This window comes from Oncorhynchus mykiss, chromosome 10, assembly GCF_057628025.1.
Source record: "Oncorhynchus mykiss isolate SJ-2025 chromosome 10, ASM5762802v1, whole genome shotgun sequence".
Taxonomy (NCBI): domain Eukaryota; kingdom Metazoa; phylum Chordata; class Actinopteri; order Salmoniformes; family Salmonidae; genus Oncorhynchus; species Oncorhynchus mykiss.
This window is the reverse complement of record NC_143031.1, coordinates 72,848,799-72,907,087: the sequence shown is the minus strand read 5'-3', so window position 1 is coordinate 72,907,087 and position 58,289 is coordinate 72,848,799. Positions and strand designations below refer to the sequence as shown.

Genomic DNA, 58,289 nt, shown 5'->3' with positions numbered 1-58,289 from the left:
ATCCCAGCCAGTAGGATAACACACAGCAGCCCCAGACACACTGCAGCAACTCCAGAGGGTCTCTTCCACCACTGAACATGTACTGAATCACAAATGATTAAAGATCTTTGGTAATGTGTTTTACTGTATCATCCAGGATTGAGACAAATAAAGCTAGAGTTCTACAGGGTTATCACACCTGTATTTGTTTGTGTGCTTATGTGTGTGTGTGTGTGTGTGTGTTCGTGCAATCTTACCAGATTCAACAACTCCATCTCTTGTACTGGACTTGAAGGCTTTTACGTTGGCATATAATTGGTCATCAATGTCTGTGTTCTTCATTGCATCAGGCTCATCGTCTTCAAATCCATCTGAGATTTCATAAACTTCCTCTGACATCTTAACACACTGGTGGTGAAATACAGTAACTTCTACTTATCTCAACTCTAATATACGTCTGTATCTATGTGTTCTCTCTGGACTGTCCAGCATCTGTGTGACTTATTATAGTGATACATGTTTTAAACAGTTAACCACAGTGAAGAGGAAACTGTCAAATCAACACCACACTGGTCATCACATGACTTGCACCAGCCAATCTAAACATGTATGTTTCCCACAGTGCTCATCAGTATTAAACATGTGTTTCAACTGAAGTGATAATATAATACATGATATGACTCCCACCAGCCTTAGTTTGATAATATAATACATTATACGACTCCCACCAGCCTTAGTGTGATAATATAATACATGACATGACTCCCACCAGCCTTAGTTTGATAATATAATACATGATATGACTCCCACCAGCCTTAGTGTGATAATATAATACATGATATGACTCCCACCAGCCTTAGTTTGATAATATAATACATGATATGACTCCCACCAGCCTTAGTTTGATAATATAATACATGACATGACTCTAGATCATGCTATATGATGTATGTATGAATTCACAGGGTCCCGATTTTGGATCTGCTAAAATAAATTGTGATCCTGTTAATTGACAAATACACTACATATATCCTGACTGAGTTTACAGCCTTCAAATGGAGAGCACATTATGGATCTCACTCTGTGACTGGTGGTGTAGGGGGAAGTTGTCCCTAGACGCTGATCTTAGGTCGGTTTTGCATTTCTACCACAAATGGTTAAGGTTAGGATTGGGGGAGAGAAACCTGATCCTAGATCTGAACCTAGGGGAATCTTCCTTCCGTGGCCATCTACAGTAGGGGTCTTTTTTTATCTATACTGACTGTGAAGAGTTTCTCAGAATGAAAAAGCAGAAGTTCTAACAATATCTCCATTGTTCCAGTTTGACAGATTTAAGAGAAAGAAGAATATAAACTCTCCACATGTTTTATGATAAAACGTTCCTATTTCCACCCTGTCTTTCAGTACAACATCAAATCAAATCAAATTTTGTTTGTCACATACACATGGTTAGCAGATGTTAATGCGAGTGTAGCGAAATGCTTGTGCTTCTAGTTCCGACAATGCAGTAATAACCAACAAGTAATCTAACTAACAATTCCAAAACTACTCTTATACACACAAGTGTAAGGGGATAAAGAATATGTACATAAAGATATATGAATGAGTGATGGTACAGAGCGGCATAGGCAAGATACAGTAGATGGTATTGAGTACAGAATATACATATGAGATGAGTATGTAAACAAAGTGGCATAGTTAAAGTGGCTAGTGATACATGTGTTACATAAAGATGCAGTAGATGATATAGAGTACAGTATATACGTATACATATGAGATGAATAATGTAGGGTATGTAAACATTATATTAGGTAGCATTGTTTAAAGTGGCTAGTGATATATTTTACATCATTTCCAATCAATTCCCATTATTAAAGTGGCTGGAGTTGAGTCAGTGTGTTGGCAGCAGCCACTCAATGTTAGTGGCCTTGAGATAGAAGCTGTTTTTCAGTCTCTCGGTCCCAGCTTTGATGCACCTGTACTGACCTCGCCTTCTGGATGATAGCGGGGTGAACAGGCAGTGGCTCAGGTGGTTGTTGTCCTTGATGATCTATATGGCCTTCCTGTAACATCGGGTGGTGTAGGTGTCCTGGAGGGCAGGTAGTTTGCCCCCGGTGATGCGTTGTGCAGACCTCACTACCCTCTGGAGAGCCTTACGGTTGTGGGCGGAGCAGTTGCCGTACCAGGCGGTGATACAGCCCGCCAGGATGCTCTCGATTGTGCATCTGTAGAAGTTTGTGAGTGCTTTTGGTGACAAGCCGAATTTCTTCAGCCTCCTGAGGTTGAAGAGGCGCTGCTGCGCCTTCTTCACGATGCTGTCTGTGTGGGTGGACCAATTCAGTTTGTCTGTGATGTGTATGCCGAGGAACTTAAAACTTGCTACCCTCTCCACTACTGTTCCATCGATGTGGATAGGGGGGTGCTCCCTCTGCTGTTTCCTGAAGTCCACAATCATCTCCTTAGTTTTGTTGACGTTGAGTGTGAGGTTATTTTCCTGACACCACACTCCGAGGGCCCTCACTTCCTCCCTGTAGGCCGTCTCGTCGTTGTTGGTAATCAAGCCTACCACTGTAGTGTCGTCTGCAAACTTGATGATTGAGTTGGAGGCGTGCGTGGCCACGCAGTCGTGGGTGAACAGGGAGTACAGGAGAGGGCTCAGAACGCACCCTTGTGGGGCCCCAGTGTTGAGGATCAGCGGGGTGGAGATGTTGTTGCCTACCCTCACCACCTGGGGGCGGCCCGTCAGGAAGTCCAGTACCTAGTTGCACAGGGCGGGGTCGAGACCCAGGGTCTCGAGCTTGATGACGAGCTTGGAGGGTACTATGGTGTTAAATGCCGAGCTGTAGTCGATGAACAGCATTCTCACATAGGTATTCCTCTTGTCCAGATGGGTTAGGGCAGTGTGCAGTGTGGTTGAGATTGCATCGTCTGTGGACCTATTTGGGCGGTAAGCAAATTGGAGTGGGTCTAGGGTGTCAGGTAGGGTGGAGGTGATATGGTCCTTGACTAGTCTCTCAAAGCACTTCATGATGACGGAAGTTACCTTAGCTTTCTTGGGAACAGGAACAATGGTGGCCCTCTTGGCCCACATATACATACTGGTTGCATCTAATGACACAACTCTCTCTGCACTGATTCCACTGTTCCACTTGACATCTACCTACATGAACTATTATACAACTCTACAGCTCTACTCTATTCCACAGGAGGAGAGAAAGCATCACACAGATCCTTAGATACAGGGACAGAGTCAAAGGTGGCCCTCTGGTGGACGTAGTACTAACTACAGGTACAACTGTAGTGTTGGTGACAGAGACCTGGGTGGATGTAGTACTAACTACAGGTACAGCTGTAGTGTTGGTGACAGAGACCTGGGTGGATGTAGTACTAACTACAGGTACAGCTGTAGTGTTGGTGACAGAGACCTGGGTGGATGTAGTACTAACTACAGGTACAGCTGTAGTGTTGGTGACAGAGACCTGGGTGGATGTAGTACTAACTGCAAGCCCAGACACACACCCACGTTGCCTGACCTGTCCACTACCAACAGCTCTACCTTCTTTGAACAGCAGGTGAAGCTGTAGTCCAACTTGGTCACATTCTTGGACCTGTGGCCCACTGCCCTAGAAGTGTTGAGGGTCCTATTGCCCTGGTATAGGCTGATGCAGATGATTCCTGTCCCACTGACACAGTCGGTGAGGTTGGCAAAGAGCTGCCAGTTTGAGGAGCTGCGTGCTAACAGACAGTCAGAGGAGACCACTGAGGTACAATAACAAAAGTTTGAGGAGCTGCATGCTAACAGACAGTCAGAGGAGACCACTGAGGCACAATAACAACAGTTTGAGGAGCTGCATGCTAACAGACAGTCAGAGGAGACCACTGAGGTATAATAACAACAGTTTGAGGAGCTGCATGCTAACAGACAGTCAGAGGAGACCACTGAGGTACAATAACAACAGTTTGAGGAGCTGCATGCTAACAGACAGTCAGGGGAGACCACTGAGGTATAATAACAACAGTTTGAGGAGCTGCATGCTAACAGACAGTCAGAGGAGACCACTGAGGTATAATAACAACTGGAGACTGTGTCCAAGATGTTGTTGTTTCCAAGGTATTCACGTTCACATACGCAGATTCATGGACATCTGTATCCGGGTTGCATCCGGTTTACTCAGCCCAACATCACATGCTCACTAGCACTCAGTGGGTACAGGGAGCAGAGCGAGGCTCTCCAGAGGGTGGTACGGTCTGCCCAACATCACATGCTCACTAGCACTCAGTGGGTACAGGGAGCAGAGCGAGGCTCTCCAGAGGGTGGTACGGTCTGCCCAACATCACATGCTCACTAGCACTCAGTGGGTACAGGGAGCAGCACGAGGCTCTCCAGAGGGTGGCACGGTCTGCCCAACATCACATGCTCACTAGCACTCAGTGGGTACAGGGAGCAGCACGAGGCTCTCCAGAGGGTGGTACGGTCTGCCCAACGCATTTATCGGGGGAGCACTGCACAGCATTTGACATCTGGTAAATATGTGTATGTGACCAATACAATTTGATTTGATTTGAGCAGCAACGAGATCATTACGTCATCCAAAAACATGGCAGTCATTGAGTGACTATAAAAAGTTAAAAAAACGGCCTCAGCGACAACTATTTGAGATTACAATATTGTTTTGTGCACAAAGGTTCTGACTAAAGTGTCTTATTAGGAATTTTCTAATCTGACTTCCCTATGTGGCTGTGTACGGAAAATCTATTTCTGGGTCGAGTATCTGATAAACTGCAGTACCGAAACCAAACTGTTGGAGCATTCAAAACCGTGCTTCTAGACCAGAACCCTGGCCCTTTGGAGGAGACTCCTGGTAGCCCGCACTGGAGAGTGGTAAAATCTGTCACCTGGAGGGAGGAAGGAAGTTAAGAAGGGGAGGAAGAGGGACAGGGTATAGATAGTGCGAGAGAGCAAAAGAGCTTAGTCAGATAACTGATGCAGCTGATAACAATTGGTAGCTAACAGCAACCAATTCCTTTTCAAATCAGTGGCTGTGAGGGAGAGAGGATATGAAAAAAGGAGGGCATTTTAGTGTTTTGAAACAAGACCCTTACTTTGCTGACAACGGACAGGGTTACAGTACATCCGTTCCTGACGGGGTGCTGGCGGGCGCCGTGAGGCTCACCGTACTGTTGGCTGCACCGCCCTCAGTCACCATGGAGATGTTGGCAGGGAAGGAAGAAGTGAATCTGGAATTGTTGGTGGCTCGGGCGGTAAAGGTTCCTCCGGTTCTGTTGGCCGTTTCTGCAGTGAAGCGTACTGAAATGGTGGAAAACTATGGACAAAACAGGGTGTACACAAATGAGGGGTTAGGTAATAGTAGTATTGATAAATGAGGCCTCAAAGCTCTGTTGGTACAGTCCGATCTGCTGTCTCTCCAGTTTTTAGTCTTGGTCGAGATGTAGAACCAACCTTCAAAATCATCTCTCTTCCTCTGTAGCTGGTCTCTCTCTTTAGTTAAGTTGTTGTAACTTGTCTGTAGCTGGTCTCTCTCTTTAGTCAGGGTGTTGTAACTGATCTGTAGCTGGTCTTTATCATTAGTCCGGGTGTTGTAAAGGGTCTGTAGCTTGTCTCTCTTCTCAGTTAGGTTGTTGTAACTGGTCTGTAGCCGGTCTCTCTCTTCAGTCAGGTTGTCTTAGATTGTCTGTAGTTGGTCTCGTTCCTCAGTAAGGGTGTCGTAACTGTCACATAGCTGACAGATGTGTCATAGTGCTGATCTCACCGTTCCCCCCAGGGCCTCTGCACTGATGTAGATGTCCACAATCCTTTTCTCCATATCACCTCTGTCAAACCACATTGGTCAAAATCTGGCTTGGTATAGATGGCCTCAGAAATGTTCAACAATGTTGCCTTAACTATAAGGAAGTATCAAAATGATGAAATGGTAGTTGTGGCTATGCTAATACATAAAATAGAACAAGTTTACTTACTTGTTTGCATGTGTGAGTGTAAGAGATCGTTACAGTGGTATAATTGTTGTTATAATCTCCACCCGGCACAGCCAGAAGAGGACTGGCCACCCCACATAGCCTGGTTCCTCTCTAGGTTTCTTCCTAGGTTTTGGCCTTTCTAGGGAGTTTTTCCTAGCCACCGTGCTTCTTCACCTGCATTGCTTGCTGTTTGGGGTTTTAGGCTGGGTTTCTGTACAGCACTTTGAGATATCAGCTGATGTACGAAGGGCTATATAAAATAAATTTGATTGATTGATATTTGTTAAACCATTTTCTGCAGAACAATATAAATCATTCCATGTCTCATGGTCATGTCACATGGTCATCTTGTCCAGAGTATATCTCAACACAGTCCTCCTGCCCAGGCAATGGGACTTGCTATTTGTGATGATGGCCAGGACACTATCATACCAGGAAGATATAGATCATAGAGGGGAAGTGGAGAACAAAGACTAGCTGGTAACATATATTAAATATCATATGTAACAGCCCCAAGATAATTCAGGGAGTTTCCAGAACTCCTCCTTCCTTTCACCTTTCTGCTGATTTGGACCCTCTGTTTACTCCCAAATATACATCAACATGTTCAGGAGGTCCAGAACTACAAACATGGGTCATTATAATGTCCAGACAATAGATTTTACACCACAAGATTACACCAAGTGGTTATTGAGGGTGGGTATGCTTAACCAGTGAGGATCAACCTGATTGGTTGAGGAGTTTTTTAGTGACAGCTGGTTGAACCACTGAAAATATTCACTTCCCTTCCCTCTTTTGGGACCCATATAAGGTAACAACAGTCAAATATGAGCATTTGATATTGTGCTTATTTGTAACTTGACAACAAAGACTGACTGTCAAATATTATTAGGTAACATCCTTTGATATCTCTATTACACTCATTGGTTGGTGATACAGTCACCTCCTTCCTATACAGTGTATGTAATGGTGGTTTGGTACTGTTGAGAATGTCATCACCAGGCCTAAAGTGGAGCATGTAAATATCTGCAGAATATATTTTAATGGGAAGTTATGTGAATGCACAAAGTCAAATGTACTGAATTCATGTTGAACTACAAACACATACAACAATATGTGTATGCATGTGTGTATGTGCATGTGTGAGTGTGTGTGAGAGAAAGACAGAGAGAGAGAATGAAGGAGGAAGTTGTGTACATTGAAGGCTGCTGTATGTGTTTGCCATCACCATTATCAGGCTGATGTGAAGACCAGTACCTACAGGGTTAAAAACAGTCAGATATCATGGTTAATACCAGTACCTACAGAGTTAAAAACAGTCAGATATCATGGTTAATACCAGTACCTACAGGGTTAAAAACAGTCAGATATCATGGTTAATACCAGTACCTACAGGGTTAAAAACAGTCAGATATCATGGTTAATACCAGTACCTACAGGGTTAAAAACAGTCAGATATCATGGTTAATACCAGTACCTACAGGGTTAAAAACAGTCAGATATCATGGTAATGGTGAGAGAAAGACAGACAATGGTGAGAGAAAGACAGAGAGAGAGAATGAACCAGTACCAGTACCTACAGAGTTAAAACAGTCAGATATCATGGTTAATATCAGCACCTACAGGGTTAAAAACTATAAGACATCACAGTTACAACATCACAATCCTAAATAATATACAGACATGTTTCATCTTACAGTAACTTTGTTGATTGCCAGACCAATCCAGACCCTCTTCTTGAGGTTGAAGAGAAATGTCTGTTGTTGAGAAAGATAAATATATACAGTAAATATATTTATCCACAGTATATGCATGATCATATCTCTCTCTCTCTCTCTCTCTCTCTCTCTATCTATCTAATCACCAGGTCTGCTCTCCTTCCAGGTTTTATTCTCAGTAGATAGGAAGTACCAACTGGATTTTAATTTCTGCCAGCCTTCAGGACAGGTTTGTTCTTCAAGATGAAAACATGAATTTCCTTCAACTTATCACGCTGGATACTTACTTAGTTAAAAATACAGACACACGATAAAGTGTGTGGGATTTATGAAAATGTATGACTGTAGGTTTACTCACTGAGATTGGTAAGCCTCCCACTAAGAAAATCTCTCTGTCTGTAGCTGGTCTCTAACTTTAATCAGGTTGTTGTAACTGGTCTGTAGCTGGTCTCTCTCTTTAGTCAGAAGGCTGTTGCTGTCCTGTAGCTGGTCTCTCTCTTCAGTCAGGGTGTTGTAACTGGTCTGTAGCTGGTCTATCTGTGTTGACTTGTGATGATCAATGGCTCCATCTGTAAAAGGGAAAAGTTCATCAAACATGTAACTAAAACACCATTAATGAGTAAGTATGATTAAGTAGGCTACTTAAGTCTCAGTGACAACATACTAAACTTACAGTAGACAGACAGGACTATGATCCCAGCCAATAAGAGAACACACAGCAGCCCCAGACACACTGCAGCAACTCCAGAGGGTCTCTTCCACCACATGTACTGAATCACAAATGATTAAAGATCTTTGGTAATGTGTTTTACTGTATCATCCAGGATTGGGACAAATAAAGGTATGATACTACAGGTTACTCTCACCTATTTAATGTGTGTGTGCGTGTGCGTATGTGAGTGTGGTCAAATACAGTAACTTATTCTTCTAACCTCAACTCTAATATACATCTTGTAGCTGTGTCTTCTGGACTGTCCTGCGTCTGTGTGACTTACAGTGGTTCCTCAATTAAACGTTTTGAGATTATGCCGCAGGATTTAGAGGTCATTTGTGGTTTAGTATGTTACCTTGAGTCACTGCTTCATTGCTCCAGACCACCACAAGGGGGAGTCAGAGGACTGATTATGCTTTTGGGTCCCAATGCTTAATGTGTCTCTACCTGAATTAATGCTGTCAATGAATGAGCAGTATAAACCAAATATGAACTGATAATTGTGCATTCAAAATTGGATTTCAATGAACTGAATGATGAGGATGAAGAAGGTGATTGAATGTAAAACAATAGTGTCGGAATTGCTATTTCTCTGTCCTGCACAAACTTCCGAAAAAGACCCCTATTTTTTTGTTTCCACTTGGTCAGACGAAGCTGTAACTGGACAGTAGCAGTAACTGAAACTGTAGTTAGATTAGGTTTTTATTCTAAGACAAATGAAAATGTTAAATTATATTCTTAACATATATATGTGTAGGCATACCGTGGAATACAATCGATACTTTACTAAAAACATGAATGTGTTTTTGCAGAGCATACGACCATGCAGACAACCATCCGTGGAGATCGGTGGACAACGGTACACACCGATAAAACACATGGTTCCCATGAAAGACGTTGGTTTTGCTACATTCTTAAAATGTGTTTCTGTTCGCAGCATTTGTGTGTTGGAGTCACTTTTCATTCTTAATTGATCTACCATTTCTATCATAGGACACCACAATCGATGGGGACGCAGAGCAGTACCATATTTCTCATCTGATGAAGGTGCACGTGAATCAGTATCACCCATTATTTGCAGAGACAGATACTTGTATATTTTATTTAACTCGGCAAGTCATTTAAGAACAAATTCTTATTTACAATGATGTCCTAGGAACAGTGGGTTAACTGCCTTATTCAGGGGCACAACAACAGATTTTTACCTTGTCAGCTCAGGGATTTCATTCAACAACCTTCCGGTTACTGGCCCAACGCTCTAACCACTAGACTACATGCCACCCCAACTGGGATGGATCCCGAGGCAAATGTGGCTGACCAGTGAACCTCCAGGTGTTCATCCTTAATACTGTGACCAAGACTGATGCATCCCGAAAAAACATTAAAGACAGAGTTAATGAGTACTTGAGATCACTGAGAAAGTCTTGACATGGCCTGCTCTCCCTTATGTAAGGAATGAAGCATCTTTGCCATGTTTACTATGTACTGTGGGCTATGTTTACTTTGTACTGTGGGCTATGTTTACTATGTACTGTGGGCTATGTTTACTATGTACTGTGGGCTATGTTTACTATGTACTGTGGGCTATGTTTACTATGTACTGTGGGCTATGTTTACTATGTACTGTGGGCTATGTTTACTATGAACTGTGGGCTATGTTTACTATGTACTGTGGGCTATGTTTACTATGTACTGTGGGCTATGTTTACTATGTACTGTGGGCTATGTTTACTATGTACTGTGGGCTATGTTTACTATGTACTGTGGGCTATGTTTACTATGAACTGTGGGCTATGTTTACTATGTACTGTGGGCTATGTTTACTATGTACTGTGGGCTATGTTTACTATGTACTGTGGGCTATGTTTACTATGTACTGTGGGCTATGTTTACTATGTACTGTGGGCTATGTTTACTATGTACTGTTGGCTATGTTTACTATGTACTGTGGGCTATGTTTACTATGTACTGTGGGCTATGTTTACTATGTACTGTGGGCTATGTTTACTATGTACTGTGGGCTATGTTTACTATGTACTGTGGGCTATGTTTACTATGTACTGTGGGCTATGTTTACTATGTACTGTGGGCTATGTTTACTATGTACTGTGGGCTATGTTTACTTGTCAGACTGCACAGTAGCTTATTAAACGTGTGCATTTTGAAATAGTAAAAAATAAAATAATAATCAATAACATGTTTCTATCATGGTGTGTTTCTGGTTGATGGCCAATATTAAGTACAGTCAAATGCATTTGTGAATTAAATCACTTTATTGTTTAATTAATTAAGGCTCCTTTCTCTTTTATGTGCTGGAGTTATTTTAAGAATAAAGTAGGCTAATGAAGGCAACAAATTGTTGCTTACTGAAACTCCCAATGTCATGCAATTGTTACAATAGGATTTGAAGCAAAAGCCTACCTGCGTATGGTCAACTATTTCAGCACCGTTTTGTGCTGCTCTGAGAAAAGCAAGACAACTTAATAAACATATACATTTTTAAAAAGTCATTCAAAAATATATTTATATTGTACCACTGTAGATGTTGCAGGCAGTCAGAGATGAGTCCTATTGTAAAGTGTAGCCTAAAGGCCAAAATGGGCAAACTTCAATGTATTCAATGTTTAAGTACTCTAAAACCAGATTTGCCCAACCCCTACAAATATATGAATGTATTATTATCCCTGCATTATCATTGTATAAAAGCCCATTAGATATGAATTTAGAATCCTCTAAATGTAATTAGATCTACTATTGTAATTTGTTGATCTGAATTGATCTGCAAGTATTTTCATTTTGAGTTTCCGGTAAACTCTTTGTTTCCTTTCATGTGTCCAACCAATTATTATTGGTATTATTCACCATGGCAACCAGTGAAATGTATTTCTGAGTTAGGTTGGCTTGTTTTCAGAATTCACAACGAAATGCCTCCAGCTGTCCATCACCACTGTAAATATAAAGAGTGGTTATAGAGGGTGAGCGTGTATGTGTGTGTTTGTGTTACGGTGCGTGAATGAGGACCCAAAAGCGAATTAACGTAAACAGAGCTTCTTTAATAAGAAAACAAACGTAGGCTCAGATGGACCGGCAGGTTCCGACAGGACAGGACAAGGTTGCAGCAAACATGACGATAGTCTGGTTCAGGCATGAACAACACAAACAAGAATCCGACAAGGTCAGGAACAAAAACAGAGAGAGATATAGAGGACTAATCAGAGGGAAAAAGGGAACAGGTGGGAAAAGGGGTGACGAGGTAGTTAGGAGGAGACAAGGAACAGCTGGGGGAAAGAGGGGGAGAAAAGGTAACCTAAAACGACCAGCAGGGGGAGACAGGGTGAAGAGAAAGGACAGAAACAAGACACAACATGACAATACATGACAGTACCCCCCCACTCACCGAGCGCCTCCTGGCGCACTCGAGGAGGAAACCTGGCGGCAACGGAGGAAATCCTCGATCAGCGCACGGTCCAGCACGTCCCGAGAGGGAACCCAACTCCTCTCCTCAGGACCGTACCCCTCCCAATCTACTAGGTACTGATGACCACGGCCCAGAGGACGCATGTCCAAAATCCTACGGACCCTGTAGATGGGTGCGCCCTCGACAAGGATGGGGGGGGGGGGGGGAAGACGAGCGGGGGCGCGAAGAACGGGCTTGATACAGGAGACATGGAAGACCGGGTGGACGCGACGAAGGTATCGCGGAAGAAGAAGTCGAACTGCGACAGGATTAATGACCTGAGAAATACGGAACGGACCAATGAACCGCGGGGTCAACTTGCGAGAAGCCGTCTTAAGGGGAAGGTTCTGAGTGGAGAGCCAAACTCTCTGACCGCGACAATATCTAGGACTCTTAGTTCTACGCTTATTAGCAGCCCTCACAGTCTGCGCCCTATAACGGCAAAGTGCAGACCTGACCCTCTTCCAGGTGCGCTCGCAACGTTGGACAAAAGCCTGAGCGGAGGGGACGCTGGACTCGGCGAACTGAGATGAGAACAGCGGAGGCTGGTACCCGAGGCTACTCTGAAAAGGAGATAGCCCGGTCGCAGACGAAGGAAGCGAGTTGTGGGCGTATTCTGCCCAGGGGAGCTGTTCTGACCAAGACGCAGGGTTGCGAAAAGAAAGACTGCGTAAGATGCGACCAATAGTCTGATTGGCCCGTTCTGCTTGACCGTTAGACTGGGGGTGAAAGCCGGAAGAGAGACTGACGGAAGCCCCAATCAAACGGCAAAACTCCCTCCAAAATTGAGACGTGAATTGCGGACCTCTGTCCGAAACGACGTCTGATGGAAGGCCATGAATTCTGAAAACATTCTCGATGATGATTTGTGCCGTCTCTTTAGCAGAAGGAAGCTTAGCAAGGGGAATAAAATGAGCCGCCTTAGAGAACCTGTCGACAACCGTAAGAATAACAGTCTTCCCCGCTGACGAAGGCAGTCCGGTGACAAAATCTAAGGCGATGTGAGACCACGGTCGAGAGGGAATGGGAAGCGGCCTGAGACGGCCGGCAGGAGGGGAGTTACCGGACTTAGTCTGCGCGCAGACCGAACAAGCAGCCACGAAGCGACGCGTGTCATGCTCCCGGGTGGGCCACCAAAAACGCTGGCGAATGGAAGCAAGCGTACCCCGAACGCCAGGGTGGCCGGCTAACTTGGCAGAGTGAGCCCACTGAAGAACGGCCAGACGAGTAGGAACGGGAACGAAAAGAAGGTTCCTAGGACAAGCGCGCGGCGACGGAGTTTGAGTGAGTGCTTGCTTTACCTGCCTCTCAATTCCCCAGACAGTCAACCCGACAACACGCCCCTCAGGGAGAATCCCCTCGGGGTCAGTGGAGGCTACTGAAGAACTGAAGAGACGAGATAAAGCATCAGGCTTGGTGTTCTTAGAGCCCGGACGATAAGAAATCACGAACTCGAAACGAGCGAAAAACAGCGCCCAGCGCGCCTGACGCGCATTAAGTCGTTTGGCAGAACGGATGTACTCAAGGTTCCTATGGTCAGTCCAAACGACAAAAGGAACGGTCGCCCCCTCCAACCACTGTCGCCATTCGCCTAGGGCTAAGCGGATGGCGAGCAGTTCGCGGTTTCCCACATCATAGTTACGTTCCGACGGCGACAGGCGATGAGAAAAATACGCGCAAGGGTGGACCTTGTCGTCAGAGAGGGAGCGCTGAGAAAGAATGGCTCCCACGCCCACCTCTGACGCGTCAACCTCGACAACGAACTGTCTAGTGACGTCAGGTGTAACAAGGATAGGTGCGGATGTAAAACGATTCTTGAGGAGATCAAAAGCTCCCTGGGCGGAAACGGACCACTTAAAGCACGTCTTGACAGAAGTAAGGGCTGTGAGAGGGGCTGCCACCTGACCGAAATTACGGATGAAACGACGATAGAAGTTCGCGAAGCCGAGAAAGCGCTGCAGCTCGACGCGTGACCTAGGGACGGGCCAATCAATGACAGCTTGGACCTTAGCGGGATCCATCTTAATGCCTTCAGCGGAAATAACAGAACCGAGAAATGTGACGGAGGAGGCATGAAAAGAGCACTTCTCAGCCTTCACAAAAAGACAATTCTCTAAAAGGCGCTGGAGGACACGTCGAACGTGCTGAACATGAATCTGGAGTGACGGTGAAAAAATCAGGATATCGTCAAGGTAAACGAAAACAAAGATGTTCAGCATGTCTCTCAGGACATCATTGACTAATGCCTGAAAGACAGCTGGAGCGTTAGCGAGGCCGAAAGGAAGAACCCGGTATTCAAAGTGCCCTAACGGAGTGTTAAACGCCGTCTTCCACTCGTCCCCCTCCCTGATGCGCACGAGATGGTAAGCGTTACGAAGGTCCAACTTAGTGAAAAACCTGGCTCCCTGCAGGATCTCGAAGGCTGAAGACATAAGAGGAAGCGGATAACGATTCTTCACTGTTATGTCATTCAGCCCTCGATAATCTATGCAGGGGCGCAGGGACCCGTCCTTCTTCTTAACAAAAAAAAACCCCGCTCCGGCGGGAGAGGAGGAGGGGACTATGGTACCGGCGGCAAGAGCTACAGACAAATAATCTTCGAGAGCCTTACGTTCGGGAGCCGACAGAGAGTATAGTCTACCCCGGGGGGGAGTGGTTCCCGGAAGGAGATCAATACTACAATCATACGACCGGTGTGGAGGAAGAGAGGTGGCCCTGGACCGACTGAACACCGTGCGCAGATCGTGATATTCCTCCGGCACCCCTGTCAAATCACCAGGCTCCTCCTGTGAAGAAGAGACAGAGGAAACAGGAGGGATAGCAGACATTAAACATTTCACATGACAAGAGACGTTCCAGGAGAGGATAGAATTACTAGACCAATTAATGGAAGGATTATGACAAACTAGCCAGGGATGGCCCAAAACAACAGGTGTAAAAGGTGAACGAAAAATTTAAAAAGAAATGGTTTCGCTATGATTACCAGAAACAGTGAGGGTTAAAGGTAGCGTCTCACGCTGAATCCTGGGGAGAGGGCTACCATCCAGGGCGAACAAGGCCGTGGACTCCCTTAACTGTCTGAGAGGAATGTCATGTTCCCGAGCCCAGGTCTCGTCCATAAAACAGCCCTCCGCCCCAGAGTCTATTAAGGCACTGCAGGAAGCTGACGAACCGGTCCAGCGTAGATGGACCGACAAGGTAGTGCAGGATCTTGAAGGAGAGACAGGAGTAGTAGCGCTCACCAGTAGCCCTCCGCTTACTGATGAGCTCTGGCTTTTACTGGACATGAAGTGACAAAATGACCAGCAGAACCGCAATAGAGACAGAGGCGGTTGGTGATTCTCCGTTCCCTCTCCTTAGTCGAGATGCGGATACCTCCCAGCTGCATAGGCTCAGCACCCGAGCCGGCAGAGGAAGATGGTAGTGATGCGGAGAGGGGGGCAACGGAGAACGCGAGCTCCTTTCCACGAGCTCGGTGACGAAGATCAACCCGTCGCTCAATGCGAATAGCGAGTTCAATCAAGGAATCCACGCTGGAAGGAACCTCCCGGGAGAGAATCTTATCCTTTACCTCTGCGCGGAGACCCTCCAGAAAACGAGCGAGCAAAGCCGGCTCGTTCCAGCCACTGGAGGCAGCAAGAGTGCGAAACTCAATAGAGTAGTCTGTTATGGATCGATTACCTTGACATAGGGAAGACAGGACCCTGGAAGCCTCCTCCCCAAAAACAGATCGATCAAAAACCCGTATCATCTCCTCCTTAAAGTCCTGATACTGGTTAGTACACTCAGACCTTGCCTCCCAGATTGCCGTGCCCCACTCACGAGCCCGTCCAATAAGGAGAGATATGACGTAGGCGACACGAGCAGTGCTCCTGGAGTAAGTGTTGGGCTGGAGAGAAAACACAATATCACACTGGGTGAGGAACGAGCGGCATTCAGTGGGCTCCCCAGAGTAACACGGCGGGTTATTGATTCTGGGCTCCGGAGATTCGAAAGCCCTGGAAGTGGCCGGTGGATCGAGGCGGAGATGGTGAACCTGTTCTGTGAGGTTGGAGACTTGGGTGGCCAGGGTCTCAACGGCATGTCGAGCAGCAGACAATTCCTGCTCGTGTCTGCCTAGCATCGCTCCCTGGATCTCGACGGCTGAGTGGAGAGGATCCGAAGTCGCTGGGTCCATTCTTGGTCGGATTCTTCTGTTACGGTGCGTGAATGAGGACCCAAAAACGAATTAACGTAAACAGAGCTTCTTTAATAAGAAAACAAACGTAGGCTCAGATGGACCGGCAGGTTCCGACAGGACAGGACAAGGTTGCAGCAAACATGACGATAGTCTGGTTCAGGCATGAACAACACAAACAAGAATCCGACAAGGACAGGAACAAAAACAGAGAGAGATATAGAGGACTAATCAGAGGGAAAAAGGGAACAGGTGGGAAAAGGGGTGACGAGGTAGTTAGGAGGAGACAAGGAACAGCTGGGGGAAAGAGGGGGAGAAAAGGTAACCTAAAACGACCAGCAGGGGGAGACAGGGTGAAGAGAAAGGACAGAAACAAGACACAACATGACAATACATGACAGTTTGTGCGAGAGAGAGTCGAAACACACACAGTAACGTGTGTAAATGAGTTCCGAGAGCAGATCTGTTATCCAACGATTAGTTTCATATTAAAAACGGTTAAATGTTTCTCAAAGATGCTCTCTGGTGGTCAAACTAGCTCTAACGAGCGTTAATGGCAACAATGTCTGACACTTAAATAATAAATAATGTGCCATAGAATTCTGCGGCAGCCCGCAAGTTTTTAAGAAAGAACCACTGGAGGAGTTGGCAAGACAGCACTAAACAGACCTGGGACTCTAGCTAGTAGGAGTTGGCAAGACAGCACTAAACATACCTGGGACTCTAGCTAGTAGGAGTTGACAAGACAGCACTAAACAGACCTGGGACTCTAGCTAGTAGGAGTTGGCAAGACAGCACTAAACAGACCTGGGACTCTAGCTAGTAGGAGTTGACAAGACAGCACTAAACAGACCTGGGACTCTAGCTAGTAGGAGTTGGCAAGACAGCACTAAACAGACCTGGGACTCTAGCTAGTAGGACTTGACAAGACAGCACTAAACAGACCTGGGACTCTAGCTAGTAGGAGTTGACAAGACAGCACTAAACAGACCTGGGACTCTAGCTAGTAGGAGTTGATAAGACAGCACTAAACAGACCTGGGACTCTAGCTAGTAGGAGTTGACAAGACAGCACTAAACAGACCTGGGACTCTAGCTAGTAGGACTTGACAAGACAGCACTAAACAGACCTGGGACTCTAGCTAGTAGGAGTTGACAAGACAGCACTAAACAGACCTGGGACTCTAGCTAGTAGGAGTTGGCAAGACAGCTCTAAACAGACCTGGGACTCTAGCTAGTAGGACTTGACAAGACAGTACTAAACAGACCTGGGACTCTAGCTAGTAGGAGTTGGCAAGACAGCACTAAACAGACCTGGGACTCTAGCTAGTAGGAGTTGACAAGACAGCACTAAACAGACCTGGGACTCCAGCTAGTAGGATTTGGCAAGACAGCACTAAACAGACCTGGGACTCTAGCTAGTAGGACTTGACAAGACAGCACTAAACAGACCTGGGACTCTAGCTAGTAGGAGTTGACAAGACAGCACTAAACAGACCTGGGACTCTAGCTAGAAGGAGTTGACAAGACAGCACTAAACAGACCTGGGACTCTAGCTAGTAGGAGTTGACAAGACAGCACTAAACAGACCTGGGACTCTAGCTAGTAGGAGTTGACAAGACAGCACTAAACAGACCTGGGACTCTAGCTAGTAGGAGTTGATAAGACAGCACTAAACAGACCTGGGACTCTAGCTAGTAGGAGTTGACAAGACAGCACTAAACAGACCTGGGACTCTAGCTAGGGTTGGGTTAAGTTTAGGTAAGAAGAATTGTTTAGGGGTTGGAGTGAGGTTAGAAAACAAAATTCATGCCAGTAACCTTGTGTTACGCCTTCCATTCAACACCAACTTATCACCTAGCAAGTGTATTTAACACACACTGGGCACTGTAAGCTCTGCCCACTGACCATTGAGCTATAATTGAACCAATCACATTCTTTATGTCCTTGAGACAGAGCTGCCCTCAGGGCAAGATTGAATACGGAAAACTGTCCCTAACCAATCTGGATTGTTGTTTGAGGTTTAGGCTAAATCTCTACCACCTGTTCACATTCTTTTAAACCAACCCTTTGTCCATCTGCTGGTGAATAAGAGAAAAAGCATTTAGCATTTAAATAAACCGATAACCAAACCAAAAACAACATGGAAGCTATCAAAAAACTATGAAGATGAAGGCACTTAAAATGCCTTTATTGTGGTCGTACGTTTAATGAAACAACATACAAAAAATGAATGTAAAAAGAAACAAGAATACAATGGAGCATATTATCTACAATATTGTATGTATACTGCATAACTTTGCTCTTCAATAAAACATATTTGTTCATTGAACAATAATTTTAAAATTTTAAAATGTATTTTTCTCTTAAACCTAGTGGGAAGAATAAAAGTAAAATTACATTCTGATTGACGAATAAGTAAAAAGTGTACATGAAATGTACATGAAGTTCTGCTATTGCAAATGTCACTCAATGTAACCTGTCTATACTGTGTTATTTGAGGTTTAGGATAGATCCCTATGATTCTCCATTTAGGCCAACCTCTTCCTACTCTTATGACCCCCCTCTTCCATTGGCTGGGGATCTGGGGGGAAAGTATTTAGCACTATCACATTTTCTTGTCAACAGAAAAAACGTCAGAAAGCAAATTCAGTTGATGTGGAGCAGAAGACAAGAAAGAAGAAGGAGAGGGGCACTTCATCCCCCTCTCCAATTCCATCTGACCGTTCTGAACGGAATGGCTCCGCTACCTCTGACCCCTCACCCTCTGACCAACTCTCCTCCCTCCATCCACCTCCCTCTCCTGTTAAATGTTCCTCTCAGCCTTGCTCTCCTGCTGAACAACCCTCTGTACCCCGGTCACCTGCCAAAAACCCTTCCCCAGTGAAATCCTCTCCAGTGGTGTCCCAGCCTAGTTCTCCCTCTCCTACCAACCCTCTGGACCGTCATGGAGACACCAGTCAGGAGGGCACAACAGTCAGGTAATCCAAACATAAAGTACAGTGCCATCCTAGAGTCTCTTTGGAGAGTTGGGTTTAGTGCTACCAGACCAGGGCCAGTGTTAATCAACAGTATGAGTGCTAATCTAGGATCAGGTCCTCTCTGTCCATAATAATCTGATTCATTGATCTATGATCTAAAATGCAAAACTGGTCCTGGATCAGACTCCTACTCTGAGACACTTGATAAACACAGTCCCAGAAAGTTATTTTCCTGAAACTGTAGTTTTAGCCTCTTCTGTCTTCATCTAGTGGATAAAGAGAGTACTAACCTATTGGCCTGGTCTACTTGGTACACTGCATTTATATGGACAGCAGTACTCAGCTGTGTTTATAGTACAGTACAGTATTTAATAGAGAGACTGTGTAGAGTGATAATATCTCTGTGTTGGAGGCGTTAGACCTGTTTCTCTCCTTCCTCCAGATCTCTGTCTCTTCAGGAACACTCTAGTCCAACGCCCCAGAGACCAGTCTCAGCCACCAGAAGCATGACTCTTCCCAGGGCCAGCTCAGCCACCAGAAGCATGACTCTTCCCAGGGCCAGCTCAGCCACCAGAGGGTCAGAAGAGACCCAGGGGGCCAGAGGAGAACGGGGGGAACTGGTCAACATGGAACTTCTTGGGTAAACCACAACACACTGCAAATGCATTGAATATACGTTCTTTATTGTTTAGAGATCAGTGTCTGATATACTATGGGGATAAGGCTTACTATCTAGCATGTCCGTTTTATTAGATATTTATAAACCCATGAATTATGTCAATCTTGGTCTAAAGGACATCCACTTCTTTGTGTTAAATATTATGTATCCCTTATCCCCTGCCATTATCATCACTTTATAGAGATGTGAAGGTTATGATTAATCTCTATGTGTGTGCTGATGACTGCTTCTTCTTCACAGGTTGCCTAACATTGGCAACACTTGCTTCCTTAACGCCACCCTGCAGTGCCTCCTGGTCCTGCCTTCCTTCTCAAAGGAAATCCTGCACCAGGAACAACTCTGGAGCTCCTCCCCCTTCTCCAACCTGCTCAGGTAAGGGAAGGCTCAAAAGCAGACACTCACCCCACACACCCATTTATTGTGGTCATAAATTAAAGAAGGGACAATCTTTTCACGCCACTTCTACAGAAAGGGATTGTCGTAGCAGGTTAAGATAGCACTTTCACTAATCCTAACCCTTTTCCTAACCTTAACCACTTCATATTTTGCTGTGTATTGTATTTATGATTTATTTTCCAGTTTCTTTTTGTTTTTGGAATCTTCATAACCAAGAGGAACAACAATGACACACTGATTATGATGTAGGCATTTTGTAGGCCAATTTGGAAAGTGTAGAATGACTACATTACCCATAATGCTCATTGACTGAACATTCCACCTTACCGTGGGAAATGTGGTTGTTTTTTAAAATACTCTTGAATTGAGAGCAGTATCCAAACCAAATATCTTAGGAGAATAAACAACACATTTTTGTTGTTTGGCTTCATTGTCCGTCCTCAAAGGTGAAATTGCATCAAATCGAATGAAACATTTCTAATGATGGGGTGCCACTAGATAAAACATATTTGTATATACTCATCTGCCTCTTCAGGCGTAAGCCAGTAGGTTGACAACATCCAGTCGGCTGCTAACTTACTCTCTGTCTCCCCTACAGGTGTCTGTCTGATGTGCACCGTTCGGGTCTACCTGACAGTGTGGCAAACCAGGCCTCAAAAGCAGACCTCATGTGGAAGGTCAAGTACTCCTTGTCGGGATACGATTTGAAGTACCTGGGGGACACGCAACAGGTAACTGAAGCACTACTCTCTTGTGTACGAGTGCTCTTCTTGCAAGGGTTAATTTTCTCTTTTTAATTTGCTTTTATCTTGATGTGTTTCTTTCTCTTCCTCATCATAGGACGCACACGAGTTACTCGTCAATATGCTGTGCCAGCTGAAGGAGGAGGGCATGATTCTGAAGACACTCGGGATGAACTATACCTGCCCTGTTTCCCAGCTGGAGTTCCAGCTTGTGTCGGTGCGCACATGTACCAGGTAAGAGATCCCATTGGTTGTAGTGTATGTAGTGAGAACATGATCTTTCTATATATATATATATATATACAGTATATATTAATATTACAAAACACATGGCATAACAGAAACATTGTAGAGACCTGAAACAGAAACAGACTTGATGCATTTTTCTTCTCTTTGTCCTGCTTCTGAAGCTGTGGGCGCGAGTCGTCCACCAGAGAGGACTACAACCACCTCTCATTGGACATCAGCCCTGAGCGCACCTTGCTGAACAGCCTAGCACTCACTTTCAAAGTCAGCACTTAGGGCTCAGCCCTGCATGTAGAGACTAACACCCAGGGCAAGCTGCCCACTGCCTCAGAATACGCTATCTTATTATTGTAGTGGTATCATTCATTATGTAATGCTTTTGTTTCTAACCAGAGTGAACAGGTTGAATTCACATGTGAGGGCTGTAAAGGCCTCCACGCCTCAAAGGTGGAGCAGTTCCACACACTGCCTCTGTGAGTTGTCCCTTTATAACCTCTCATAGTACTAGCAGTGTTTAATGTCCTGAGCATTTAGGAGTAGTTACCTTCCTGAGCAGGTTGTAGGACTTAGAGGTGAGCACCGCCAAACAAATTTCTCTCATCTGTTATTTTGTTGACTGGTTTCATTGTCTGTCTGTTCATCTCTCTTCCTCTCTGTTTCTGGGCAGTGTGCTGGTTCTGCATCTGAAGAGGTTTGGAGGACCTGGGGGGTTGGAGAAGCTGGAGGCTCCTCTTTTGTTTCCTTCGGAGCTGAGGCTCTCCACCCTCTGTGGGGACATGGTGCCACACCTGCACAGTGCCAGCCCACAGGCCCTCACCAACCAGGCCCCCAGCATCCAGGGGTCCATCCCCCAGACCCTCGCCAGCCAAGTCTCCAGCCCACCTGGAGAGGCCAAAGACAGCGCCCTCTGCTGTTCAGGTAGGTCATGGCACCATAACACTATTCTTGCTCCAACACCACACAAACCACCCACTCCCAAAACGGTCCTGCTGACAGAGAATCTGGAAGCTGCAATTTAAAATGCTTCTCAGACATCTTTAGTGATGTATGGGAGCTGTTTTAGTCCAGAACAATTCAGACAAGTGACCACGTTTTCACAGCTCCTTATATGTATATTTGATCCCTCAGATTCAAATGAGCAGGAACCAGGGAAAGTGTTGCTGACAGCCTCAGTGGTGAGAAGAGAGAGAGAGATAGAGAGAGTGAAACCAGTGAAAAATAAGTTATGACAGGACACTGAGATAGTTATGAAGAGTACACGATGTAGTAGACCTGTAGTAGACTAGTACTGTAGTAGACTGTAGACAGTGTGGTGGACTGTAGAGGAAATGAGAATCCTATGATCACATGTGTTTTCTTACAGAAGCAGAAGCCAGTACAGTCAGTGAATGGTTACTACCAGCTGACTGGCGTAGTCTCTCATTTGAGAGGCTCCGCAAACTCCGGTAAGTAAATACCATCAAACACACACATGCAGATGCACAATACATATGACATCAGCTGAATTCCAAATCACTCCCTTCTCCTTGGATCTCAATTTGCATAATAATTTGTAGACTGCAAATATACCGTAGGAACGCCAAACAGATATGATATTTGACTAATTTCAAACCTTGCTTACATTTGTGTACAACCACATGTATCTCTTTATTGTGCGTGGGAATACTTTGAAACAGATTTCCAAAATGAAAATCACTTGGAGCTGATTTGCTGGTGTTTTTACAGTCTTTTAACAATTACGTTTTATTTGGACTGAAAACATAGGGGGCCAAATAAAATCACCCTTGGGCCAAATTTGTCCCGCAGGCCGCCATTTGTGGAACCCTGTTTTAGGGGATAATTAGACCCTCCAACAGCCACTTCGGCCAAGCAAGCAAGGCTGCAGGCTTCAGAGTGAAGTGTCATCCCAACAAGCACTGCAATATGTTTAGAGTTTGCTCAATTTAATTCAAAAGAATGGCGAGGCATGCCTAATTTAATGCCATGTGTATTTGTTTATCTCTGATTTCAAAACATGACCAAAATGAACTGTTTAACTGTTACAACACACTCTATTACCCACAATAGCCTGACCCTTGACCTCTAGTCTCTCTTCCTTGTTCCACAGGGCACTACATTAGTGACATATTGCATGCCAGTGGAAACTGGTTCTGCTGTAACGACAGCCAGGTGTCAGTGTCCAATGAAGCCACTGTGCTGAGGACCAGAGCCCGGAGTGCCTACATGCTCTTCTATATGTTCAGGTACTGTTTACTCTCGCCATCTATATTCTTGTGTTGCTATTTATGTGTACGGTTCCTTTCACCCTACAGGGCAATAGAGCGGGAGGCCCCAGCACACAGGGCCTAACAGGGCCACCAGCATCAGCCCCAGCCTAAACAGGGGCAGCACCTGGACCAGCCTCCAAACACTCAGACCTGTCTCAACAGGGGTAGTACCAGGCCCACTCTCAAAACCCCCAGCCCAGCCTCAACCCTCACACACCTGCCTCAAAATGGGTAGCACTTGGCCCAACATCAACAACCCCGAGCCCAGCAACATCAGGGGCAGCACGGGGCCCAACATCAACACACCCAGCCCAGCCTCAACATGGGAAGAACCAGGCCCAGTCTCAACATGGGCAGAACAAGACCCAGCCCCAACACCCTCAGACCTGTCTCAACAGGTGCAGCATTCGGCCCAACTTCAATCATGCTGCTCTTCAACACTAGCATGAACATTCTTTCAGTAGCTTATGTCATAAATACCTGCCCTTGATTTGACTACTTCACCTAATGTATAAACGTATAAAGTATACACAGTAAATGTAGTACACATGTAGATGTGGTGGATAGAGAGTGTGATTATTTAGAGGATATAACATCCCTTCTATTTGGTTTGGTTTGAAATCCTCCTGTTGTGAAATACACTGTGGTGTCTAACCTCTTATTCAGCATGGTCACACCGGAAGACCTGCAGTATTAATAAAGACAAGCAAATGTAAGAAAATCCCATTTAAGATGATTCTGTTGACCGTTGTAACTCTTTAACTCAGGAAGATTTATGGTCTGGGATTCAGGCCGGTCCTAACAGGAAACGTGACAAAGGGAAGCAGCTGTAATGGAGCCTTCTAACACCCAATCAGGTCTGGAGGAGGAATGTCACATAAAGATTCAGAGATGCTATGAGTATCTTTTGAAGTTACTCTCCAGTTGAATTTGAATAAATACAGACATGAAAATGCTGGGCTACGGATGTGACCTTGGTTCTGTGAGTAGAGTAACAGGTCACCAAACAACCTATGGGAACTCCTTCCCTTTATCGTGATGTGATTGAGATGCTTAATATCAACGATGTTTACAATGACGCCACACCCTTACTGTACCATTGTGACCTGTCACTATTAAAGGCTGTGTGACGTGACATACTGTCTTTTCTTATCTCACGTACACTCCCTTACGTATTTATTTGGACAGTGAAGCTACAACTTTTCATTTGGCTCTATACGCCAGCGTTTTGGATTGGAGATCAAATGTTTCATATGTGGTGACTGTACAGAATGTCATCTTTAATTTAATGAATGGTAAATAATGTTGAGTGAGAAAGTTAGAGGATCATACCCCCAAGTCTGTAATACCATTATTTCACCTGAAGCTGGTCTCTCTATTCAGTCAGGTTGTTGTAACTGGTCTGAAGCTTGTCTCTCTCTTTAGTCAGGTTGTTGTAACTGGTCTGTAGCTGGTCTCTCTATTCAGTCAGGTTGTTGTAACTGGTCTGAAGCTTGTCTCTCTCTTTAGTCAGGTTGTTGTAACTGGTCTGTAGCTGGTCTGTCTATTCGGTCAGGTTGTTGTAACTGGTCTGAAGCTGGTCTCTCTATTCAGTTAGGTTGTTGTATCTGGTCTGTAGCTGGTCTCTCTCTTTAGTCAGGTTGTTGTATCTGGTCTGTAACTGGTCTCTCTCTTTAGTCAGGTTGTTGTATCTGGTCTGTAACTGGTCTCTCTCTTTAGTCAGGTTGTTGTATCTGGTCTGTAACTGCTCTCTTTCTTTATTCAGGTTGTTGTATCTGGTCTGTAACTGGTCTCTCTTATTATTCAGGTTGTTGTATCTGGTCTGTAACTGGTCTCTCTCTTTAGTCAGGTTGTTGTATCTGGTCTGTAACTGCTCTCTTTCTTTATTCAGGTTGTTGTATCTGGTCTGTAGCTGGTCTCTCTCTTTAGTCGGGTTGTTGTAACTGGTCTGTAGCTGGTTTCTCTCTTTAGTCAGGATGTTGTAACTGGACTGTAGCTGGCCTCTCTCTTTAGTCAGGTTGTTATAATTGGTCTGTAGCTAGTCTCTCTCTGTTGAGTCATGATCAACAGTGACTCCATCTGTATAAAGGAAAAGTTAATCAAACATGTAACTAAAACACCATTAATGAGTAATTATAATTAAGTAGGCAACTGAAGTCTCAGTGACAACATACTAAACTCACAGTAGACAGACAGGCCTATGATCCCAGCCAGTAGGAGAACACACAGCAGTGCAGCAACTCCAGAGGGTCTCTCCCACCACTGAACATGTACTGAATCACAAATGATTAAAGATCTTTGGTAATGTGTTTTACTGTATCATCCAGGATTGGGACAAATAAAGATATAGTACTACAGGGTAATCTCACCTGTTGTGTGTGTGTGTGTGTGTGTGTGTGTGTGTGTGTGTGTGTGTGTGTGTGTGTGTGTGTGTGTGTGTGTGTGTGTGTGTGTGTGTGGTGTGCGTGTGCGAGTGCGAGGGTGCTCAAATACAGTAACTTCTACTTCTAACCTCAACTCTTATATACGAGTCTCAAGTAAGCATGGTGTGTGAAGAGCGTTTAAATAAAATAAGCATTGTTTGTGAAAAAAACCCACCAGGAATATATAGACCGAGACCTATGAACACTTAAAAAACGAGAGTCAGGGTTAGTACTTTGTATATACAGTGCCTTGCGAAAGTATTCGGCCCCCTTGAACTTTGCGACCTTTTGCCACATTTCAGGCTTCAAACATAAAGATATAAAACTGTATTTTTTTGTGAAGAATCAACAACAAGTGGGACACAATCATGAAGTGGAACGACATTTATTGGATATTTCAAACTTTTTTAACAAATCAAAAACTGAAAAATTGGGCGTGCAAAATTATTCAGCCCCCTTAAGTTAATACTTTGTAGCGCCACCTTTTGCTGCGATTACAGCTGTAAGTCGCTTGGGGTATGTCTCTATCAGCTTTGCACATCGAGAGACTGACATTTTTTCCCATTCCTCCTTGCAAAACAGCTCGAGCTCAGTGAGGTTGGATGGAGAGCATTTGTGAACAGCAGTTTTCAGTTCTTTCCACAGATTCTCGATTGGATTCAGGTCTGGACTTTGACTTGGCCATTCTAACACCTGGATATGTTTATTTTTGAACCATTCCATTGTAGATTTTGCTTTATGTTTTGGATCATTGTCTTGTTGGAAGACAAATCTCCGTCCCAGTCTCAGGTCTTTTGCAGACTCCATCAGGTTTTCTTCCAGAATGGTCCTGTATTTGGCTCCATCCATCTTCCCATCAATTTTAACCATCTTCCCTGTCCCTACTGAAGAAAAGCAGGCCCAAACCATGATGCTGCCACCACCATGTTTGACAGTGAGGATGGTGTGTTCAGCTGTGTTGCTTTTACGCCAAACATAACATTTTGCATTGTTGCCAAAAAGTTCAATTTTGGTTTCATCTGTCCAGAGCACCTTCTTCCACATGTTTGGTGTGTCTCCCAGGTGGCTTGTGGCAAACGTTAAACGACACTTTTTATGGATATCTTTAAGAAATGGCTTTCTTCTTGCCACTCTTCCATAAAGGCCAGATTTGTGCAATATACGACTGATTGTTGTCCTATGGACAGAGTCTCCCACCTCAGCTGTAGATCTCTGCTGTTCATCCAGAGTGATCATGGGCCTCTTGGCTGCATCTCTGATCAGTCTTCTCCTTGTATGAGCTGAAAGTTTAGAGGGACGGCCAGGTCTTGGTAGATTTGCAGTGGTCTGATACTCCTTCCATTTCAATAGTATCGCTTGCACAGTGCTCCTTGGGATGTTTAAAGCTTGGGAAATATTTTTGTATCCAAATCCGGCTTTAAACTTCTTCACAACAGTATCTCGGACCTGCCTGGTGTGTTCCTTGTTCTTCATGATGCTCTCTGCGCTTTTAACGGACCTCTGAGACTATCACAGTGCAGGTGCATTTATACGGAGACTTGATTACACACAGGTGGATTGTATTTATCATCATTAGTCATTTAGGTCAACATTGGATCATTCAGAGATCCTCACTGAACTTCTGGAGAGAGTTTGCTGCACTGAAAGTAAAGGGGCTGAATAATTTTGCACGCCCAATTTTTCAGTTTTTATTTGTTAAAAAAGTTTGAAATATCCAATAAATGTTGTTCCACTTCATGATTGTGTCCCACTTGTTGTTGATTCTTCACAAACAAATACAGTTTTATATCTTTATGTTTGAAGCCTGAAATGTGTCAAAAGGTCGCAAAGTTCAAGGGGGCCGAATACTTTCGCAAGGCACTGTATAATTGGTTATCCTGACCTGGATGACATGACAAAAATCCTAAAGTCTACCAGTATTTTTTAAATGTCTCCAGTAGATTGTCTGTTCCCCCTGAAAGCCCCAATCTGCTCACTTAAATGAATAGAGATCCTGGTCATGGTGTTACAGTATGTTTTTACAGCATAATCAAAGTGAGGACCTTCGGCGATCTGCTGTATACTTGTGGCCAATAGTAACCTGAAAGTCACACCTTTCCAGTACTCTTCTACCTGCCCCAAACTCCACCCATTCTATGGTGCTATATGTTCCAGGGTTAGGACTGTACCCACCAGAGGACTTGAGAAAATGAGCCAGAGCTGGGAGGATCACCAAAACTAAAAAGAAATTGGTTTCAATGCATTTACTTATTTTATTTTTTTATATAGTCTGTCCATGTGTAGGCATACTGTGTAATACAATCGATACTTGTATACTAAAAACATGAATGTGTTTTTGCAGAGCAAACAACCATGCAGACAACCATCCATGGAGATCGGTGGACAAAGGGCTGGACAACGGTACACACCGATAAAACACATGGTTCCCATGAAAGCGGTTGGTTTTGCTACATTCTTAAAACACGTTTCATTATGCAGAATGTGTGTGTTGGAGTCACTTTTCATTCTTAATTGATCTACCATTTCTATCATAGGACACCACAATCAATGGGGGTGCAGAGCAGTATCATTCTGCTCATCTGATAAAGGTGCAGGTGAATCAGTATCACCCATTATTTGTAGAGACAGATACTTGTATTTTTTATTTAACTAGGCAAGTCATTTAAGTACAAATTCTTATTTACAATGATGTCCTAGGAACAGTGGGTTAACTGCCTTGTTCAGGGGCAGAACAACAGATTTTTACCCTGTCAGCTCAAGGATTTGATTCAACAACCTTCCGGTTACTGGCCCAATGCTCTAACCACTAGACTACATGCCGCCCCAACTGGGATGGATCCCGAGGCAAATGTGGCTGACCAGTGAACCTCCAGGTGTTCATCATTAATACTGTGACCAAGACTGATGCAACCCGAAAAAACATTCAAGACAGAGTTATTGAGTACTTGAGGTCACTGAGAAAGTCTTGACATGGCCGGCTCTCCCTTATGTAAGGAATGAAGCATCTTTGCCATGTTTACTATGTACTGTGGGCTATGTTTACTATGTACTGTGGGCTATGTTTACTATGTACTGTGGGCTATGTTTACTATGTACTGTGGGCCATGTTTACTATGTACTGTGTGCTATGTTTACTATGTACTGTGGACTATGTACCGTGGGCTATGTTTACTATGTACTGTGGGCTATGTTTACTATGTACTGTGGGCTATGTTTACTATGTACTGTGGGCTATGTTTACTATGTACTGTGGGCTATGTTTACTATGTACTGTGGGCTATGTTTACTTGTCAGACTGCACAGTAGCTTATTAAACGTGTGCATTTTGAAATAGTAAAAAATAAAATAATAATCAATAACATGTTTCTATCATGGTGTGTTTCTGGTTGATGGCCAATATTAAGTACAGTCAAATGCATTTGTGAATTAAATCACTTTATTGTTTAATTAATTAAGACTCCTTTCTCTTTTATGTGCTGGAGTTATTTTAAGAATAAAGTAGGCTAATGAAGGCAACAAATTGTTGCTTACTGAAACTCCCAATGTCATCCAATTGTTACAATAGGATTTCAAGCAAAAGCCTACCTGCGTATGGTCAACTATTTCAGCACCGTTTTGTCCTGCTCTGAGAAAAGCAAGACAACTTAATAAACATGTACATTTTAAAAAAGTAATTCAAAATTATATTTATATTGTACCACTGTAGATGTTGCAGGCAGTCAGAGATGTCCTTGGACACTGTGCTATGTAACCTCCAAACAAGCTTCAATGCCATACAACACTCCTTCCGTGGCCTCCAACTGCTCTTAAACGCTAGTAAAACCAAATGCATGCTTTTCAACCGATCGCTGCCTGCACCCGCATGCCCGACTAGCATCACCACCCTGGATGGTTCCGACCTTGAATATGTGGACATCTATAAGTACCTAGGTGTCTGGCTAGACTGCAAACTCTCCTTCCAGACTCATATCAAACATCTCCAATCAAAAATATAATCAAGAGTCGGCTTTCTATTCCGCAACAAAGCCTCCTTCACTCACGCCGCCAAACTTACCCTAGTAAAACTGACTATCCTACCGATCCTCGACTTCGGCGATGTCATCTACAAAATTGCTTCCAACACTCTACTCAGCAAACTGTATGCAGTTTATTACAGTGCCATCCGTTTTGTCACTAAAGCACCTTATACCACCCACCACTGCGACTTGTATGCTCTAGTCGGCTGGCCCTCGCTACATATTCGTCGCCAGACCCACTGGCTCCAGGTCATCTACAAGTCCATGCTAGATAAAGCTCCGCCTTATCTCAGTTCACTGGTCACGATGGCAATACCCATCCGTAGCACGCGCTCCAGCAGGTGTATCTCACTGATCATCCCTAAAGCCAACACCTCATTTGGCCGCCTTTCGTTCCAGTACTCTGCTGCCTGTGACTGGAACGAATTGCAAAAATCGCTGAAGTTGGAGACTTTTACCTCCCTCACCAACTTCAAACATCTGCTATCTGAGCAGCTAACCGATCGCTGCAGCTGTACATAGTCTATTGGTAAATAGCCACCCATTTTCACCTACCTCATCCCCATATTGTTTTTATTTATTTACTTTTCTGCTCTTTTGCACACCAATATCTCTACCTGTACATGACCATCTGATCATTTATCACTCCAGTGTTAATCTGCAAAATTGTAATTATTCGCCTACCTCCTCATGCCTTTTGCACACAATGTATATAGACTCCCCTTTTTTTCTACTGTGTTATTGACTTGTTAATTGTTTAATTCCATGTGTAACTCTGTGTTGTCTGTTCACACTGCTATGCTTTATCTTGGCCAGGTCGCAGTTGCAAATGAGAACTTGTTCTCAACTAGCCTACCTGGTTAAATAAAGGTAAAATAAATTTAAAAAATAAAATGAGTCCTATTGTAAAGTGTAGCCTAAAGGCCAAAATGGGCAAACTTCCATGTATTCAATGCTTAAGTACTATAAAACCAGATTTGCCCAACCCCTACAAATATATGAATGTATTATTATCCCTGCATTATCATTGTATAAAAGCCCATTAGATATTAATTTAGAATCCTCTAAATGTAATTAGATCTACTATTGTCATTTGTTGATCTGAATTGATCTGCAAGTATTTTCATTTTGAGTTTCCGGTAAACTCTTTGTTTCCTTTCATGTGTCCAACCAATTATTATTGGGTTATTCACCATGGCAACCAGTGAAATGTATTTCTGAGTTAGGTTGGCTTGTTTTCAGAATTCACAACAAAATGCCTCCAGCTGTCCATCACCACTGTAAATATAAAGAGTGGTTATAGAGGGTGAGCGTGTATGTGTGTGTTTGTGCGAGAGAGAATCGAAACACAAACAGTAACGTGTGTAAATGAGTTCCGAGAGCAGATCTGTTATCCAACGATTAGTTTCATATTAAAAACGGTTAAATGTTTCTCAAAGATGCTCTCTGGTGGTCAAACTAGCTCTAACGAGCGTTAATGGCAACAATGTCTGACACTTAAATAATAAATAATGTGCCATAGAATTCTGCGGCAGCCCGCAAGTTGTGCTGCAATATGATGCAACTTTTTAAGGAAGAGCCACTGTAGGAGTTGGGAAGACAGCACTAAACAGACCTGGGACTCTAGCTAGTAGGAGTTGACAAGACAGCACTAAACAGACCTGGTACTCTAGCTAGTAGGAGTTGGCAAGACAGCACTAAACAGACCTGGGACTCTAGCTAGTAGGAGTTGGCAAGACAGCACTAAACATACCTGGGACTCTAGCTAGTAGGAGTTGGCAAGACAGCACTAAACAGACCTGGGACTCTAGCTAGTAGGAGTTGGCAAGACAGCACTAAACAGACCTGGGACTCTAGCTAGTAGGAGTTGGCAAGACAGCACTAAACAGACCTGGGACTCTAGCTAGGGTTGGGTTAAGTTTAGGTAAGAATAATTGTTTAGGGGTTGGAGTGAGGTTAGAAAACACAATTCATGCCAGCAACCTTGTGTTATGCCTTCCATTCAACACCAATGTATCACCTAGCAAGTGTATTTAACACGCACTGGGCACTGTAAGCTCTGCCCACTGACCATTGAGTTTTAATTGAACCAATCACATTCATTATGTCCTTGAGACAGAGCTGCCCTCAGGGCAAGATTGAATACGGAAAACTGTCCCTAACCAATCTGGATTGTTGTTTGAGGTTTAGGCTAAATCTCTACCACCTGTTCACATTCTTTTAAACCAACCCTTTGTCCATCTGCTGGTGAATAAAAGAAAAAGCATTTAGCATTTAAATAAACCGATAACCAAACCAAAAACAACGTGGAAGATATAAAAAAACTATGAAGATGAAGGCACTTAAAATGCCTTCATTGTGGTCGTACATATAATGAAACAACATACAAAAAATGAATGTAAAAAGAAACAAGAATACAATGGAGCATATTATCTACAATATTGTATGTATACTGCATAACTTTGCTCTTCAGTAAAACAGATTTGTTCATTGTTCAATATATTTTAAAATGTTATAGATTGGGTTGCCAGGTGGTGGTGTCATACATGGCCGATGACATCACAATGGTCTTAAAGCCAATTTGAACAATGGGTTAATGTGGAAATGTATCAGTCTTCATTGGTTATCGACATGGCTTGTTTCTGCTGGTGCAAAAAGGTATGAAATCAGGTCATTTAATCAATTAACAACTACTATAATTCTGGAGTAGTATTTTTCTCTTTAACCTAGTGGGAAGAATAAAAGTAAAATTACATTCTGATTGACGAATACGTAAAAAGTGTACATGAAATGTACATGAAGTTCGGCTATTGCAAATGTCACTCAATGTAACCTGTCTATACTGTGTTATTTGAGGTTTAGGATAGATACCTATGATTCTCCATTTAGGCCTACCTCTTCCTACTCTTATGACCCCCCTCTTCCATTGGCTGGGGATCTGAGGGGGAAAGTATTTAGCACTATCACATTTTCTTGTCAACAGAAAAAACGTCAGAAAGCAAATTCAGTTGATGTGGAGCAGAAGACAAGAAAGAAGAAGGAGAGGGGCACTTCATCCCCCTCTCCAATTCCATCTGACCGTTCTGAACGGAATGGCTCCGCTACCTCTGACCCCTCACCCTCTGACCAACTCTCCTCCCTCCATCCACCTCCCTCTCCTGTTAAATGTTCCTCTCAGCCTTGCTCTCCTGCTGAACAACCCTCTGTACCCCGGTCACCTGCCAAAAACCCTTCCCCAGTTAAATTCTCTCCAGTGGTGTCCCAGCCTAGTTCTCCCTCTCCTACCAACCCTCTGGACCGTCATGGAGACACCAGTCAGGAGGGCACAACAGTCAGGTAATCCAAACATAAAGTACAGTGCCATCCTAGAGTCTCTTTGGAGAGTTGGGTTTAGTGCTACCAGACCAGGGCCAGTGTTAATCAACAGTATGAGTGCTAATCTAGGATCAGGTCCTCTCTGTCCATAATAATCTGATTCATTGATCTATGATCTAAAATGCAAAACTGGTCCTAGATCAGACTCCTACTCTGAGACACTTGGTAAACACAGTCCCAGAAAGTTATTTTCCTGAAACTGTAGTTTTAGCCTCTTCTGTCTACATCTAGTGGATAAAGAGAGTACTAACCTATTGGCCTGGTCTACTTGGTACACTGCATTTATATGGACAGCAGTACTCAGCTGTGTTTATAGTACAATACAGTATTTAATAGAGAGACTGTGTAGAGTGATAATATCTCTGTGTTGGAGGCGTTAGACCTGTTTCTCTCCTTCCTCCAGACCTCTGTCTCTTCAGGAACACTCTAGTCCAATGCCCCAGAGACCAGTCTCAGCCACCAGAAGCATGACTCTTCCCAGGGCCAGCTCAGCCACCAGAAGCATGACTCTTCCCAGGGCCAGCTCAGCCACCAGAGGGTCAGAAGAGACCCAGGGGGCCAGAGGAGAACGCGGGGAACTGGTCAACATGGAACTTCTTGGGTAAACCACAACACACTGCAAATGCATTGAATATAAGTTCTTTATTGTTTAGAGATCAGTGTCTGATATACTATGGGGATAAGGCTTACTATCTAGCATGTCCGTTTTATTAGATATTTATAAACCCATGAATTATGTCAATCTTGGTCTAAAGGACATCCACTTCTTTGTGTTAAATATAATGTATCCCTTATCCCCTGCCATTATCATCACTTTATAGAGATGTGAAGGTTATGATTCATCTCTATGTGTGTACTGATGACTGATTCTTCTTCACAGGTTGCCTAACATTGGCAACACTTGCTTCCTTAACGCCACCCTGCAGTGCCTCCTGGTCCTGCCTTCCTTCTCAAAGGAAATCCTGCACCAGGAACAACTCTGGAGCTCCTCCCCCTTCTCCAACCTGCTCAGGTAAGGGAAGGCTCAAAAGCAGACACTCACCCCACACAGCCATTAATTGTGGTCATAAATTAAAGAAGGGTCACTCTTTTCACGCCACTTCTACAGAAAGGGATTGTCGTAGCAGGTTAGGAGAGCACTTTCACTAATCCTAACCCTTTTCCTAACCTTAACCACTTCATATTTTGCTGTGTATTGTATTTATGGTTTATTTTCCAGTTTCTTTTTGTTTTTGGAATCTTCATAACCAAGAGGAACAACAATGACACACTGATTATGATGTAGGCATTTTGTAGGCCAATTTGGAAAGTGTAGAATGACTACATTACCCATAATGCTCATTGACTGAACATTCCACCTTACCGTGGGAAATTTGGTAGTTTTTTTAAATGCTCTAGAATTGAGAGCAGTATCCAAACCAAATATCTTAGGAGAATAAACAACACATTTTTGTTGTTTGGCTTCATTGTCCGTCCTCAAAGGGGAAATTGCATCGAATCGAATGAATAATTTCTAATGATGGGGTGCCACTAGATAAAACATATTTGTATATACTCATCTGCCTCTTCAGGCGTAAGCCAGTAGGTTGACACCATCCAGTAGGCTGCTAACTTACTCTCTGTCTCCCCTACAGGTGTCTGTCTGATGTGCACCGTTCGGGTCTACCTGACAGTGTGGCAAACCAGGCCTCAAAAGCAGACCTCATGTGGAAGGTCAAGTACTCCTTGTCGGGATACGATTTGAAGTATCTGGGGGACACGCAACAGGTAAGTGAGGCACTACTCTCTTGTGTACGAGTGCTCTTCTTGCAAGGGTTCATTTTCTCTTTTTAATTTGCTTTTATCTTGGTGTGTTTCTTTCTCTTCCTCATCATAGGACGCACACGAGTTACTTGTCAATATGCTGTGCCAGCTGAAGGAGGAGGGCATGATTCTGAAGACACTCGGGATGAACTATACCTGCCCTGTTTCCCAGCTGGAGTTCCAGCTTGTGTCGGTGCGCACATGTACCAGGTAAGAGATCCCATTGGTTGTAATGTATCTACTGAGAACATGATCTTTCTATATATATATATATATACAGTATATATTAATATTACAAAACACATGGCATAACAGAAACATTGTAGAGACCTGAAACAGAAACAGACTTGATGCATTTTTCTTCTCTTTGTCCTGCTTCTGAAGCTGTGGGCGCGAGTCGTCCACCAGAGAGGACTACAACCACCTCTCATTGGACATCAGCCCTGAGCGCACCTTGCTGAGCAGCCTAGCACTCACTTTCAAAGTCAGCACTTAGGGCTCAGCCCTGCATGTAGAGACTAACACCCAGGGCAAGCTGCCCACTGCCTCAGAATACGCTATCTTATTATTGTAGTGGTATCATTCATTATGTAATGCTTTTGTTTCTAACCAGAGTGAACAGGTTGAATTCACATGTGAGGGCTGTAAAGGCCTCCACGCCTCAAAGGTGGAGCAGTTCCACACACTGCCTCTGTGAGTTGTCCCTTTATAACCTCTCATAGTACTAGCAGTGTTTAATGTCCTGAGCATTTAGGAGTAGTTACCTTCCTGAGCAGGTTGTAGGACTTAGAGGTGAGCACCGCCAAACAAATTTCACTCATCTGTTATTTTGTTGACTGGTTTCATTGTCTGTCTGTTCATCTCTCTTCCTCTCTCTTTCTGGGCAGTGTGCTGGTTCTGCATCTGAAGAGGTTTGGAGGACCTGGGGGGTTGGAGAAGCTGGAGGCTCCTCTTTTGTTTCCTTCGGAGCTGAGGCTCTCCACCCTCTGTGGGGACATGGTGCCACACCTGCACAGTGCCAGCCCACAGGCCCTCACCAACCAGGCCCCCAGCATCCAGGGGTCCATCCCCCAGACCCTCGCCAGCCAAGTCTCCAGACCACCTGGAGAGGCCAAAGACAGCGCCCTCTGCTGTTCAGGTAGGTCATGGGACCATAACACTATTCTTGCTCCAACACCACACAAACCACCCACTCCCAAAACGGTCCTGCTGACAGAGAATCTGGAAGCTGCAATTTAAAATGCTTCTCAGACATCTTTAGTGATGTATGGGAGCTGTTTTAGTCCAGAGCAATTCAGACAAGTGACCACGTTTTCACAGCTCTTGATATGTTTATTTGACCCCTCAGGTTCAAATGAGCAGGAACCAGGGAAAGTGTTGCTGACAGCCTCAGTGGTGAGAAGAGAGAGAGAGATAGAGAGAGTGAAACCAGTGAAAAATAAGTTATGACAGGACACTGAGATAGTTATGAAGAGTACACGATGTAGTAGACCTGTAGTAGACTAGTACTGTAGTAGACTGTAGACAGTGTGGTGGACTGTAGAGGAAATGAGAATCCTATGATCACATGTGTTTTCTTACAGAAGCAGAAGCCATTACAGTCAGTGAATGGTTACTACCAGCTGACTGGCGTAGTCTCTCATTTGGGAGGCTCCGCAAACTCCGGTAAGTAAATACCATCAAACACACACATGCAGATGCACAATACATATGACATCAGCTGAATTCCAAATCACTCCCTTCTCCTTGGGTCTCAATTTGCATGTTCACGTGTGCCTCTGCCGTATACACAAGCATCCCGAAGCTGAGGGAGTGAAAATTATCGAGGGTGAATGCCAGGGATCATCAACTAGATTCAGCCTCGGGTCCATTTTCTTTCTTAGCCAGATGGGAAGGGGTGTGGAACAAAATTACAAATAATTTGTAGACTGCAAATATGCCGTAGGAAGGCCAAACAGATATAATATTTGACTCATTTCAAACCTTGCTTACATTTGTGTACAACCACATGTATCTCTTTATTGTGCGTGGGAATACTTTGAAAGAGATTTCCAAAATGAAAATCACTTGGAGCTGATTTGCTGGTGTTTTTACAGTCTTTTAACAATTACGTTTTATTTGGACGGAAAACATAGGGGGCCAAATAAAATCACCCTTGGGCAAAATTTGTCCTGCGGGGTGCCATTTGGGGAACATGTTTAGAGTTTGCTCAATTTTATTGAAAATAATGGAGAGGCATGCCTAATTATATGCCATGTGTATTTGTTTATCTCTGATTTCAAAACTTGACACATGTAACAGATAAAATACCTCCCAAATGAACTGTTTAACTGTTACAAAACACTCTATTACCCACAATAGCCTGACCTTTGACCTCTAGTCTGTCTTCCTTGTTTCACAGGGCACTACATTAGTGACATATTGCATGCCAGTGGAAACTGGTTCTGCTGTAATGACAGCCAGGTGTCAATGTCCAATGAAGCCACTGTGCTGAGGACCAGAGCCCGGAGTGCCTACATGCTCTTCTATATGTTCAGGTACTGTTTACTCTCACCATCTATATTCTTGTGTTGCTATTTATGTGTACGGTTTCTTTCACCCTACAGGGCAATAGAGCGGGAGGCCCCAGCACACAGGGCCTAACAGGGCCACCAGCATCAGCCCCAGCCTAAACAGGGGCAGCACCTGGACCAGCCTCCAAACACTCACACACCTGCCTCAAAAGGGGTAGCACTTGGCCCAACATCAACAACCCCGAGCCCAGCCACAACAGGGGCAGCACTGGGCCCAACATCAACACACCCAGCCCAGCCTCAACATGGGAAGAACCAGGCCCAGTCTCAACATGGGCAGAACAAGACCCAGCCCCAACACCCTCAGACTTGCCTCAATGATGTGATTGAGATGCTTAATATCAACGATGTTTACAATGACGCCACACCCTTACTGTACCATTGTGACCTGTCACTATTAAAGGCTGTGTGACGTGACATACTGTCTTTTCTTATCTCACGTACACTCCCTTACGTATTTATTTGGACAGTGAAGCTACAACTTTTCATTTGGCTCTATACGCCAGCATTTTGGATTGGGGATCAAATGTTTCATATGTGGTGACTGTACAGAATGTCACCTTTAATTTAATGAATGGTAAATAATGTTGAGTGAGAAAGTTACAGAGGATCATACCCCCAAGACATGCTAACCTCTCACCATTACCAATAATAGGGGAGGTTAGCATTTTATATCATACCCCCAAGACATGATAACCTCTCACCATTACCAATAATAGGGGAGGTTAGCATTTTATATCATACCCCCAAAACATGATAACCTCTCACCATTACCAATAATAGGGGAGGTTAGCATTTTATATCATACCCCCAAGACATGCTAACCTCTCACCATTACCAATAATAGTGGAGGTTAGCATTTTATATCATACCCCCAAGACATGATAACCTCTCACCATTACCAATAATAGGGGAGGTTAGCATTTTATATCATACCCCCAAAACATGATAACCTCTCACCATTACCAATAATAGGGGAGGTTAGCATTTTATATCATACCCCCAAGACATGCTAACCTCTCACCATTACCAATAATAGTGGAGGTTAGCATTTTATATCATACCCCCAAGACATGCTAACCTCTCACCATTACCAATAATAGGGGAGGTTAGCATGTTATATCATACCCCCAAGACATGCTAACCTCTCACCATTACCAATAATAGTGGAGGTTAGCATTTTATATCATACCCCCAAGACATGCTAACCTCTCACCATTACCAATAATAGGGGGGTTAGCATTTTTTGGGGGGGGTATGATATTTATACCTCTGTAACTTCCTCACTCATTTATTCACAATTCATTCATGATTGTCTTTAATCATGGTATTCTATTCTTATTTACAATAATAAATGACTCCAAAGTTACACAATACATTATTTACCATTAATTACTATTACATTTCCATTTTAGTCTTTTAGCAGACTTACAATTAGAGCATTCATGTTTAACATACAGTGCCTTGACACACACCCCTAGACTTCTTACACATGTTGTTGTGTTACAGACTGAATTTAAAATGCAGTAAATATATTTTTTCTCTCACTCAACTACACAAAGTACTCCATAACGACAAAGTTAAAACATATTTTTAGAAATGTTTGCAAATTTATTGAAAATTAAATATAATATAGAATTTACATAAGTATTCACGTCCTAAGTCAATACTTTGTAAAAATGTTCAATACTCTATATATTGATGGACCCTGGTCAAAAGTAGTGCACTATACAGGGATTATGGTGAGAATTGAGACGTGCCCTTAATGACATTATTCACATTCTATGTAGGTCTTATGTACTGCATCTGTCCTGAAATCACAGGCCACTTTTCATCCATGGATATAAGGTTGGGTTGGGTTGGGTTAGGGTAATGGTCAGTTTTGGGTTTGGTCTATCATCTGGTTGTAGTTGGATGCTGGTCAGAAAAGTCCCTCTTGTTGGGTGTAATACCTACTTTTATAAGTGTGTGTCTCCCCCTACTGGCTGTTTTCTACAAGCTCTGTTTCTTCCTTCTATTACTGTGACCTTGACACATAGAGATAGATAGAGAACTCATCTTTATCTGTTCCATTATAGCTCAATTCCATAGTGAAACCAAACCAGTTGACAAACTTGACTACTTTGAAATGGTGGAAGGATGGTGGAAACCCAGATTTTCTTCTCAGAGGACAGGAAGTAGAAACTGCAGTCAACGTATCTCCATTCCTCTTGACAATGCTGCTCTGTTGAAGAGCAAAGGTGAACATATTGAGAAAGTTAGCAAGTATCATTATACTCAAACCCATATATACACACACTATTGCTGTTGATTTTACTTCTAATTAACCACAGTTTATATCTCACCTATATCACAAAAAGCTTTGCCTGAGATGGCCTCTCAAGTCAGGTTGTTGTAACTGGTCTGTCTCTTTAGTCAGGTTGTTGAAACTTGTCTGTCTTTTTAGTCAGGGTGTGGTAACTGGTCTGTCTCTGTAGTCAGGTTGTTGTAACTGGTCTGTCTTTTTAGTCAGGGTGTGGTAACTGGTCTGTCTCTGTAGTCAGGTTGTTGTAACTGGTCTGTCTCTTTAGTCAGGTTGTTGTAACTGGTCTGTCTCTTTAGTCAGGTTGTTGTAACTGGTCTGTCTCTGTAGTCAGGGTGTTGTAACTGGTCTGTCTCTTTAGTCAGGTTGTTGTAACTGGTCTCTCTCTTTAGTCAGGTTGTTGTAACTGGTCTGTCTCTGTAGTCAGGTTGTTGTAACTGGTCTGTCTCTTTAGTCAGGTTGTTGTAACTGGTCTGTCTCTTTAGTCAGGTTGTTGTAACTGGTCTGTCTCTTTAGTCAGGTTGTTGTAACTGGTCTGTCTCTGTAGTCAGGGTGTTGTAACTGGTCTGTCTCTTTAGTCAGGTTGTTGTAACTGGTCTGTCTCTTTAGTCAGGTTGTTGTAACTGGTCTCTCTCTTTAGTCAGGGTGTTGTAACTGGTCTGTCTCTGTAGTCAGGTTGTTGTAACTGGTCTGTCTCTGTAGTCAGGTTGTTGTAACTGGTCTGTCTCTTTAGTCAGGTTGTTGTAACTGGTCTGTCTCTTTAGTCAGGTTGTTGTAACTGGTCTGTCTCTTTAGTCAGGTTGTTGTAACTGGTCTGTCTCTGTAGTCAGGGTGTTGTAACTGGTCTGTCTCTTTAGTCAGGTTGTTGTAACTGGTCTGTCTCTTTAGTCAGGTTGTTGTAACTGGTCTGTCTCTTTAGTCAGGTTGTTGTAACTGGTCTGTCTCTGTAGTCAGGTTGTTGTAACTGGTCTGTCTCTGTAGTCAGGTTGTTGTAACTGGTCTGTCTCTTTAGTCAGGTTGTTGTAACTGGTCTGTCTCTTTAGTCAGGTTGTTGTAACTGGTCTGTCTCTGTAGTCAGGGTGTTGTAACTGGTCTGTCTCTTTAGTCAGGTTGTTGTAACTGGTCTGTCTCTGTAGTCAGGTTGTTGTAACTGGTCTGTCTCTGTAGTCAGGGTGTTATAACTGGTCTGTCTCTTTAGTCAGGTTGTTGTAACTGGTCTGTCTCTGTAGTCAGGTTGTTGTAACTGGTCTGTCTCTGTAGTCAGGGTGTTGTAACTGGTCTGTCTCTGTAGTCAGGTTGTTGTAACTGGTCTGTCTCTTTAGTCAGGTTGTTGTAACTGGTCTCTCTCTGTAGTCAGGTTGTTGTAACTGGTCTGTCTCTGTAGTCAGGTTGTTGTAACTGGTCTGTCTCTTTAGTCAGGTTGTTGTAACTGGTCTGTCTCTGTAGTCAGGGTGTTGTAACTGGTCTGTCTCTGTAGTCAGGGTGTTGTAACTGGTCTGTCTCTTTAGTCAGGTTGTTGTAACTGGTCAGTCTCTGTAGTCAGGTTGTTGTAACTGGTCTGTCTCTTTAGTCAGGTTGTTGTAACTGGTCTGTCTCTGTAGTCAGGGTGTTGTAACTGGTCTGTCTCTGTAGTCAGGTTGTTGTAACTGGTCTGTCTCTTTAGTCAGGTTGTTGTAACTGGTCTGTCTCTTTAGTCAGGTTGTTGTAACTGGTCTGTCTCTTTAGTCAGGGTGTTATAACTGGTCTCTCTCTTTAGTCAGGTTGTTGTAACTGGTCTGTCTCTGTAGTCAGGGTGTTATAACTGGTCTGTCTCTGTAGTCAGGTTGTTGTAACTGGTCTGTCTCTTTAGTCAGGTTGTTGTAACTGGTCTGTCTCTTTAGTCAGGTTGTTGTAACTGGTCTGTCTCTGTAGTCAGGGTGTTGTAACTGGTCTGTCTCTTTAGTCAGGTTGTTGTAACTGGTCTCTCTCTTTAGTCAGGGTGTTGTAACTGGTCTGTCTCTTTAGTCAGGTTGTTGTAACTGGTCTGTCTCTTTAGTCAGGGTGTTGTAACTGGTCTGTCTCTGTAGTCAGGTTGTTGTAACTGGTCTGTCTCTTTAGTCAGGTTGTTGTAACTGGTCTGTCTCTGTAGTCAGGGTGTTGTAACTGGTCTGTCTCTGCAGTCAGGTTGTTGTAACTGGTCTGTCTCTGTAGTCAGGGTGTTGTAACTGGTCTGTCTCTGTAGTCAGGTTGTTGTAACTGGTCTGTCTCTGTAGTCAGGGTGTTGTAACTGGTCTCTCTCTTTAGTCAGGGTGTTGTAACTGGTCTGTCTCTGTAGTTAGGTTGTTGTAACTGGTCTGTCTCTGTAGTCAGGTTGTTGTAACTGGTCTGTCTCTGTAGTCAGGTTGTTGTAACTGGTCTGTCTCTTTAGTCAGGTTGTTGTAACTGGTCTGTCTCTTTAGTCAGGGTGTTGTAACTGGTCTGTCTCTTTAGTCAGGTTGTTGTAACTGGTCTGTCTCTTTAGTCAGGGTGTTGTAACTGGTCTGTCTCTTTAGTCAGGGTGTTGTAACTGGTCTGTCTCTTTAGTCAGGGTGTTGTAACTGGTCTGTCTCTTTAGTCAGGGTGTTGTAACTGGTCTGTCTCTTTAGTCAGGGTGTTGTAACTGGTCTGTCTCTTTAGTCAGGGTGTTGTAACTGGTCTGTCTCTGTAGTCAGGAGTCATACTGGTTATATAAGAGAAAAATGCTTCCTTGATGGATCAGCTACTTGTTAAAACTCAGTTTCTTATTGCTACTGTAGACAGCAATGTTCCCTCTAAACTGCGCATGTGAGTGGCCGCTCACTTCCTCCAGGAGTGCTGCACAGAAGAAACGCCATGCTACACAGAGGTGGAAGAGATTGAACTTCACCGAGTTCAACCCCATTAGTTTGCACTATAAAGATCAATGTTTTTTTCTGTGATCGAATCTATATCCTATCAGCCCCTTTTCAATGCAACAAACCAAAACAAATATAACTTTGCAAGATTGAGTCTGATTTTGTTTAAGGCAGACCCAGAGCACAACGGAGTAGAATTTTATTGGAAGGGGTTGCCCACCAGTGGTCGTTCAATCACACCAGAGTGAATGCGCATTTCACATCAGTTCAGATCAGAGCACAGAATCGCTCAAGTGCACATTTCTTGATATTCTTTGCTAGTTGATGAGTTATTAGCCTGCTTCCAACTCACACCCTCAAACACATAGATCCCCTGAATGCAGCTCACTTTCCAGCCCACTTTCCAGCTCACACTCTCAAACACTTACATCCCCTGAATGCAGTTCACTCTCCAGATCCCAATCACCTAAATTCTAATCACTGTTCACTCACCTGTATGTCATTATCACACACTATTCAGTTCAGTTCTTTGCTCCCCATCACTGTGAGGTATTGTTTGTTTTGTCAGTTCCACAATAAATGTTTGATTTGTTCGATAAAGTCCATTTATGTCCAAATACTTCCCTTTTGTTTGTGTTTTTAGTACACAATCCAAACTCACGAGGCGCGGGCAAGTCCAGGCGAAAGTTCAGATGAAAAGTCATATTACAGTTCGTAGAAACATGTCAAACGATGTATAGAATCAATCTTTAGGATGTTTTTAACATAAATCGTCAATAATGTTCCAACCGGAGAATTGCTTTGTAGAAATCCGATGTAAACGCAGGTCGCTCTCACGTGATCAGTGTGTGTGATCAGCTCATGGCACTCTCGCAGAGCCCTCTATCCAAATCTATTTATATGTATTTGGACATAAATGGACATCGTTTGACATGTTTTGGATATATGTGCATATATTAGGAACTGGGCCTGAGTAGCAGGTAGTTTACTCTGGGCACCCTATTCATCCAAGCTACTCAATACTGCCCCCCAGTCCCAAAGAAGTTAATATTTCACTACTCATTGATGATGAGCCCTCGAGGACAGAAAAATTGCGACCAAGGTGATGGTGAGAGCTTCGAAAGAGATATATTTTATCAGGTGCTTGACAGTCTCACAGCTAAGCTGCAGAGGTGTTTTTCAAAGAAGAATTGCGAGATCATGCAAGGGGTCCTGTTTGCCTTTGACCTTTGAGTCAGATTTAGAGGACATCAATCATGAGGTTCATCAAACCAAGCGGCTTCTTGATAGGAGAGAAAAAAGTGGAAGGGACAGACCGTCTACTTTCCTAGACTTTGTTGTGTTTCTAGAACCTTCTAAAGATGTCTTCCATGAGCTATTTCGATGCTGTAAGATTTCTGTTGTTACACCAGTCAGCAGTGCTTCCTGCGAGAGAAGCTTCTCAGCTTTACTGATTAAAACCCACCTCAGGACAACAATGGTTGAGGTTAAGTCACCTCAGAATTCTCAGTGTTGAGTCAAGGAGGGCAGGCTCCCCCAACACGGATGAGTTTGTGATACATTTTGCCAGTTCTCATCCGAAAAAAATCTGTGTCTTTGTTATTCTTATTATTAAAGTGATAATCATCGGTTAATAATTGGACTCACTTGTTTTTTAATAAGCATAAGCCCATGGCAAATCACATGACATGTTTCTAATAAAAAATCATGAAAATAATGAGTTCAGTATGGCAACATTCTCTCCTCTTAATCTAAACACAACAATTATTTGTCTTATTTTTTCTCTCTTCCTCATTCTCTTAATTTTCTTCTTCCTCCTCTGTCTCTCTCTGACACTAAGGCTCTATCTCAATTCGTCTTTCCTAGATTCCTCTCCTCCTTTCTCTTCTCCTCCTTCTCAACCCTATTAGAGGAGAAAGTCCAAGGTCCCTCCCCTAGGATTGTATTGTCCAATGTGTTTTGAGACAGAGGGGAGGAGAGAAGATGTGAGGAGGAATCAAGTAAGGGTGCATTAAAAAAGAGCCCGTAGGCAAGTCTGTAATACAACTATTTAATCTCTTTGGTATGTTCATCTCTCACTTTAACCAATAGGTGGAATCATCACTTAACCATTCAGCACTGTATCCAACCATCAAGATAATAACTGAGAGAGAGAGAGAGTTATTGTTACACCACTTTCTCACAGATCCAGTTATGATTTGTGCCACATTTGTCATCATTCCATGTCTGTACAGAGTCATCTTGTCCATAGTAAATCTCAACACAGTCCTCCTGCCAAGAGAACAGACCACCATCATCAGGCTGTCCTGACCCCCAGTACCTAAACAACACAGGGAACCAGACAGTCAGACACTGTGGTACAAACATCCTCCACAATTATAGACACGGTCCTATGATTTTAGGGTTTTAAAGAAACACTCTGTAAGATGTAATCAAGAATGGACCATTAACAATGACATGTATGTTTTATATAATGACATTTTAATCTAAAAATATGACTTGATTTCTAAGATACATCTCTAGTTCTCATTGAATGACATTCATAAGTAGAAACATACATTTTGATGAATATGACTGGAAGCAATATATCACTGTTGTTTTGTATCTCCATTTCACAAGGTAAAATGGTCAAATCTCTCACCCTGTGGTCAGTGGGGTGCCATCCACCCACTTCCAGATCCCCTCAGTAACAGAGTCAGTCAGACCAATCCAGACTCTCAGGTGGAGGTTGAAGACAAATGTCTATTGTTGAGAAAGATAAAGATAACGTCACCCTTAATATATTTATAAAATACTGCAAACATATTAGTGTACTGATGAAAAGTATACCTACTCTGCCTCTCTCTCTCTCTCTCTCTCTCTCTCACTCTCTCTCTCACTCTCTCTCTCTCTGCAGTTTATGATCACGAGGTCTGCTCCTCTCTTTGTCATGTATTGTCATGTTGTGTCTTGTTTCTGTCCTTTCCCTTCACCCGGTCTCCCTCTGCTGGTCGTTATTAGGTTACCTTTTCTCCCCCTCTTTCCCCCAGCTGTTCCTTGTCTCCTCCTAACTACCTCGTCACCCCTTTTCCCACCTGTTCCCTTTTTCCCTCTGATTAGTCCTCGATATCTCTCTCTGTTTTTGTTCCTGTCTTTGTCGGATTCTTGTTTGTGTTTTTCATGCCTGAACCAGACTATCGTCATGTTTGCTGCAACCTTGTCCTGTCCTGTCGGAACCTGCCGGTCCATCTGAGCCTACCTATGTTTTGTTATTAAAGAAGTTCTGTTTACGTTAATTCGCTTTTGGGTCCTCACTCACGCACCGTGACAGAAGAATCCGACCAAGAATGGACCCAGCGACTTCGGATCCTCTCCACTCAGCCGTCGAGATCCAGGGAGCGATGCTAGGCAGACACGAGCAGGAATTGTCTGCTGCTCGACATGCCGTTGAGACCCTGGCCATGTTACGGTGCGTGAATGAGGACCCAAAAGCGAATTAAAGTAAACAGAGCTTCTTTAATACAAAACATACGTAGGCTCAGATGGACCGGCAGATTCCGACAGGACAGGACAAGGTTGCAGCAAACATGACGATAGTCTGGTTCAGGCATGAATAACACAAACAAACAAACAAGAATCCGACAAGGACAGGAGCAGAAACAGAGAGAGATATAGGGACCTAATCAGAGGGAAAAAAGGGAACAGGTGGGGAACGGGGTGAATGGGTAGTTAGAGGAGACAAGGGACAGCTGGGGGAAAGCGGGGGAGAAAAGGTAACCTAACACGACCAGCAGAGGGAGACAGGGTGAAGGGAAAGGACAGAGACAAGACAACATGACAGTACATGACAGTACCCCCCCACTCACCGAGCGCCTCCTGGCGCACTCGAGGAGGAAACCTGGCGGCAACGGAGGAAATCATCAATCAGCGCACGGTCCAGCACGTCCCGAGAGGGAACCCAACTCCTCTCCTCAGGACCGTACCCCTCCCAGTCAACTAGGTACTGATGACCACGGCCCCGAGGACGCATGTCCAAGATTTTACGGACCCTGTAGATAGGTGCGCCCTCGACAAGGATGGGGGGGGGGGGGGGAAGACGAGCGGGGGCGCGAAGAACGGGCTTAACACAGGAGACATGGAAGACCGGGTGGACGCGACGAAGATATCGCGGAAGAAGAAGTCGCACTGCGACAGGATTAATGACCTGAGAGATACGGAATGGACCAATGAACCGCGGGGTCAACTTGCGAGAAGCCGTCTTAAGGGGAAGGTTCTGAGTGGAGAGCCAAACTCTCTGACCGCGACAATATCTAGGGCTCTTCGTTCTACGCTTATTAGCAGCTCTCACAGTCTGCGCCCTATAACGGCAAAGTGCAGACCTGACCCTCTTCCAGGTGCGCTCGCAACGTTGGACAAAAGCCTGAGCGGAGGGGACGCTGGACTCGGCGAACTGAGATGAGAACAACGGAGGCTGGTACCCGAGGCTACTCTGAAAAGGAGATAGCCCGGTCGCAGACGAAGGAAGCGAGTTGTGGGCGTATTCTGCCCAGGGGAGCTGTTCTGACCAAGACGCAGGGTTGCGAAAAGAAAGACTGCGTAAGATGCGACCAATAGTCTGATTGGCCCGTTCTGCTTGACCGTTAGACTGGGGGTGAAAGCCGGAAGAGAGACTGACGGAAGCCCCAATCAAACGGCAAAACTCCCTCCAAAATTGAGACGTGAATTGCGGACCTCTGTCCGAAACGACGTCTGACGGAAGGCCATGAACTCTGAAAACATTCTCGATGATGATTTGTGCCGTCTCTTTAGCAGAAGGAAGCTTAGCAAGGGGAATGAAATGAGCCGCCTTAGAGAACCTATCGACAACCGTAAGAATAACAGTCTTCCCCGCTGACGAAGGCAGTCCGGTGACAAAATCTAAGGCGATGTGAGACCACGGTCGAGAGGGAATAGGGAGCGGCCTGAGACGGCCGGCAGGAGGAGAGTTACCGGACTTAGTCTGCGCGCAGACCGAACAAGCAGCCACGAAACGACGCGTGTCATGCTCCCGGGTGGGCCACCAGAAACGCTGGCGAATGGAAGCAAGCGTACCCCGAACGCCAGGGTGGCCGGCTAACTTGGCAGAGTGAGCCCACTGAAGAACGGCCAGACGAGTAGGAACGGGAACGAAAAGAAGGTTCCTAGGACAAGCGCGCGGCGACGGAGTTTGAGTGAGTGCTTGCTTTACCTGCCTCTCAATTCCCCAGACAGTCAACCCGACAACACGCCCCTCAGGGAGAATCCCCTCGGGGTCAGTGGAGGCTACTGAAGAACTGAAGAGACGAGACAAAGCATCAGGCTTGGTGTTCTTAGAGCCCGGACGATAAGAAATCACGAACTCGAAACGAGCGAAAAACAGCGCCCAACGCGCCTGACGCGCATTAAGTCGTTTGGCAGAACGGATGTACTCAAGGTTCCTATGGTCAGTCCAAACGACAAAAGGAACGGTCGCCCCCTCCAACCACTGTCGCCATTCGCCTAGGGCTAACCGGATGGCGAGCAGTTCGCGGTTACCCACATCATAGTTACGTTCCGACGGCGACAGGCGATGAGAAAAATACGCGCATGGGTGGACCTTGTCGTCAGAGAGGGAGCGCTGAGAAAGGATGGCTCCCACTCCCACCTCTGACGCGTCAACCTCGACAACGAACTGTCTAGAGACGTCAGGTGTAACAAGGATAGGAGCGGATGTAAAACGATTCTTGAGGAGATCAAAAGCTCCCTGGGCGGAAACGGACCACTTAAAGCACGTCTTGACAGAAGTAAGGGCTGTGAGAGGAGCTGCCACCTGACCGAAATTACGGATGAAACGACGATAGAAGTTCGCGAAGCCGAGAAAGCGCTGCAGCTCGACGCGTGACTTAGGGACGGGCCAATCAATGACAGCTTGGACCTTAGCGGGATCCATCTTAATGCCTTCAGCGGAAATAACAGAACCGAGAAATGTGACGGAGGAGGCATGAAAAGTGCACTTCTCAGCCTTCACAAAAAGACAATTCTCTAAAAGGCGCTGGAGGACACGTCGAACGTGCTGAACATGAATCTGGAGTGACGGTGAAAAAATCAGGATATCGTCAAGGTAAACGAAAACAAAGATGTTCAGCATGTCTCTCAGGACATCATTGACTAATGCCTGAAAGACAGCTGGAGCGTTAGCGAGGCCGAAAGGAAGAACCCGGTATTCAAAGTGCCCTAACGGAGTGTTAAACGCCGTCTTCCACTCGTCCCCCTCCCTGATGCGCACGAGATGGTAAGCGTTACGAAGGTCCAACTTAGTGAAAAACCTGGCTCCCTGCAGGATCTCGAAGGCTGAAGACATAAGAGGAAGCGGATAACGATTCTTCACTGTTATGTCATTCAGCCCTCGATAATCTATGCAGGGGCGCAGAGACCCGTCCTTCTTCTTGACAAAAAAAAACCCCGCTCCGGCGGGAGAGGAGGAGGGGACTATGGTACCGGCGTCAAGAGCTACAGACAAATAATCTTCGAGAGCCTTACGTTCGGGAGCCGACAGAGAGTATAGTCTACCCCGGGGGGGGGTGGTTCCCGGAAGGAGATCAATACTACAATCATACGACCGGTGTGGAGGAAGAGAGGTGGCCCTGGACCGACTGAACACCGTGCGCAGATCGTGATATTCCTCCGGCACCCCTGTCAAATCACCAGGCTCCTCCTGTGAAGAAGAGACAGAGGAAACAGGAGGGATAGCAGACATTAAACATTTCACATGACAAGAGACGTTCCAGGAGAGGATAGAATTACTAGACCAATTAATGGAAGGATTATGACAAACTAGCCAGGGATGGCCCAAAACAACAGGTGTAAAAGGTGAACGAAAAATTAAAAAAGAAATGGTTTCACTATGATTACCAGAAACAGTGAGGGTTAAAGGTAGCGTCTCACGCTGAATCCTGGGGAGAGGACTACCATCCAGGGCGAACAAGGCCGTGGGCTCCTTTAACTGTCTGAGAGGAATGTCATGTTCCCGAGCCCAGGTCTCGTCCATAAAACAGCCCTCCGCCCCAGAGTCTATTAAGGCACTGCAGGAAGCTGACGAACCGGTCCAGCGTAGATGGACCGACAAGGTAGTGCAGGATCTTGAAGGAGAGACAGGAGTAGTAGCGCTCACCAGTAGCCCTCCGCTTACTGACGAGCTCTGGCCTTTTACTGGACATGAAGTGACAAAATGACCAGCGGAACCGCAATAGAGACAGAGGCGGTTGGTGATTCTCCGTTCCCTCTCCTTAGTCGAGATGCGGATACCTCCCAGCTGCATGGGCTCAGCACCCGAGCCGGCAGAGGAAGATGGTAGTGATGCGGAGAGGGAGGCGACGGAGAGCGCGAGCTCCTTTCCACGAGCTCGGTGACGAAGATCAACCCGTCGCTCAATGCGAATAGCGAGTTCAATCAAGGAATCCACGCTGGAAGGAACCTCCCGGGAGAGAATCTCATCCTTTACCTCTGCGCGGAAACCCTCCAGAAGACGAGCGAGCAAGGCCGGCTCGTTCCAGCCACTGGAGACAGCAAGAGTGCGAAACTCAATAGAGTAGTCTGTTATGGATCGATTGCCTTGACATAGGGAAGACAGGGCCCTGGAAGCCTCCTCCCCAAAAACAGATCGATCAAAAACCCGTATCATCTCCTCCTTAAAGTCTTGATACTGGTTAGTACACTCAGCCCTTGCCTCCCAGATTGCCGTGCCCCACTCACGAGCCCGTCCAATAAGGAGAGATATGACGTAGGCGACACGAGCAGTGCTCCTGGAGTAAGTGTTGGGCTGGAGAGAAAACACAATATCACACTGGGTGAGGAACGAGCGGCATTCAGTGGGCTCCCCAGAGTAACACGGCGGGTTATTGATTCTGGGCTCCGGAGATTCGAAAGCCCTGGAAGTGGCCGGTGGATCGAGGCGGAGATGGTGAACCTGTTCTGTGAGGTTGGAGACTTGGGTGGCCAGGGTCTCAACGGCATGTCGAGCAGCAGACAATTCCTGCTTGTGTCTGCCTAGCATCGCTCCCTGGATCTCGACGGCTGAGTGGAGAGGATCCGAAGTCGCTGGGTCCATTCTTGGTCGGATTCTTCTGTTACGGTGCGTGAATGAGGACCCAAAAGCGAATTAAAGTAAACAGAGCTTCTTTAATACAAAACATACGTAGGCTCAGATGGACCGGCAGATTCCGACAGGACAGGACAAGGTTGCAGCAAACATGACGATAGTCTGGTTCAGGCATGAATAACACAAACAAACAAACAAGAATCCGACAAGGACAGGAGCAGAAACAGAGAGAGATATAGGGACCTAATCAGAGGGAAAAAAGGGAACAGGTGGGGAACGGGGTGAATGGGTAGTTAGAGGAGACAAGGGACAGCTGGGGGAAAGCGGGGGAGAAAAGGTAACCTAACACGACCAGCAGAGGGAGACAGGGTGAAGGGAAAGGACAGAGACAAGACAACATGACAGTACATGACAGGCCACCCAAGTCTCCAACCTCACAGAACAGGTTCACCATCTCCGCCTCGATCCACCGGCCACTTCCAGGGCTTTCGAATCTCCGGAGCCCAGAATCAATAACCCGCCGTGTTACTCTGGGGAGCCCACTGAATGCCGCTCGTTCCTCACCCAGTGTGATATTGTGTTTTCTCTCCAGCCCAACACTTACTCCAGGAGCACTGCTCGTGTCGCCTACGTCATATCTCTCCTTACTGGACGGGCTCGTGAGTGGGGCACGGCAATCTGGGAGGCAAGGGCTGAGTGTACTAACCAGTATCAGGACTTTAAGGAGGAGATGATACGGGTTTTTGATCGATCTGTTTTTGGGGAGGAGGCTTCCAGGGTCCTGTCTTCCCTATGTCAAGGTAATCGATCCATAACAGACTACTCTATTGAGTTTCGCACTCTTGCTGCCTCCAGTGGCTGGAACGAGCCGGCTTTGCTCGCTCGTTTTCTGGAGGGTCTCCGCGCAGAGGTAAAGGATGAGATTCTCTCCCGGGAGGTTCCTTCCAGCGTGGATTCCTTGATTGAACTCGCTATTCGCATTGAGCGACGGGTTGATCTTCGTCACCGAGCTCGTGGAAAGGAGCTCGCGTTCTCCGTTGCCCCCCTCTCCGCATCACTACCATCTTCCTCTACCGGCTCGGGTGCTGAGCCTATGCAGCTGGGAGGTATCCGCATCTCGACTAAGGAGAGGGAACGGAGAATCACCAACCGCCTCTGTCTCTATTGCGGTTCTGCTGGTCATTTTGTCACTTCATGTCCAGTAAAAGCCAGAGCTCATCAGTAAGCGGAGGGCTACTGGTGAGCGCTACTACTCCTGTCTCTCCTTCAAGATCCTGCACTACCTTGTCGGTCCATCTACGCTGGACCGGTTCGTCAGCTTCCTGCAGTGCCTTAATAGACTCTGGGGCGGAGGGCTGTTTTATGGACGAGACCTGGGCTCGGGAACATAACATTCCTCTCAGACAGTTAAGGGAGCCCACGGCCTTTTTCGCTTTGGATGGTAGTCCTCTCCCCAGGATTCAGCGTGAGACGCTACCTTTAACCCTCACTGTCTCTGGTAATCATAGCGAAACCATTTCTTTTTTAATTTTTCGTTCACCTTTTACACCTGTTGTTTTGGGCCATCCCTGGCTAGTTTGTCATAATCCTTCTATTAATTGGTCTAGTAATTCTATCCTCTCCTGGAACGTCTCTTGTCATGTGAAATGTTTAATGTCTGCTATCCCTCCTGTTTCCTCTGTCTCTTCTTCACAGGAGGAGCCTGGTGATTTGACAGGGGTGCCGGAGGAATATCACGATCTGCGCACGGTGTTCAGTCGGTCCAGGGCCACCTCTCTTCCTCCACACCGGTCGTATGATTGTAGTATTGATCTCCTTCCGGGAACCACTCCCCCCCGGGGTAGACTATACTCTCTGTCGGCTCCCGAACGTAAGGCTCTCGAAGATTATTTGTCTGTAGCTCTTGACGCCGGTACCATAGTCCCCTCCTCCTCTCCCGCCGGAGCGGGGGTTTTTTTTGTCAAGAAGAAGGACGGGTCTCTGCGCCCCTGCATAGATTATCGAGGGCTGAATGACATAACAGTGAAGAATCGTTATCCGCTTCCTCTTATGTCTTCAGCCTTCGAGATCCTGCAGGGAGCCAGGTTTTTCACTAAGTTGGACCTTCGTAACGCTTACCATCTCGTGCGCATCAGGGAGGGGGACGAGTGGAAGACGGCGTTTAACACTCCGTTAGGGCACTTTGAATACCGGGTTCTTCCTTTCGGCCTCGCTAACGCTCCAGCTGTCTTTCAGGCATTAGTCAATGATGTCCTGAGAGACATGCTGAACATCTTTGTTTTCGTTTACCTTGACGATATCCTGATTTTTTCACCGTCACTCCAGATTCATGTTCAGCACGTTCGACGTGTCCTCCAGCGCCTCTTAGAGAATTGTCTTTTTTGTGAAGGCTGAGAAGTGCACTTTTCATGCCTCCTCCGTCACATTTCTCGGTTCTGTTATTTCCGCTGAAGGCATTAAGATGGATCCCGCTAAGGTCCAAGCTGTCATTGATTGGCCCGTCCCTAAGTCACGCGTCGAGCTGCAGCGCTTTCTCGGCTTCGCGAACTTCTATCGTCGTTTCATCCGTAATTTCGGTCAGGTGGCAGCTCCTCTCACAGCCCTTACTTCTGTCAAGACGTGCTTTAAGTGGTCCGTTTCCGCCCAGGGAGCTTTTGATCTCCTCAAGAATCGTTTTACATCCGCTCCTATCCTTGTTACACCTGACGTCTCTAGACAGTTCGTTGTCGAGGTTGACGCGTCAGAGGTGGGCGTGGGAGCCATTCTTTCTCAGCGCTCCCTCTCTGACGACAAGGTCCACCCATGCGCGTATTTTTCTCATCGCCTGTCGCCGTCGGAACGTAACTATGATGTGGGAAACCGCGAACTGCTCGCCATCCGCTTAGCCCTAGGCGAATGGCGACAGTGGTTGGAGGGGGCGACCGTTCCTTTTGTCGTTTGGACTGACCATAGGAACCTTGAGTACATCCGTTCTGCCAAACGACTTAATGCGCGTCAGGCGCGTTGGGCGCTGTTTTTCGCTCGTTTCGAGTTCATGATTTCTTATCGTCCGGGCTCTAAGAACACCAAGCCTGATGCTTTATCTCGTCTCTTCAGTTCTTCAGTAGCCTCCACTGACCCCGAGGGGATTCTCCCTGAGGGGCGTGTTGTCGGGTTGACTGTCTGGGGAATTGAGAGGCAGGTAAAGCAAGCACTCACTCACACTCCGTCGCCGCGCGCTTGTCCTAGGAACCTTCTTTTCGTTCCCGTTCCTACTCGTCTGGCCGTTCTTCAGTGGGCTCACTCTGCCAAGTTAGCCGGCCACCCTGGCGTTCGGGGTACGCTTGCTTCCATTCGCCAGCGTTTTTGGTGGCCCACCCGGGAGCATGACACGCGTCGTTTCGTGGCTGATTGTTCGGTCTGCGCGCAGACTAAGTCCGGTAACTCCCCTCCTGCCGGCCGTCTCAGGCCGCTTCCCATTCCCTCTCGACCGTGGTCTCACATCGCCTTAGATTTTGTCACCGGACTGCCTTCGTCAGCGGGGAAGACTGTTATTCTTACGGTTGTCGACAGGTTCTCTAAGGCGGCTCATTTTATCCCCCTTGCTAAGCTTCCTTCTGCTAAAGAGACGGCACAAATCATCATCGAGAATGTTTTCAGAATTCATGGCCTTCCGTCAGACGTCGTTTCGGACAGAGGTCCGCAATTCACGTCTCAATTTTGGAGGGAGTTTTGCCGTTTGATTGGGGCTTCCGTCAGTCTCTCTTCCGGCTTTCACCCCCAGTCTAACGGTCAAGCAGAACGGGCCAATCAGACTATTGGTCGCATCTTACGCAGTCTTTCTTTTCGCAACCCTGCGTCTTGGTCAGAACAGCTCCCCTGGGCAGAATACGCCCACAACTCGCTTCCTTCGTCTGCGACCGGGCTATCTCCTTTTCAGAGTAGCCTCGGGTACCAGCCTCCGCTGTTCTCATCTCAGTTCGCCGAGTCCAGCGTCCCCTCCGCTCAGGCTTTTGTCCAACGTTGCGAGCGCACCTGGAAGAGGGTCAGGTCTGCACTTTGCCGTTATAGGGCGCAGACTGTGAGAGCTGCTAATAAGCGTAGAACTAAGAGTCCTAGATATTATCGCGGTCAGAGAGTTTGGCTCTCCACTCAGAACCTTCCCCTTAAGACCGCTTCCCGCAAGTTGACCCCGCGGTTCATTGGTCCGTTCCGTATTTCTCGGATCATTAATCCTGTCGCAGTGCGACTTCTTCTTCCGCGATATCTTCGTCGCGTCCACCCGGTCTTCCATGTCTCCTGTGTCAAGCCCGTTCTTCGCGCCCCCGCTCGTCTTCCCCCCCCCCCCATCCTTGTCGAGGGCGCACCCATCTACAGGGTCCGTAGGATTTTGGACATGCGTCCTCGGGGCCGTGGTCATCAGTACCTAGTAGATTGGGAGGGGTACGGTCCTGAGGAGAGGAGTTGGGTTCCCTCTCGGGACGTGCTGGACCGTGCGCTGATCGATGATTTCCTCCGTTGCCGCCAGGTTTCCTCCTCGAGTGCGCCAGGAGGCGCTCGGTGAGTGGGGGGGTACTGTCATGTATTGTCATGTTGTGTCTTGTTTCTGTCCTTTCCCTTCACCCGGTCTCCCTCTGCTGGTCGTTATTAGGTTACCTTTTCTCCCCCTCTTTCCCCCAGCTGTTCCTTGTCTCCTCCTAACTACCTCGTCACCCCTTTTCCCACCTGTTCCCTTTTTCCCTCTGATTAGTCCTCGATATCTCTCTCTGTTTTTGTTCCTGTCTTTGTCGGATTCTTGTTTGTGTTTTTCATGCCTGAACCAGACTATCGTCATGTTTGCTGCAACCTTGTCCTGTCCTGTCGGAACCTGCCGGTCCATCTGAGCCTACCTATGTTTTGTTATTAAAGAAGTTCTGTTTACGTTAATTCGCTTTTGGGTCCTCACTCACGCACCGTGACACTCTTCTTACAGTCCTGTCTGTTCTCTCTCTCACCTGTTCCTCTCTACTGTTTATGATCACGAGGTCTGCTCCTCTCCCCTTACAGTCCTGTCTGTTCTCTCTCTCACCTGTTCCTCTCTACTGTTTATGATCACGAGGTCTGCTCCTCTCCCCTTACAGTCCTGTCTGTTCTCTCTCTCACCTGTTCCTCTCTACTGTTTATGATCACGAGGTCTGCTCCTCTCCCCTTACAGTCCTGTCTGTTCTCTCTCTCACCTGTTCCTCTCTACTGTTTATGATCACGAGGTCTGCTCCTCTCCCCTTACAGTCCTGTCTGTTCTCTCACTCACCTGTTCCTCTCTACTGTTTATGATCACGAGGTCTGCTCCTCTCCCCTTACAGTCCTGTCTGCTCTCCTCCCAGGTTTTCTTCTCAGTGGAGAGGAAGTACAAACTGGAGTCAAAGTATCTCCATCCCTCCTGACAATGCTGCTCTGTTGAAGAGCAAAGGTGAACACATTGAGAAACTTAGTCAGTATCTCTATACTCAAAAACCCATTGATATATAATTATTATAATTTATCACAGTTTATATCTCACCTATCACAAAAAGCGTTGCCTGAATATGGCCTTTCTCTTTAGTCAGGTTGTTGTATCTGGTCTGTAACTGGTCTCTCTCTTTATTCAGGTTGTTGTATCTGGTCTGTAACTGGTCTCTCTCTTTAGTCAGGTTGTTGTATCTGGTCTGTAACTGGTCTCTCTCTTTAGTCAGGTTGTTGTATCTGGTCTGTAACTGGTCTCTCTCTTTAGTCAGGATGTTGTATCTGGTCTGTAACTGGTCTCTCTCTTCAGTTGCGTTGATTTTAAAAAGGGAGAAACTCTGGAACAAGTTATTCCTTTTATCCTCAGAATCTTTGATGACTCTATTATCTATAAAGTATAAACACAGAGTTACTAGGTAAAACACCAGGTAAATAGGCTTAGTAACCAGCACTTCTTACAATTAGGTGTAAGCAATGAACTTGTACACAAACTCACAGTAGACAGACAGGCCTGTTATCCCAGCCAGTAGAACACACAGCAGCCCCAGAAACACTGCAGCAACTAGGAAGAGTCTCTTCCCTGAGCTATCAGGCTCTGTGGAAACAAACAAGATACTTTTACGTTGTTATTTGGTGAGTGTGTGTGTGTGTGTGTGTGTGTGTGTGTGTGTGTGTGTGTGTGTGTGTGTGTGTGTGTGTTACCTGAGTGCTGGGCTCCTGGTCCATTATTAGGAGCAGTGTCTGCTGTCTCTTCTCTCTTGGTGTTGGTCTCACCGTCTCTCAGGGTGTCTGCACTGATGTAGATATCTACAATCCTCTCCTCCATCTCACCTCTGTCAAATTTGACATTCTTGTTCATATCTGGCTCAGCATTGATGACCTTTGACATCTTTAACAGTACCTAAGTCTTTCTTTCTATGTAGGTCTACTATACATTAAGTCTCTGCTTCTAGAATTAATGTGGTGGTCTTCCAACTTGGCTGCCAGGAGGCGTCGTACATCAACTGCAGGACCTCTATACGTTAAGTCTCTGTCTTCTAGTGATATCTCTGTCTCTGAGTCATCTGTGTGTCTCTGTCTGTGTGACTCCTATAGGTGTTAACTCTAGGGAAGTATCAACAAAATGACACCGGTAGTTGTGGCTATGCTAATGCAAAATATAACAAGTTTGCACACTGTGTTTGTGCGCGTGTGCATGTGCGCGTGTGTGTGTGTGTGTGTGAGTGTGAGAGATTGTTACAGTGATTATTGTTGAACCATTTTCTGCAGAACAATATAAATCATTCCATGTCTCTACATGGTCATCTTGTCCAGAGTATATCTCAACACAGTCCTCCTGCCCAGGGAATGGGACTTGCTATTTGTGATGATGGACAGGACACTATCATACAGGAAGATATAGATCATAGAGGGGAAGTGGAGAACAAAGACTAGCTGTTAACATATATTAAATATCATATGTAACAGTCCCAAGATAATTCAGGGAGTTTCCAGAACTCCTCCTTCCTTTCACCTTTCTGCTGATTTGGACCCTCTGTTTACTCCCAAATATACATCAACATGTTCAGGAGGTCCAGGACTACAAACATGGGTCATTATAATGTCCAGACAATAGATTTTTCACCACAAGATTACACCAAGTGGATATTGAGGGTGGGTATGCTTAACAAGTGAGGATCAACCTGATTGGTTGAGGAGTTTTTGAGTGACAGCTGGTTGAACCACTGAAAATATCCACTTCACTTCCCTCTTTTGGGCCCAAATAGGGGAACAACAGTCAAATATGAGCATTTGATATTGTAACTTGACAATAAAGACTGACTGTCAAAGATTATTGAGGCGGCAGGGTAACCTAGTGGTTAGAGCGTTGGACTGGTAACCGGAAGGTTGCAAGGTCAAACCCCCGAGCTGACGAGGTACAAATCTGTTCCTAGGCCGTCATTGAAAATAAGAATTTGTTCTTAACTGACTTGCCTAGTTAAATAAAAGTAAAAAGAAAAGAAAATTAAGGAACATTCTTTGATATCTCTACTACACTCATTGATTGGTGATACAGTCAACTCCTTCCTATACAGTGT

The 58,289-nt window shown here is 45.2% G+C and overlaps 3 protein-coding genes across 3 annotated transcripts; 2 read left to right on the top strand and 1 right to left on the bottom strand.

Annotated features, from left to right (window-relative positions):
* Positions 1-18,452: 18,452 nt before the first annotated feature.
* On the top strand, positions 18,453-22,636 carry LOC118941418 (ubiquitin carboxyl-terminal hydrolase 37-like). The gene is made up of 10 exons (XM_090188557.1): positions 18,453-18,459; positions 18,618-19,002; positions 19,445-19,642; positions 19,922-20,053; positions 20,676-20,808; positions 20,918-21,054; positions 21,231-21,330; positions 21,460-21,539; positions 21,734-21,984; positions 22,430-22,636. The coding sequence occupies exons 1-10, from the start codon at positions 18,453-18,455 to the stop codon at positions 22,513-22,515; spliced, it is 1,509 nt and encodes a 502-aa protein (XP_090044683.1). The 3' UTR covers positions 22,516-22,636.
* Positions 22,637-23,560: 924 nt separating this feature from the next.
* Positions 23,561-36,082, top strand: LOC110515142 (uncharacterized). The gene is made up of 9 exons (XM_090188556.1): positions 23,561-23,731; positions 28,098-28,156; positions 32,662-33,108; positions 33,551-33,748; positions 34,028-34,159; positions 34,782-34,914; positions 35,024-35,160; positions 35,335-35,643; positions 35,838-36,082. Exons 1-8 carry the CDS (start codon positions 23,561-23,563, stop codon positions 35,444-35,446), a joined length of 1,389 nt encoding a protein of 462 aa, XP_090044682.1. The 3' UTR covers positions 35,447-35,643; positions 35,838-36,082.
* Positions 36,083-44,441: 8,359 nt separating this feature from the next.
* LOC149980187 (C-type lectin domain family 4 member F-like) lies at positions 44,442-57,100 on the bottom strand. Its single transcript, XM_090188555.1, has 4 exons — positions 56,914-57,100; positions 55,973-56,163; positions 45,319-45,419; positions 44,442-44,997 (listed from the first exon to the last, which is right to left on the bottom strand). Exons 1-4 carry the CDS (start codon positions 57,098-57,100, stop codon positions 44,844-44,846), a joined length of 633 nt encoding a protein of 210 aa, XP_090044681.1. The 3' UTR covers positions 44,442-44,843.
* Between the last annotated feature and the right edge of the window lie 1,189 nt (positions 57,101-58,289).

Coding starts and splice junctions, on each gene's coding strand:
- LOC118941418 (XM_090188557.1), top strand. Junction 21,331..21,459: donor GCCTAGCACTCACTTTCAAA/GTCAGCACTTAG, acceptor GTTTCTAACCAG/AGTGAACAGGTTGAATTCAC. Junction 21,985..22,429: donor CAGCGCCCTCTGCTGTTCAG/GTAGGTCATGGC, acceptor GTTTTCTTACAG/AAGCAGAAGCCAGTACAGTC.
- LOC110515142 (XM_090188556.1), top strand. CDS start 23,561: ATGGGTAGCACTTGGCCCAACATCAACAACCCCGAGCCCAGCAACATC. Junction 34,160..34,781: donor CCCTTCTCCAACCTGCTCAG/GTAAGGGAAGGC, acceptor TCTCCCCTACAG/GTGTCTGTCTGATGTGCACC. Junction 35,161..35,334: donor TCGGTGCGCACATGTACCAG/GTAAGAGATCCC, acceptor CTGCTTCTGAAG/CTGTGGGCGCGAGTCGTCCA.
- LOC149980187 (XM_090188555.1), bottom strand. CDS start 57,100: ATGTCAAAGGTCATCAATGCTGAGCCAGATATGAACAAGAATGTCAAA. Junction 45,420..55,972: donor GGGGAGAGGAGCAGACCTCG/TGATCATAAACA, acceptor TCTCAACAATAG/ACATTTGTCTTCAACCTCCA. Junction 44,998..45,318: donor GGCACCCCACTGACCACAGG/GTGAGAGATTTG, acceptor TGTGTTGTTTAG/GTACTGGGGGTCAGGACAGC.